The 71,065-nt window shown below is 49.5% G+C and overlaps 1 long non-coding RNA gene across 1 annotated transcript; it reads right to left on the bottom strand.

Annotated features, from left to right (window-relative positions):
• Positions 1–55,468: 55,468 nt before the first annotated feature.
• LOC109284714 (uncharacterized) lies at positions 55,469–62,607 on the bottom strand. Its single transcript, XR_002092278.2, has 2 exons — positions 62,472–62,607; positions 55,469–58,404 (listed from the first exon to the last, which is right to left on the bottom strand). It is a non-coding gene; the product is annotated as an uncharacterized LOC109284714 (long non-coding RNA).
• Between the last annotated feature and the right edge of the window lie 8,458 nt (positions 62,608–71,065).

The following is a 71,065-nucleotide window of genomic DNA, read 5'->3' as shown; positions in this document are numbered from 1 at the left end:
AGGGTGCAAAGTGAAGAGATGCTGCAGGGGCAGCACATGCTGACTGAGCTGGTCAGTTTATCTTCTCTGTCTCTGAGAGAGACTCCAGTTAGTGCTACTGGACAGATTGATTTAGGATCCTAGGAGTAAAAGGGCTGCGGGGGTGGAGCCTGTGGCAATCGCATAGGTAACTACTGAAGGGACAGTCTCAGGTCTTGGTGCCAGCATGCATGAATTTTGCCACTCGGCTTCGGCTGCAGGGTGTTGACAGGCAAAGGTACTAGGGATGGGCAGACAAGCCTGAGCGTTAAATAGCAGAGACCTGTGAGGTGGACGTACACGAGCCACAGTTAGAAAATGCCAGACAAGCCAGGCCTGTTTGGTGACCCCAAGCAAAAGAAAGTGAAGTTGGCTCAGCAGTCTGACAGGTAGACACTTGACCAGGGTGAAGGAACTGGCCCAGGGTGGGATCTCCTGGTAACGACAGAGAACTGGTGTGAGTGGTGGAATAGGCTAGCCTGTGAGCTGGTGCCCTGGGTGCACCCTGGGCTGTGGGCATGGCTGAGATCTGACCCTGTCTCGACACTGAGTCTTGAGATGAGCATTCAGGAGCACATGGTGGTATGACGCAGGAATCGGGGGCCTGCAGTGAGGGAGCTCAAGCAGGAGTTAATTCAGAGCAGCCTAGTGGCCTGTTAGCCAGGAGTCAGAGGAGATGATCACAGTGGCTCTTCGGGCCTTTCAAGGAGGGGCAGGATGGAACGGCCAAGAGTCCTTGAAGCCAGCCAGGCCATGGCAGGGAACAAGTAAGCAAGGCTACTGTGGACTGCACATGGTCAGGGCTCCTCCAAACAGCAAGATCTAGGAGTGCCCTTGCTAAGCTGTCATTTCCAAAGTGACCCAGAGGGAAGAGTGCCACCAGCTGACTCCTCAAAACCACTTCCTGCAGCACCTCTGCACTCCCCGTAGAGGTTTCTCAGCCTGGGCGTCAGGACATTGGTGGCAGCACTGGCTGATAAGACAGCTAACACCTAGAGAGCAGCATGGTCTTCTCTGACATTGTTTTGCTACCTGAAACAAGTAGCTCATGTACTTTCCCAGCCCCGCTGCGTAATAGCAACAAATACTAGGTTATTTAACTTAAAAATTGTCCCATGGGGGGCACAATTTAGAGCTGAGGTCTTAAATTATGGATGTTGCATGGCCCATTGCCCTGACCCTTTTTCTGATCGGGTAAATCTTATTAGGATCGTCTTATTTAATCAAAGCATATTACTAGCTCCGGCTGGGAAGATGTTTATAAAAGGGAGGGAAGATGCCAGCCCGTTTAGTGAGTTCTTTACTTAAGCTTGAAACTTCTGTCCATCTAACCTGCTCCAGCCTGCCACCCATCATCACAGAACCTGCGCCTGTTCCGCTTCAGATAGATCATCAATCGCATCGGTTCCTAATGGCTATGGAGGAGTCTCTTTTTCTTCTCCCTGTCCATTGTAGTGGGGAGGGGAGAGGGAGGCTTTGTTCTTGGCCGGGTCAGAGAAGAGGGAGTGGTTGAGGTTGGACAGCTCCTTCTGGTTGGGGCTGTGTCTTCATCTTCCCAAGGAAGAACGTGGAGGGGGAGGAGGCTTGGAGTACCGTGGAGAAAGCAATGATCACTCCAGGAGCATTAAAGACAGGAGGACACAGAGGACAAGAGGGGGCAGGAGAGATGTAGGAGCACTCTCTTATTTCCCCAGTTTTCTTTTTTCCTCCCCTCCCCTGGCCCTTCTCTTGTTCCCTGTCATTCAGATGCTTCCCTTTGAGATTGCGTTGCTCATTGCTTCAGTCAGTCCTAATCAACACTCAGCAAGAGAAAGAGCATGTTGGAGGGTTTCTTTGGTTTCTCTAAAAACCCTGTTCCCTTTCTGGCTGTCAGTAGGGAAGGGGCTTTGAAATAAATGCTGCATGCGAACAGGACAGCAGGCAAAACTAGCACCCTCAGAGCAGTCTCCAAGAGTGCTGAGGGTACCTGGCTTTGCTTAGGACACTCCTCACAAAGGGAAAAGGGACAAGTGACCCTCCAGAAAGGGGCAGTCTGGGTCAACAGGGAATGGCATCTCTACATCTGACCTGTTTCATCCTGTATCCATCATAGTCTTCAGCGTGCAGCGCCCTGTCACTCTCCTTTCCTATCACTTTCCGTGTCCTCCATCCTTGATGTCCTGTATCTTTTTCTACTCTCCATCCTCTCATTTTTTCAGCCCCTCCCTGTCTCAGACACATCCAGCTTCTGCAGAGGGGGGGGGAAAAACCCACCCAAAAACCCACCAGCTCAGCAGATTTTGCTTGGTATGGTTTTGGCACTCGATCCTGCCCATATTTCTGTGAATCATTGTGCCATCCGTAAGCAGCGCTCCAAATTAAACTTACCAGGAATTTTTATTACTCCAGGAACAGTAAAGTAATAGTCAAACCTACCAATCACACTGCCTGGCAGGACAGGGCTCTCAAGGGACTGCAGGGCAGTGCAGTTTTAATTGTCCCTTTTTTTTCTTCCTCTGTCAGGAGGAAAGAAGTCCCAGCCCCCAGCCCTGAGCCCACCCCTGCCAGCTTCTTTCTTCCAAAACTCAGAACCTTTTTTCTGATGCTTGCAGAATACACAGACTTCGGTTTAGAGGGAACATATCTGGGATAATTCAGAGGTGAATGAGGGGATTCTGTGTCCTTGGGGCTCTTGACACTACAAATCATTAATGATTTAGCCTCTGTCAGTTAGATAATAATGCCCAGCTCTTTTCATTCATAGATCTCAAAGTGTTGCACAAAGGCAGGGAGGATCTTTACATCTATTTTACACTGGGTGGGAACTGAGGCACAGAGAGGTATTGTGGCTTGGCTACCATTGCCTGGCAGGCCTGTAGCAGAGCTAGAAGTGGAACCCAGGCCTCAGTCCTTTGAGCACCATGACCCATCTCAGGGGATGTGAGGGGGGCTGAATCAGCTGCTCTTGTCCCAGCAGTCAGCAGAAGGAGACCCTGCTAGTCTAAAGTCTAGATTTGCCTATCAGAAATGGTGAGAGTATGAGGTGCCAGTACAGGGAATGATGGAGGACTGTTGGCTGTGGGGGGGACTCGCTCCCTGAGCTCCATCTGGTGTCCCACTTGAATCCCCATGGGTGCCGGGGAGGATCACCGCTTCTCCAGCCCAGCCTCCTCAGACACAGGGTGCAGTCAGGAAGGGAGAAGAAACAAGGGCAGGCAGAGGTGAGAGCTGAACTGCTCTGTGCATGGACACCACCTCAGCATGGCTCCCACGGGCAGCCTCACGGGGTGCTGCCTTGCAGGCAGCTCCAAATCCCTGGTGCAGAAGCAATGCCCTTACAAGTCACGGGGTAGTGCTCAGCTACTGCACACCCAAACCAGGCTCCAGGGGAAAGGTGGGAGAGATTTGGATTGTGGAAAGGCTCAATGAACAGCAGATGAAAGAACTAATCCCACCAAGCAGGGCAAATATTTCCTGGGTGTCTCACCATGGCAGTCAGTGCTGTTATGCCAGCCTTAAATTTCCCTCCCTCTTATTTGGTCCCCATTGCTCTGGGTGTCTGGGCTGAGGCACTTCCCGTGGCTGTGATGGGCTTGGCCAGCCCAGGACCCCAACCCAGGTGGCAGCACTTAGATCCCACCAGCCTGCGGTAGCAGCAACAGCCTTCTTTCCTCAGCCCATCTGTAGATGCTTTCAGCAAGAGAAAGATGGTGAGGAAAGATGGGGTGGGGGCATATGTCATAAATCAAGAGAGAAGGGTGGGAAATGTATATGCCGCCCAGCACAGCTGCCTTAGGCACAGATGAACTTCACCACCACAAGGCGGTCCTGGTGTCTTGGAGTCTGTCCTAGGATAGTGACCACAGCGCCCAGGGTCTCTGGCCTGGAGGGGTGGAGGGACAGGGAGTGCTGCTGCTGCGCTGTGGGGTCCTCTCCTCTCCTCTCCTGGGAGAAATGCCCTTCACTCGCACGCAGGGTTTTCTCTCGTCCCATTGAGAGTGGGCTCCGTGCCACTTTATACTTTGGAGGATCATTAGCAGAAATCATTAGCTATAATACAACCTCCCCCATAAATCTCCCCTGCACCTGGATCATTTGTCCATGCCTAATTTCCATCTCCCTAATTTTATGATTTGTCCCTCGTTTGATGAGAGTCCCTTCCATTAATTGTGTAGTAAGTGCTTCCAGAGAAAGGGCTGCAGAGCTGACCCCATCTTGGAAAGACATGGTTTGGGCTTTTTTCCTGAAGGATGGAGTCCTTCTGAAATATCCTCGCTTCTCTTCAAAGGGCAGCACTCCAAATCTTAAAGGCATCACAGCAGTTTCCCAAGGGGAAAAGCCTCTTTCAGAGGATTTTGCTTTGCTAGAGGCACTGCAGGGCCAATGAAAGCAGCAGAATTCAAGTCCAAGGTGTCCCCTACACAGAGCTGGAAGCAACTGACCTCCTCAATCCAGTACAAGCCTGGGGGCTAATACACTCTGGTGCCTCTCCTGATTATCATTCTTTCCTGTCCAGAGGAGATTCCACATCTTCCTGCTAAAACCTTCTTTACCAAACTAGTTCATGTTACAATGAGATGGAGCAGAAATCCTCACCCTGCTGTGACAAGAGGCAGGGAGGGAATAGGGTCTAGAGGGAGACTAGGAGTTAGGTCTCATGGGTGCTTTCCCCATCTCTTCCATAGAATTGCAAGGTGGCTGAGGACAAGGCAGTTCCCTCTGGTAAAAGTCACCCTCTCAGCTCAGTATTTGATTGCTTTTGTGGCTCATGACAGTCCCCAGGGCTGGAACATCCCAGCTAGAGAGGAAAACAAAACTATAGAGGTACACACAAACTTTCCTGTACCCCAGGCTGAAGAGTTTATGTGCATTCCTCGCTAACAAGGACATTTTTACGAGTGCGCAAAGGAGTCCAGATCAAAGGCTTTATACCCAGGCCTGTGCATCTGAACACCCAGAGATTTGAAACAGCTGAGATGACACGGAGTGAAGCAAATGTGTCCCATTGGAGTTATCCCACAGGCAAATTGGGGCCACTGGAGCTATGTTGCTGTGTCCAGCAGTCTGCCTGTCCCCAGCTGTCCCCCTCCTGCCCTTTCTCACTGCCTGTCCTTTGGTGGTCACAGGCATCAGGGGATGTGGCCAGGTTAGGGCCAGATCCAAAGACGTCCACGGCCTCCAGTGGACTTGGAATCCAGCCCTTCCCATGAAAGACATGGAGCTGCTTGATTTTCAGCACCTCTCACACTGCAAGGCTGAGCCCTCTGTGAGTAGTAGGGTTTAACTTTGCAGCTAGCTGTTGATTTGGTCCCCAGGGTAGGTCTCAGGGATTCCTGTCCCCTTGCTTGTTTCTCCCAACCTTAGTCCACCCCCTCCCCATACGGGCAGTGTGAATCCCAAGGGAAATGCTGGGCTGAGAGGGAGGTGTGGAGCCAGAAGCAGCTTGCACATTTTACAGGTAACATTATCTTTTATTGGCATCCTAAAAAGAATGTCAGGCACTAGAGGGTTTTTTTTTAAAGTTTCTGCTTCACTGCCATTCCACTGCAGGATTTTTATCACATCCATGACACCGGCAGAGGCAGGCAGAGCTCAATAATGACACCACTGGCCATTCACAAGATTTCTGGAGACCTTCCATCAAATCCTTCAGGGCAGCTAATGCCAATATCGTGCCATTTTCTGTTCCCAAGCTAGGAACGCTCTAGGCATAAGGAAAGAGCATGCACCCTTCTTACCAGCCATCTGCTAGCCTTACCAGCCAATGGAGGCCTTTCTCATCAGTGATCTGAGCCAATGCAGATTCTTCTTACTAGTTGTCCAAACCAATAGGGACCTCTCCATTAACTGTCCAGACCATTTGGGACCCTTCCCACTAATCATCAGGCCAGAAGGAGTACTTTTCACCAATTGTCTAGACCAACAGGTATCCTTCTTACTGACTGTCCAGGTTAAGAGGACCCTTCCTATGGATAATCCGGCAAATGGGGACCCTTTCCACCAGGTCATAGCCAATTCTTCAACATGCATAGTTCACAGTGTTGCTGCTTGTCACAGCCAGTGTAACTCTCTCTAGGGTTTACCTTTGCTAAGGGGAGATCCACACAGAGGTGTTAGTGGGTCGACCCCACATTTTGTGCATCTCTTCCCGCTCACCAGCCAGTGCTTTCCCAAGTGCTGCCCTTCCCATGGGATCTGGTGTTCTCCTGACATCAAGGTGAGTGAAGTGCAAAAGACATCTGTCAGAGGGCTGTATCCTGTGTGCTCTACCAGCAGGTAAAACAGCCTGCTGCAAGGACTGTTTCCTTTGGTGCTATGAAAAGCAGGAACCAAGGAGGCCTGTACCCCTGTCAGGGGATGGGAAAGGCTTGTCTGGCTTAGTTCACTGGGACTCAGAGGGGGCTGACGCTAAGCTTGCAAGAGCCGTGGTTCTCAACTTTTTTTGTATCAGGACCCATTTGTAAACATCAGTGGGCAGTCCTGACCCAGTGCCCCTCACTCCCAACCTGCTGCTCTGTGCCAGTCCCCCAGTGTGTGGGGCAGGGGGGCTGTATGCAGGACATAGCAGGGCCCACGCAGCCCCTTGCAAGCTGGAACTCTGCCAGCTTGCAAGGGAAATGCCAGTTTCCCATGTTTTTTTGTCTTTAAAGGAAAATCCATTTTTCCAAGTCTGTTGATCCATTTTTAAAGTTTGTTTGCCACCCATTTTTGGGTTGTGACCCTTGAGTTGAGAAACACTGTCCTAATCTGCACTGGATCCCTGCTTTCCCCTGGGACAGACTGCCCCTGCTGCCCCTCCTGCTTTTGGTGGCCTGCTGGGGGCAGAGCAGCGGAGCTGTGCAGCATCCGCCAGTCCAGCCCCATAGCTAGTTTGTGCAGGGAGCACTCAGGGGGCGAGAATGCTCCGTGAGGTCATCTCTGCAGTGGATTTTTGCTCAGTGACTTGCGCTCCTTCTCAGAGCCTGGGCAGCAGCTGCAGGGACCAGCAGCTGAGGCTTCTCGGGGTAGGGGGGATGGGCAGGGCTGTGGGTTTGCATCCTGAGTTTCACAGTTGCTGTCTGAGACTGCAGAAGCCTCTACTTGCTCCTCTGGAGCTGGTAGCTTAAACCCAGATCCTGACTTGTTCTCTCCCAGCCCCAGAAACCTCTTCTTTTAGAGCATAGAGCAGTGCTCTGCCCCCTCCTCCTTCCCCCCACCAACATCGTGTAATTAGTGGCAAGCCTGGCAGACTCTCCTATTCCCCACTTCACTGGGGGGCCTTGGCCCTGGGTAGACCAGTGACTCCAACACAGCTTTTGCATTTTCTCCAGCAGGGGCCGGTGCCTGCAGGTGGGACTGCATGAACAGCCTCAGCCAGCTTAGCAACTCCCACGGTTCCTGCTCTTCAAATAGCAGGACACCTTTCTGTTGATATTGATGTCTGCGGGTTGGAGTTCAGCTGGCCAGCTCCAGCCTCCCACACGCCTTTCATCTACCTGCAGCATCCAGTGATCCTCCCAACCTGCAACTGACCTGCCTTCCCACTTGCAAGGATAGATCTCCAGCTGGTGGAAGGAAGCCTGGCTGATTTAAATCCAGCCCAGGCTGCGCTCAGACCCCAGAAGTGCTTCCACCTGCTGCTCTCAGAGGGTCATAGTAATAGGGGGAACTACTTTCCTGGGGGTGGGTTTTGCTGAAATGAGGCTACTTTTACTAAGGGCCACAAAAATTACAGTGATATTCTCAACGGCCCAGAATCTGGTATGAGTGATGCCAGGGCAAATAGAGTAACCACACCGACTTTGCTGCACTTACCCCAATGTGCGGCTGAGATCCAAAGCAAGCCCCAAAGGCTGAAAGGCTCCTGTTGACTTTAATAAGTTTTGGCTCAGGCCCTGTATGCAGAACTGGATTCACATTCTTGTACTAGAAAGTGCTTTGCTAAATTCAGTGTCCTGTCCCTCACCACCACTCAACATACTTACTGTTTTTTCAGCTGTGAAAATCTGGAAAGGCAGAAATGTTTAATTTTTTTTCCCCTTAGGATGGAGGAAGCTGCATAATATCTAACGTAATATTATCGCGGAGTCCTGGAAGGTGAGATTTCTGGGATCTTTACCCAGCCCGGCCACTACTCCAGTGCATAGCCTCAGGAAAGTCACTTTCCTTCTGTTTCTCAGATAACATTGGTGGTGGCCACCAGCAAGATCGTATGCACATGGGTGTAGGCTCCACTGACCTTCACCAAAGTACTCCCAAGTGATCAGATTTGGGCATTTGCTTCCACCTGTGGCAGGAATGGAACTGCCAGGAAGTTCTGCTCTTGCTTTGAACTCTCCCCTATGTTGGAGGGGGCTCTTCAGTTAAGGGTTTGTGGTTCAGGTTTGTCTCTGAATGTATCAGTGGCATCTGGGAATGTCCCAGCATAGCCACTGACCTGGCTTTGGAAGGAGACAGTTCTGAGAGTTAGGGGCTCTGCTTGCAGATGCCCTGGCTTGGGTTATTTTAATGATCTGATCCAAACGCTCTCAGCATCTGATTTTCTTTCCAAAACCAATTTTAACTTGCCTAGCCTTGAGAGAGGTTTTATCTTTCTTTTGTTACCATTAACATGGATGTGCATGCAAGTCTGCATGGCTGCGTGCAAACTTAGAATCATGTGAGCATGTGCACGGAAATGTGCACGCATGCAGACATATGAGTGCATGCTTGTTTGCGTGCTGGAGGCTGCGTGTGCATGCACATGCAACCATGTGCCTGCTGGAGCATTCATGTGTGTATGCGTGAACTTGCATGCATGTGCATATGTGAGCGTTTGTGTATGTGTATACATGAAGGAGCGAGAGCCAGAGAGCGCCTGGTAAAGTTATTTGAACCTGTTTGAAGGTCGGGTCTCCCCAAGGTTATCTGCTTTTTTCCCTTGAATCTGTAAAGTAATGGTATTCACACTCACTAGTTGAGAAGTGTTTCTTTTTATAGCTCTTCCAGATGACAAATAATGCCTGTTTTTGAAGTCCTTTTTAAGTCATTGTTCCCTGGACACAGATACCATGTTTGGGTGCAGGAGGGGAGCAGAGCACAGAGCTATTTCCCCTTTCTGTCTGCAGGGAGCTTTACTGGGACTAGGGACATTCCAGCAAGGATCATTCAGAGAGGCTGCTGCCCTCTCAGTGCTCGAATGGGACGCCCTCCCCAGAGAGCCCTGCAAAATGGAGCCAGGGGGACTTGCCCGCTGCGCTCCGTCCACAGCAAATCAGGGCCAAATCACAGGACCCTGAAACTCCTGCTGAATATGGTAGGAGATTCTCTGCAGTAAGATTCTCTCCTGCTGAAAAAGAGCCAAACTCACATTGATGGGGCAGGCAGCCTAGGAGCAGTCGTTATTTTGCATGCCCTGTGCCCAATGTGGAGAGATCCAGATCCCCAGCTGACTTCAGGGGGGAGTTTTATGTGCTTGGCATCTCAGAGCCCTTCTCCCTGTCTCCAGAGCCTGGCACCTGGTTTACCATGTCCCCTCCCAGCTGCACCCCAGGCTGCTGATGGGACCCCCGGGCCTTGTCTTTATGCCACAACCGGAGAGGTGCCAGGTACATAACGTTCTCACTGGAGTCAGGGAGCATTTGCTAGAGGAAGGACTAAATGTAGCCTTCAGGATTTGGCCCAGTGGGAGCTTCTGGTGCTCAGAACCTCCTAGGGATCACTGGGCCTGGTCCACTTCCCATTGAAGTCAGTGGAAGCTGAACCAGAGCTTCATAAAAAGCCCAAACACACCAGGAGAAAGGAAAGAGCCAGTTTTGATCCTGGAAGGCCCAGTGCCCATTCACTAGGATAGCCACTGCCAGCCCTCCTACTTCCCTCTGAAAGCTTGGGCATTCAGTGTTTCTTCAAAGGGGCTCAGCACCCTGCTGGAGTAGACCTATGGGGGAGATGGCGGGGGTGGGAATATGAGGACGCTGGGGAAAATGAGCAGAAAGAAAAGGGTCAGAAAAGTGGAAGAATGGATTTAAAAAAGGAGGCGAGAGAGCCTTCTCCTTGAGCAGATAACTCAGCTCTGGGCAGGAAATGATATCTGACTTAATGTATTAGTCAGAAAGAAAAATTAGATGGTGTAAACCGATCCTTCCTGCATGGGGTGCTGAACTTTTTTGGTGACTTTAGAAGGCCGTGTTTACAGTAACTTCAGCTCGTGACGAGGGATAAAAGCGAGCTCTTTGGGCCAAGAGGTCTGGGGAGCAACGAGTGCTACTCCTGACACTCAGCCACCTGCTGCCACGGGCAGCCTGGCATGGACATTGCTGGCGTGGGGGGTTATTATGAGGTTGTACTTTGCTTTTTTACATAGAAATATACAAATATGTGTGTGTGTCGCTTATCAAAGGCGATAACGTTCACCAGGAACGCAAGTCTGCTTTATGGCAGTAAATTGCCTTCCCCACCCTCTCGGACTGATTAGCGGCTGAGCTGCGCCTCCGCTTTCTGGAGTTTTCCTTTTAATTCTGCACCTGCTTTGTTTTCTCCATTTTAGCAAAACTCCCAGGAGGAGGTAGTTAAAAGCACCTCTGGGGATGGAAGAGCCCTGATCCCACAGGCATTCTGGGAAGCTCCCACAGGCGCCTTTGCAAAAGATTATTACAGGGTTTCATTTTAGTGCTGAGAAACAGGGGCTACTTTCACTTAGGCCCACTTTGGCTCAGTGTTGGGGAAGCTAAATGCATGGCCTTTCTCCTCTGCTGGGGAGGTGCTCTGTAGGCCCCCGGACGTGAGGACGTGGACAACGACACTTAAATCATTGTACTGCTGTTGTTTTACCCCAATTCATTCTGCGGTAGTTTACCAATGGACTTGTTTACACCAATTTAGGGCTGTGTTTTGCCTGTCTGCAGCTTTTTATACCATGCAAAAGCTGATGTCATCAGTGTAAGTGCTTTATGTATCCATGCTCCAAGGCTTGGACTGACCATGGGAGCACATCACTTTAACTAAAAGGGTGATTTGAATCAGGTTTGGTGCACTTTTGTGCATAGGTACTCTGACTTTGGTCTAAACTGGCTGTATGTCAGCTTAGCTTTCCCATTTGGTTGCCGGTATATACTGTGTTAACCAACGTAATTGCATCCATGCTGGATTTGAACTGGTTCGATTATTCTGGTAGGAGTCAGTGCACAGACAAGCCCAAAGTCTTCACTGTGGGCATAACTTGCATCAGTTTAACAAAAGTCAGCATTTTTTGTGAGTTTAATTAACCCCTTGTGGACACTGTCAGATCACTTTAGACCAGTGTCATAGGCTAGGGCTACATGAATGGATTTTCCCAAGACAGGGAACCTCAGGGCAAAAGCCTGGAGTTTGTTGTCTGGGGGCAACTGCATGTAGACAAACAGCTGTCCCAAGAGGATTGGAACTGGGCTGAAATTTCCCGGGTTAGGGCCGATTTACATCAAGTCAGGGGCTTGCAGTGTGGCTTCACCTGTTTTTATCTTGGGGTGGCTGGGGTTTTCACGGGAGTGCCCAGTCATGTGGCTGGAGCTATGAAGACATGGCTCTGTTTGGTAATTTGAGTGGACATCAAGGATCTAATGGCTTTGTTTAACATCTATTGAAGTTTATGGGCACGCTTTCCTGGCTGTGGGGAGGCTGCGAGCCCATGTCTCAGGAAAGCATTGAAGCATGCAAGTCAGCCCAGTAAACACAATGGGCTCAACAGCTCATCACAACTAGTTGGAATCAATGGGCCCACTCAGGTGCTTGAAGTTGGGCATGTACTTAAGGGCTTTGCAGGCCTGAGCCATAGGGGGAGTACAAGAGTCCAGCAGAGTGCAAGGAAACCCCTTATCCTGCTTTTCACTTCCATTCTGGAGTTGGCCCCACACCTCTCAGCCATTTACAAGGCACATCCTAAATTCTTGATTTGGATGTACTCATATAGAATCCAGGCCAAGGCAGTGAGACCTTAATCAGAGCAAGGGATTTCAAGACTAAACCCAAGACAGTTATGGAAGAATTTGTAATGAAAGTGGGAAGAGCCAGTTTGGGTATGTACAGTACTCACCTCGCCCTTTGCAGCCGAGCTGAGCTGGGAATCCTCAGCTATTCCTGAGCAGATGGTCTTGTGGCAAAAAACCTCCTGCTTCTGCTGCCACAGGCCCTTGTGTAAGCCAAGCCTGCCACCTGGCAAACACTTACACAGAGCAGTGCTGTGACCTTTGTCTTTCCATTGGTGTTTCAGATATTGATTGTCCTTTTGGAGCAGGAAGGAATGGGAAAACCAGGGATGGGAAAACCCAAAGACACAGACCTGAACCCACTGTGTGGCTGACAGCAAACTGAGCTCAAGGTAGGATTGATTTCTCAGGAGCCACGTGAATAGTCAGCATAAACTGAAGAGCCACAACCCCACATCCACACCAGAGGTGACTTGTACATGTACTTACCATGTACAGCAAAGCTGGCTCATAGAGCATTGCTCCTGACTGCAGGGCAGGAAGATTCAATGGATGCTGGAAAAAAAATCTTTGATAATATTTTCTGCCTAGAGCCACAGATGGGGGGTGAAAAGCTGGAGATGGAGAAGGGGATGGGAATGAAGAACCACTTATGGCCCTGGAGCTGGGGTCTGAGCACACTGCTTTAACACCTCTCCAGTTGCAGCTGGGATGGGTTACGTAGACCCAAGAGGGTTCGCCCCACAGTGCTCTCCAAAGAAATATGATTTCAAAGCCAGGGCTCCAATACCGTTCCCTCTCACAATTCTTCCCCTGCTTTATTCGGGGCTATTTCACACAGGAGAGTTGTCCATTCATCCGTTGCCTTTGCAGACAGCTCTTTGCATTGAACACTTGGGTTTATGGAACCAGATTCTGTTGGCCAGACCATAGGGCAAGGAGTATAAAGTAGGAACAAAATTCTGTATTTAATATTGTGGTTCGGACCTGTGGGGAGAGAGAAGATGCTTTCCTGGTGGTGAGGAAGGTCTCTGGTGTCAGCACTGCGCTGGAGGCTGACTGCTCGTTCCCCTTGGTCGGTAGCACTTTCATCACCCCACAGGATTTTACGTTGTTTTCATGCTTTTCACTGGAGAATTTGTTGGCCTGTGTGTTTGTTAAGTTGAAGCCAAAAGGGGGAAATGGTCCCTTCAGCCTTTGCTAGTGCAAATTGCTGTATATGGAAACCCAATGCACAGAGTGGTGATGAGAAATAAATAATCCCTGTGGGGAAAGTGGAATCACAGAGAAATAAGAAGACGATGAATTGCCCTTTTCCAAGATCTCAGAGCTGCTTAAGAGCAATGAATTTGTCCTCACAGCTCCCATGTGAATGCAGTAATGATCCTTGTCCCCAATTTACAGAGGGGGAAATTGAGGCACAGAGAGGTGAAGCGATATGCCCAGGACCCCGCGGGAGACATTTAGCATCATAAAAGGGGGCATAACTAGGAGGAATGGGATGAAATGAAGAAGGAAGACAGTTAGCCTCGGCCTCAGGAAAAGCTTCCTGCTGGTGAGAGGTACAAGGCTGCGGACAGTCTGCCCAGGGAGCTGGTGGGTCTGCTTTGATGGGGGCACCTGGGGGAGCCTGCCCTACACCAAGGAGCTGGCTTGGGAACCAGAAGCAATATAGCTGTTTTAGCCTGGTGTGGGGCCTGGGCTAATGTACCTGACCCAGCTAATGTATGTGTCTGCTTGCAAAGCTCCCCTGGGTGTGTCTGCCCTGCACAGTATAGATGTGCCCTCCAAACTAATGCGCACATTCAGGCCATTGTAATCGTCTAACCCAACCTCCTGCTTGTCGTGGTCCAAACGACTGTCCCCGAGCAAGTTCTGCTTTCACCCACACCCTCTGCATTTGACCTTGGGCTGCTCTGGCCTGGAAAGGCAGGAAAGGAGGGGACTTTGGAGGTGTTTCCCATCTCTAGAGTCTAGGGTTCTAGATGCCATTTTCTTACGGTTACATTCTGGGCTCCTCCTCTGGTCTGACTCCGCCGTGTGATTTTGGTTTCACAAGGTTTTTATGCTTGAGACCATTCCACCTATGAAGCGGGTACACAGGAAAAAGGTTGTTACAGAAGAGGTGAATGGGGATGATGTTTCCTGTCAAAATAGAGCAGGGAGCGGCCACTTCCTCTGGGATCCTTTTAATAACATCCCAGCTGGCTTGTGGGAGGGTCACCTACACCACAAAGAAATAACTCTGCCAGGGCATTTATAAGGCTACAAGGCAACCAATGCTTCAAGGTAGCAATTCCAAAATGGGGGCTGAGGTCCTGGACTCTGTAAGTGCCACAGAAGCGGTTCCTCGGTTGCTTGAAGTTTCCTGTCACTGGGGAGGTGAGAATTTGAGATCTTTGTACTGGAAGCACAGGCCTCTAACACATGAGCTGATGCAACAGTCTCCTGTAGCCACAGCTGCATCCAGGCTTTTATCCTCTTTATGGGCCAACCATCTGTAAACAAAATAGCAACAAATACATGAGCAAATGGAATATGAACCCATGTTCATGTGCATGTGCTATGTGTCCATGTGTCCGTGCACATGCATGCATACAGACACATATATCTTCCCTCAATAGCCCTTATGCTCATTGGTCCAAACAGCCAGAAGAGTTAGGACATTTCAGGTAATGTAAATGCATTTGAAAATGAAACCAAAGACATTATTTCCTTTGGAGCCAGCTACTGTGTAGGGATTTCCAAAAGTAGCCAAAATGAACTTGGGTGCGAGGACAAATGCAGTAAAAGGACGAAAATCCCTATCAAGATTTTGTGCCGTTTGAACAATAATTGCATCACAGGAGAAGGTTATTTGCAGACTCGAGGCCAAGCTGCAGGAATTTGAGACATAATCTTAATAACACTTACCCTCTGCAAAGCACTTTACAATATGACTTGGCCTCACAACAAGCCCAGTGAGATGGATAAACACAGAGGGATGGAGAGGGAAAGTGATTTGACTGAGTACATTACAATGCACTGTAGGCACCTAAAAAAGCCCCAGGCAAGTAGCTTCTGATACCTGCTCTAGTTTGTTCTGAGCTACCTTGGGTATCTTGTACTACACTGCTGGGCAGGATGTTGGGCTCGTGGTTCTGGTGAAGTTTGTGGCATTCTTGCACAGAGATTGCCAATCAGTGCTGTTCTCATGTGGACTTGGGATCAGGCCCGATTTATTTCATAGAGACAGATAATTTTTTCAAAATGATTAAGGAAGTTAAGGTTGTAATCCTTCAGCACTAGTAGCCAGGCAGGATCACACCATCCTCCTGAGGGATGGGTACCACATCAGGGTGTTCGGGGAACTCTGTGTGTAAAATAAATCCTCAGGCTTCTAACTAAGAACACGCTGCAGGCTCTTGCCATATGGTTTGATCTAAAATTTCTTGCTAGCCCAGCTCAGATTGTCTTGCTTTCTCTTCCCAATATGTTCCAGCTGAGCTCAGCCATTCCTGCGCCAATTCTGAGCAGAATACAGACATTTACACCAGTGCCCACTAAAGTCCTGTTCCTGCAATCCAGTCTGCATGGGCACACTCGGATGGCCCTGCGAAGCCCCACTAGCCCTGTGGCATCTGCCTGTGTTAGCTGATAGCAGGATCAGGATCCCTTAGAGAGGCGCTTTGGCCAGAGCTGAGCACAGGACTGACTCTGCTTCCACTGCACTTGATAGCAGCTTTGCCAGACAGGAGTTGACTTCAGTAGGGAGCAGAGCACTATGTCTAGTGCTGAGCTCTTTTGAAAACCTCACAGGAAATGGATGATCAGGGGGAAGTATTAGTTAGGAGTGAGGAGGGAGGGGGGGGGGGTCTCCTAATTCAATTGGCATCGGTGATTTTGATCAAACTTTTGCAAAGTGTCCAGTCCAATGTGATTATATTTTACATGAGGGAGAGAGAAAGGGAGGGAGAGAGAGCAGCTAATTTGACTGAATAAAGATAAAAGAAGGCAGGCGCCACGGGGTTGGCTGTTTATCTGGCCATTGTGTAACGTTGCGGAATCGGATCTGGCACTTTGGCTCCTGCACAGAGGCACTAGGGCACAGAGAGAGGTTTTCTCCCAGCAGACCCCTTGGGAGGGCTCTGGGCCCAGGGGCTGGGTCAGCTTGGTGCCTTGGCTTGGATGAACATGGAGCGTGAATCTTCCCTTCCCTGTGCCCTTGCAGCACTTCCAGTCCTGCAGGTGCTCTGTAGGGGCTGGGCATTGGCAAAGGGGACAAGATAGTGAAACCACCAGTCAGTGGTATCATTCTCTGCCTCTTTTTTGTGGGTTTGAGGCAGTGGCGGGGCAGCACTTGGTGGCTGGAGGACGATGTTGCCACAGAGCGCAGGAAGGCACCAGGCCTCTATGCAGAAAACCTTGCCATCTCTGGAGGGCGCACCTATGCTCCCGTCCTAACTTCCCAGCGCATAGTCTTAGGGCTTCCAGCCCTCCGCCCTCCGTAGGGGATCACTGGACCCGGAGGGTGCCTTCAGTGCAATACAGAGCTTTGAGGGAGCCCTGGCTTGCATGGAGGTGCCAATGTAACTTCCATCTGGGGCAGGGAGAGCTGTCAAGAGGGAAGGGGTCTGAGGGAGCCAGGACTGAACACAAAGGGAGTGTGAATTCGCTCCAGGATAGGCTCATCCTGCGTGCTTAGGCAAGAGGACTCCCCAGGCATTTAATTTAGAAACAAAGCAGGGAAGCAAGAACTGCAGAGGTTGCAAGGAAGAGCAAAGCCCTTGGATTGCAGAAGGTCTACGAGGTCCCGCCAGGTCTGGATTGATTAGTATTCAGTATTTATAATATCTCCATAATGGTAAAACAAAAGAAAACAAGCCCAGAGAATGCATTTTTAATCATCAATCATTGCTCTTTGTTTGTTGTGAATGAGCGGCGAGAGGAAATAGTCTCCTATAATCACCTCCCTTCACATCTCCTGCCACGCAGGCCTCGCTGGGTGTGCTGGAAGGGAAATAAATAAACAAGCAGCAAATCTCGAAATAAATCCCAGAGGCTGGGGTGCTACGTGGGTTATCGTGCCCGTACATGGGGGGCTTGCTGGAGACACAGGGTGGGGGAGGGAAGTGGGTAACAGAACAAAGGGCAAGAAGGGGTGAGCATGGATAGGGCCTGGGGCATTGGGAGAGGAGGTTGTGCATGATCAAGAGGGATTGCAGGTGAAGGGGGGAGCTGGTTAGAGGAGTCAGTACCAGCACCCAGGGGCAGAGGGGGCTGAACATGGGGCAAGACCTCTCTCCATCACTCCTGTTCAGGGTCTTATACTGCATCTGCCCTGGCAGTAAGCCAGAGGCTTCCTAATAGGCCCATCCTGCCTCATACCCCAGCGGAGCAGTGGGGCTCACAGTTCAGCATTCACAGGAGGGTGCCTTTTGACTGCGAGCACTTCAAGGCAGGGACCATGTCCATTATGTCAGTGCCTTGGAGATAAGCTGAGGTAGTAATCTGTTGAGGGATCTCTTTGCAAACATGGCATGTGCCTCTCACTCAAGTGGATTCAGATATGCTCCTGTGCTAACCACAAGGCCTGAATACCACGTGTGCCCTGGAGCTATGGAGCACCCTCTAATTGTTAATGGGAGTTGGGGGTGACACTAAGTAGTGAGATCAGATCTGTTATGACTTTGCTGCAGCAGAAGCACCAGAACGCGGTTCCATATGGCTAAGGGCCCAGTCCAGATGTAATCGAAGTCCGGAGGAATCTTTAGCAGGGCTTTGGACTGGGCCATGAGAGCCCAATCCCACTTCTGTAAGACAACAGCATCCCCCTCTGACTTCTACGTGAGCAGGATCTAGGTCACCTGCACAGAATCCAGCCCAGGCCCTGTCAGACCTGGCCTCAGCAACATTATGCCATGCAGGGCAGACAATCCCATGTCTTTGTGATCCATTTGGCTAGAAGGCAGCATTGTCAGGAAGGCAGGAGCTTGGAGCTGTCAGAAAGGCCAGGCCTGCGAGCAACAGACACTCTAGATCTAAATCCTATTGAAAAATAATAAAAAGGTAATGACTTTGTCATTACTGGACATGGGTTTGTGTGTAGCGGGGGGAGCTCCTTCTGTGTTCCAGCTATAAATAACACCTCCCATTATCCTGCCCAGCAGACACATGTTCCCCGCTCAGTCCAGCTTAGTTGCAGGTTTACAAGTGCTCTGTTGGCACTGTCCAAGTGTAAGACACACCAGGCTCATCCTGGCAGACTGGTACAGAGAAAACAGACAGGAGAAACCTGCCCGTTTTCCCTGGCAGCTAGTGGCGCAAGGAGACCTGTGGATAAACCAGACATGCCAATTGGGAAGTGATGGTTTCTGATTGTGAGTGGAAGTGAACACCAGGCCAAGGGGCAGATTGAAAAGGTGGCAAATGTTAGAAAGTTGCCAGGATGAAAGCATGCGAGTCACAGAGAGGGCTGTTCCATACCCTGCCAATAGAAACATGCCTGGTTCCCTTGAGACTGCTCCCAGTCTGCTTTCAGTGCACTTTTTTTGCATGAGCAAACTGCAGTGATTTCCCTTCCCTTGAGGTGGCTGCACTGGTGCCAGCCCTTAAGAGAACCTTCTTACTTGGGTTTAGTTTATCTCTAACCAATCCAACTGAACTAAATGTGGCCTAACCTGAAATCAGAGCATCCACAGGTGTTTGCCTTGCTTTAAAATCTCACCTTTAGTTCTGTGTCTGGCTCTGCACTGGTGGACTATGACCCTCAACAAGAATCTGAACCCATCTGTAAAGTGGGAATATTAAATCGTACCTACCTTGGCTGGATGGTGGGGACCTAGCTAATTAGTGACTGTAGAGAACTCTGATTCTTGAGGCTGGTTCCGTACCAAATTAATGGTTATTCTTAATAATTGTTCCTTGTTTTTATTAATGTTTGTGCATGCACACAAGCTATTACCCACAGCTTCTCACTTAGCTAATAATTGCAGCAAGTGTATTTAACACTTTGTTTACTAGGGGTTTTTTCCCCTGATTCTTGCTTATTTAATATTGTTTGATTTTTATTTTGTCATATTTATTGCATCTGGAGGCCTCAGAGGTTTCAGTGCACTGGGCGCTGCCCAGACACAAAGCATTGGATAGTCCTTGCCTGAGGCAGCTTCTAGTCTGGAGAGCTGGGATGTGCAGTGGGATACACATGCATATAAGCAGAATGTCAGCATACAAATGACTGAAGTTGCACAGGAGCTTCCTCACCAGCACCCAACCTCCTGATGCCACACCAAAGCTACACATGTGGAATAAGAGGCTAAAGGAAATCCCTGGCAGCGAAAAAAAAGGACCCTTCAGTGGTCGAGGCTTTACCATCAGGGGCTGACAGACTATGGCAAAGGTGGCGATATCTCAAGTGCCTGTGCACTGGAGTTGGATGCTCCAAGGAACTAATGAAAGATCTTACAAAGTACAATAAACGAGCACGTACATGCATAACAAAATGGTTAAATGTGGTGTAGAGACACAAGAAGAAGAAGAAGCAGAAAGTCAGGAGGAGGCACTTAGGGATCATAAGTTAATTCATCCTACCACCCTCATCTCTGTGGGAAAGGGAGTGAATGCACAGCTCCACTTTTCACAGATGGGGAAACTGAGACACAGAGAGGTGACATGACTTGTCCAAGGTGGTGCCACAAGTCAGTGGCTCAGCTGGGGTCACATCTTAAGCATTCCTGGTTCTCAGGCTTGTCACGGGTCATTAGGTTGCACACACCAACTGTAAATAAATACAGAGCTAGGTCCCCAGCTGCTGTAAATACATATCACTCCACTGTGATTTACACTGGCCGGGAATCTGTCTTGCCTTCCTTTGAGGCTCTACCTGGTCCTGCAGAGTTTCATCCTGCTTGCATATTTGTGTTGTGTTCCTCTCTAAACAAACCTTCTCTGAAGCTTGAAGTTGACAAAATGTGAAAACAAAGGACTCAATCTTTAGGTGATGTAAATAGACCTTGTCCAAGTGGCACCGTATTACACTGGCTAAGGATTGGACCCATCGTACACATGTTGATCTGATTAAGATTTTTTCATTCTCGTGGAGTTTGTCTAACTCTAGAGAAAAAGTTGCATCTGAGAACAGGGCACTTGGCAAACAGAGGCAATGCGATATGCTCTAATTGCTTTGGGTATTCTGATAATAAAAAAATGAAAGCAGATATGATTAGGATATTTAACACTGAAAAGTAGCTGCTGCTGCTTGTATGAAATCAGCCATTTATTTTACACGAAAACTAAGAAATCCATAAGACTTCGAGTGCCTGTCTGTGGCATCCACATTGGTTCTGCAGAGAGACCATTGTTATGGCATGTATTGTGGGATGCCCATGCTTTTCACAGGGAACTGGGGGGATTTGGGATCAGGAGCTCACACTGCTCTCTGTTCCATCCCCCAGTCCTCTGGTCTCATATGCCGTTTTCAACTCACAGCAGCAAACATGTGCCCAGCACAGAGGAACACACTGCTCTTTTGCATTACAGAGACAGGGCCATTATATGTGCTAACACCATTAAGAATGAACAGGTTTGGGCTGATCGCTACAAGGCATATTTTGGCTTTGGTGTTAAACTTTTTTTAATACCCCAGGGAATTCAACAGGACCACTAAAGGAGTAAGGTGCTGTCCCTAGGTGTCAGAACTTGTCCCAGTAACAACAGACATGAGCTCCTCAAGGGAATCCAGTAACCCAAGGTCTGATGCCTGCTGCGGAAGAATGAGTTGCAAGGTCTCTGTCCAGTTCCAGCTGGATGACTGAATACATTGCAGAGGCCAGGAACTGTGTAGGAAATGTCACGGAGCTCTCTGGGTGGTTTCTCCCACCCAGGATGGGGCTGATCTGTGCTGCCAGAGGAGGGGAAAGGAAGTGTGCACTGATACTGTAGGAGTCCTCAATAAAACCATTAGGCCTAATGGAGAAAACCATCCCTATTCAGGAAGGGTGCATGAGCAGGTGATGAATCTAGGATGTTTTTGTGTCCAGCTGAAATCAGTGGGATTTCAGCACCTGGGTTGACTGGGGTCTAAGGTGCACGTGTTCTGTGGCTGAGTAGATGACACCACTTTGCAGGCCCATTAATCCAGTGCTAAAAATATGGCAAGAAAGGATAAGCCTTAAAATGAGCAGTGCACTTGGCAGCATGAAAACAACCAGCTTCAGCTGTAATGGGGATTGACTTGAAGGGCAGCAAAGGATGAAGGGGATTCCTCACTGGGCAACAGGCCTCTGTAAACATTGGGTCCATTGATCACTGACTGCAGGTCTGGTGATTAGAAAACAGGCGGAGGTTCCCTTCTTGATTTGTTCCTTTATAGTCAAAGTCTAATTCAGGATTGGGTTTTGGGGGAGGGGGAGAGAACGAGGACCAGACTATTCGTTTCTGACCTGTCTTCTTGTAATTGAGAAATGATGTTACTCAGAACAAATACAAACAGCTTTCATTTCTGACATCACAATACATGCAGTTTGTGCTAGAGCTGGAAAGCAAATTAAAAATATCCTACTACATATTGTTCTTTCTAGCCTTGATTTGGTATAGGTGACATTAGCAGACGTTTGAAAGTTTGATAGGAGCCCAACAAGCCCTTATGTTTAAATACCACGGTACTAACCAGGGGGGCAGCATTCAAGGTGGGTGTCTCTCACTCAAAGTCTGGCTCTAGGTCAAGCACTGGTTGGTGAGCTGGATGCAGCAGTCACTGGTGAAATTTTGGCCAGTGCTATACAGAAAGTTAGACAAGATGATGACAGATTTCACTTCTAGCTCATGTATCTGTGAAAGTAGAGAACAGAGGTATGAAATACTAACACGTAAATCCTGGTCCTGAATAAACTCTGTGGGGCCACTCCAGTTCAGGGCCTCATGGTACCCTAAACAACACTGTGGTTCTAAGAACACCCCAGGAATGCATTAAGGAACATGGGTGTGATGAGTGTAAATGGGAGAAGAATTGGGTCTCTAACTGTGGCACTGGCCTATCCGTTAGCCATGGTCACAAAAATCAAAGATGGTCCAGAGGTATTAAAGTATGCCCTAGAACCAGAGGTGGAGGCTTCCCAAAATGAATTAAAGTAACATTGGAGGTTTCCCAGAAAGGATGAAGTGTTGGCTGGCCATCCAAAATACAGTCTGTGCTGAGTTACCAGCTGTGTCATCTCTGTGCAGATTTGGAAGCCCAGCTACAGAACTCGGTCAAGGTGGATCAGTGAAGTCCTCAGCCCCCTGACTGCCCTGGGCCAGGGTTTCCAGGAAAACTTTGGCCACCCTAGACCTCACTAAGAGAGATGAACATGTGCAAGGACTGAAGGAGCTTAAAATCATCTCCAGGAAAAAAATAATGAAAAGGCCACAGACCACAGCAGAAGCCCGCTGCAAGGAAACAGGATTGAGTCGGCTAGAGAACTTGACTCATACTGGATGTTGCCTGCACTTTTCTACCCCATTTGTAACCCACAAAGGTTCAAAGGGGAGAAGTGCTGTTATAACACCTCAGATGAGGCAACTGCCCCCTGGCTAGGAAGAAAAAACTCCTTGAGAGGCTTCTCTGGCTCAGTTCAGCATCACAGCTGAAATGAGTATCTTTTTCAGGAAGTTTTCAGCAGCCAAGCTGAGTGGCCCAGTTCAGGTGGTCCTGTAGGACCTGGCCAGATCTGGTAGAGACCTACCAGTCTGAGCTGCATAGCAAAGAGGCAGAATTAGAGCGAAGAAAGGGACTTCCCCTGAGCTAGCAGGGCACCTGCTGAGACTTGTGTTTCTTGCATATCCAAACACCAACAAGGACTTCCAGGATTAATTGGCAATGGACCAATGTATAGATGTTCAGCTGGACTTGGACTTGCAGATCCAGCTCTGTGACAGGAGGCCAAAGGTACTCCAAGGCTGTGGCATATGCCATGGAGCTTGAATCTTGATATGCAGCAGCACACCAGAAGAGGAAGCAGCTGCTGCTATGCAAGATGGAAGCTGATCACCTGTAAAGTGCAGGTCTGAGTCTACTGCGTACGATGGAAAAGGGGATTCTAATGTGGTTCATAACATTTTTGAGCAATTAGAGAAAGGGGTAAATTCAATTTGTAAAATGAGGGAAATGAACACTAATGCAAAAATCAAAGGAAGTGGTTTTGTTAAATGCTAGCACAGTGAAAAAATGGGTACAGGAAAAAAAAAAAAAGCTTGATATAAATAGAAGCCTGGCCAGGACAGAGCATTATGGATGTCTGCCACTTTCCCAGCCCAGGAAATGGGGTAGATAACAAACTGCAAGAACAAAGCCTCCAGGTAGAGGGATCAGTCCCATGGGTTTTTGTTGAAGTCCAGGCAATTAAACAATGATGGCAATTTGGCTACTGAAAAGACTTTGTGAATTGCCACTGGCTCAAACAAAACAGGTACTACTAATTTGTGGATTTGCTGGTATTATAAAACCATTGCATAGCTAGAGAATGGGGGGATGTATTGTGAACCACTGACTTGCCCTCAAATGGAGACAGAGACTTGGGCCTGTGCATCTGTCCAAGAACCAAATTTAACAATTGGATATCTGGAAGTTGAGCAAGGGGTCTGGAGAGCTGACATGGTGGAAGAGCTAATGACTCGTTTGGATTTTATTATTGCTAATAATGGTGTAATAAATTCCAGAAAAGGCATCTTTACATTTCAGCTCATAGAAATTCACTGTAAAGGTGTGGCCCAAATAAAACAAATGCTGCAGTTGGTTTGTGGGGGAAAAGTGATCCTGCCTCTGTGGACACAAACCATTGTAAAAACCTACATGGAGTGCGTTTACATGTGCCCATACAATGACGCTACTACTGCGCTGTGCTTTAGTACTTCAAAGCACAGCTCAGTGGCAGCCCGTACTGTGCCATATGCCGGGCACTTGGTTATTTTTAGCTGCTACGTCGCCGTAGCAGTGCACTATAACAAGGGAGTGTGCCGCTACGGCAAAGTAGTTGCTGATCACGTGTACGCACGTGGTCGCTAAGTTGCTGTAGCGCGTTGCTACAGCGATGTAGCGTCACGTGTAGATGCGCCCATGCTGTAATAACTTTTCAGCAGTGGAAAGACTGGGAATGCTTGAGACCTGTCATGAGACCCAGGGCCTCAGTGGAAGCTTAACTGGCAAAGTTCTTTGTGGTCTGAACTCAGGATAAGTTTATGTTCAATTGCTGAACGTTTCTGACATGTGGTGAGTGGTTATAAGGGACACCAGGGTTGCAAAATGTGACAGTGGATTTAGTGGATGCTGGTGTGGATGAAAAGTCTCAGATGAAAGGAGGTGAGGGGGAACCCCAGATTTCTAGTGTCCGTGTTCTGGGGCAGTGCTGCACTCTTAAATGAGGTCCAGTAGAAAGGCCTGGTAGATGTCCTGGTTAGGAACTGAGTTGATCTTTTGATCAAACACAAATACAGATTGTGCTGCACTGGTCCAGGGGTACCTACTCAGTGGGAGTCTACATGACGTTGACTGTGTAGTAGGCAAGTTAGCTCCACAGTAAACATCTTGGCATCTATACCTGCAGGGCTATTAGGCTGGAATAAACTGATAAACTCTGCAGTAGGGCAGTACTTGTAAATATAAGTAGTATTCTGCTTCAGAGTTTTTTACTCCACAGCAGTGCACATGTAGACACTGACCTGGCTAGCTCTGTGCTGAAGCACCCTCATGGCTCAGTCAGCCCCTCCGCAGCACACTGAGCCAGGTTGGAGCAGCCCCAGGCTGGCAGGCTGACCTACTCAACGTGCTGCAGTCTTGGGTGCACATGTAAAGGTGGCACCCAGGAACAATAAACACTGGAGTTTATGGCATCACATTAATATGCATGTGTAGATGTGCCCAGTGAGAGGAATTTCTGTTGGCAAGAGGACACTGCACACAACCGACAACTCCCCAAGCGCTCACAGACGTGCAGAGTTTTGTCAGACTCTGCTTCTTTTACAGGTGGTTTATTTGTGGATTTGCTGGTATTGTAAAACCATTGCATAGGCTAGATGAGAAAGGGAAACAATTACAGTGGCCATCAGAATGGGCCTATACTCATGCCCCGATGTGTTCTGATTAGGGCACATCAGAGCAGACTCGATCAATCAAGTCTGATGGAGCATTTTAATTAGAACGCTCCAGCATGCTGCAGCGTCTTGTGTATTCAGCGTCCCGCATTTCCAAATGGCGGTTGGGTCGCTTTAACTAGTGCTCATTGAACAAGCTTGAGTTAAAGCGCCCTTGTGGCCATTTTGAAACATGGGATGCTGAATACACATGACACTGTGGCGTTTTAATTAGAGCAGCTTCCTAAAGTCACTCTAATTAAAACATCCCCCCCACCCTGGAGCACGTGCATAGGTAGTGGATAAATCGAGTGAACATTTTCACCAATGTTTGGAGTGTTTGGGTTTGATGATGTGAACATATCGTGAAAGACAGACCCAGCGTAAATTGTTCGGGCTGTGGGATTTGTACTTGGTTAAATTATTTACTTTATTTAGGTCTGGGAAGGGTAAAGGCCATCATGTTAGGGTCCCTTAGGCCAAGGGCAGTGTAAGGATGGAAAGGTGTTGTGTGTTGGTTTCACCTTATTGAACCATTGGGCACCGAGCGCTTTTCCATTCAGGGAAAATGCAAAAGTAAAGTCCTCTATAGAAGTCGCTGTTCAAAAGAAGGCTGATCAGAAGCTGCATCTTAAGGCCAAAGGATTTTCCGGGGAATGATACAGTGAACACTGGGCTCAGGGCACTGCCTGCTGGAGCTGTGGGCATATACGTATTTGAGATATGAAAGAGAAGAAGAAAGAGATATGAAAGAGATATGAAAGAGGAGAAAGAGAAAGCTCCAGAGATCTTGGGCCAAAAAGTCAATGCCACAGAAGAAACAGGAAAAAGAAGGTCCTGAAAAAAGCAGAGCTTTGGGGCTATGTGCTGACTAGCCAGGGGCTTGAGACTCAGCAAAGAGGCTGTTTCTCAATATTAAGCTCTGCTGTGTTCAGAGGAAACATATCCTCCTACATACTTTGTAAGTAAACAGGACTGCCTCACCTAACACCGATTCGGTCATCAACTTTACCTAACTGAAACAGCCCACAAGCCCCTGGATTTTGTTAAGGGCTTGAATCAAAAGGGGTAACATCTCTAAAGGAAAACCATCATCTGTATTCATTTTGTCCTCAGGAGAGAAATGCCAAAAGGCTGACAGAGAAAGCCATGGTAAGTGTGACTTAAAAAACCTCCATTGGGTTTAATAATGAGCCCAGTCCTCCTGGCCCTCTGTTCTTCATGGGAGCTTCTCAAGCAAACAGGTTCCGCAGCTGGCCGTAGGATCCTCTAATTGCAGGACTGGAGGACATTTACTTAAGTATTTGATCTTTAACCTAACAACATCTCTCTAGCAGACCGATTTAAGAGTTGGACTTTTTATTTTATCTACATATAAACATTTCTCAAGTCGTTCCCCTGACAATCTCTGCAAATCCTGTGGATTTCAGTTCAGTTTAAAAATATATTCCTATTTCTGTCTGTTTGTTGCTTTCTTAGTGTTGACAGGTAACCACAAATAGCTAAATAATAACTGAGACCAGAGGATAATTACATAAACAAAGGCCTCGATCCTGCAAAAACATGTGCTTATCCTAAATGCTGGGAGTAGTCTCGGTGATATGATCAGGTTGCCCTGGATTAAGTTCAGCACGAGCCTGCATCTTTGTAGAATGGGGACGGAAATATTTAACTAAATAGACCAATATTATTAACATCCCCAATTCAGAATTAAGGTCAGGTCCCCCAAAATCCTGAGATGGCTTCAAAATTCATACGCTGCTAAAACTAACCAGTTTGAGTTTATTTTATTTATTCTCTGGTGTCTGGGGCTTAAGGTGCACTCATAACCCCTGGTGCTGGGGAGCAAAGGAAAGCGCAGAACGCTGCGAGAGGCAATAAAACCTCAAGCATTGGTAACACTCCTGGAGACATGCATATCGCCGAGTCACTTTTGCTCAGGTAAGTAGCCTCATTGAAATCAGAAGGATGACTCCATTGTTATTTATTTGCAAGGATGCCTGTTCATGGACCCCGTTGTGCTGGGTGCTGTAAAAGCGCAGAACAAAAAAATGATCTCTGCCCCATAGAGCTTACAGTCGAAGTCCAAGAGCAGAGGCAGTTGGTGGAGACGGGAAATAATGTTGGGACTGTCTTGCAAGCTGCTGTGTGTAGGAGTGCTGACACAGAGCTATGGCACGATCCTGGGCCGAATGAACCAAGCTACTCAAGCGGTTGCAGGGTTAGGCCCTAAGGGGCAGAGCCTGCAAGTTGTGTCATGGGGCAGACACCCACACCCACACTCAGTCCCAGCAACTATGGTGGACTCAGTAACTTCACTCACACGCCTGCAAGTGAGGTGCATGGGGCCAGGCCCTTCCGCACAGCACTGAGAAGACAGGCTCTGAGTTACAGGCGCGGATCAAAGGGACAGTGCCATAAAACATAACAAGAACTATATGTGTCTATATAACCAGATCATTATATGTCTGCAGCAGAGATCACCTGGGTGTCTTAAGCAGAAGCTAAATCTCAAGCCCAGAAACAAGGTTCCAGTGCAAACTAAGGGCCAGATCCTCAAAACTTTTCGCCAGGTGAGTCATTTGATGGACGCAAGCGCTCCTCCGGAGGGGCCTGCCTGGCCCGGGGTCAGGACCGGTGGTAGACGTGGGTCCTCAGGTGAGGGCTGGACCCTGGTTTGTGGAGTCCCTTCCCGGGTGCGGGCGGGAGCAGACGCAGGTGCCAGCACGGGGTTGACTGCAAGATGGAGACAGCGTGCGTGGAGTGACACACGCGGGGTCGGAGCAAGTGTGCGCGACGGGGCCGGGGCCGGGGCCGGGGCCGGGGGAAGACTCCGGCGGGTTCGTTCACAACCCGCTTCGCTCCAGCCGGGGCGCCGAGCCAAGTTGAGGAGCCCCACGCAGGGAGCAGCTCCCCCGGCCCCTCCGAGAAACTTTCCGCGACTCGGGCCGAGGGGAGTCGCCCCCCGCGGCGGGGCGGGCTCGGGCACGGGCCGGGCACGGGCGCGGGCGCGATCCGGTCCGGGTTTTGCAGGCGGCCGCGCCTGGCCGGGCGCCCTGCCCGCTCGCGAGTCCGCTCCGTGCCGCCGCCGCCGCCGCCGCGCGCTCCCCCCTCCCGGCGGAGCGGCCCGGGGCGGGGGGGGGGCGGCGGCGGCCGCGATCCGGTCCGGGTTTTGCCGCCGCCCTCCCTGTTAGAAATAGGAAAATTCAATAATCAAAGCGCAGGAGCGCGAGGAGGGAAAAATCCGGGATCAGGGCAAGTTTGATGGCGCATGCGCCTGCCGCCCGCATCCCAAACACGCGCAGCGCCCCGGACTCGGAAAGTCACCCAAAGCCGCCCCAAGTGCAGGTAAGGCGCCGCGGCGGGACCCGGCAGGTGGGCGCCGCGCCGCGCCGCGGGGCAGGGCGGGGCGGGGCGGGGCAGGGCGGGGCTCGCTTCCCGCCACCGCCAGCGCCACGTGCGGCGCCCCCCGCCCGGCCATCGCCCCGGCTCGCTTGGACCCGCTGGCATTTGCCGCGGGAACAGGAACAGGTGTCCGCCCGGCCGCCCGCGGGGCAGCGAGCGCGGGGTCCGGCTGCCTGGGGCGGGCAGGAGCGAAACTTTTATTTTCCCCCTTCAACTTCACGTGTCCCGCCGGGCTCGGGCAGCGCTGCCCCCGAGCCCCCTCCCTCCCCGCCTCCCCGCCGGGCGCCCCGGGTGGGTGCGGGGAGCTTCTGGGAGAATATTGCCGAAGTTCAGTAATCAAGTTTCCAGATCTGATGCCTCCTGTTTAATTTATTAGCCTCGTTATTTATTCTGTTGATGATAATCTGTTGCTTGGGGTTTCTATGGAGATGTTAAACTGATCTCTTTCAGAAATCAAACTCCCCTATGCGCGAAAACGTTTAAAGGGGCAGCGTCCCCTCGTGCTCCGGGCTTTGCACCTGGCCGGGGCTTGCCGCGGGCTCCGCGCGGGACGGACACGGGCTGAAGTCGCGGCGCTGCTGCGCGGGGCAGGGCTCGGGAGGGCTCGAGCAGAAAGTCCGGGCTTTGATCCTGGAGTTGCATCATCATTTAAAACAGATCAACCCCCCCCCATCAGGGAAGATAGCAGAACCCTTTCAAGATCAAAGAGTCCAGCTAAAAACTGGTGTTTAAAAAAAAATAATACTAAAAGAGTTTTAAATTAGGAAGGGGCAGGGGGGGGGCCGCGCCCTTAATCTGCTCATTTTTTTTTTTATTTTCAAAGACGATTTTTATTTTTATTTTTTTAGCAATGAAAACCAAAAAAAACTTGTGGCAGCTATAACGTTATTTTTATACCTCCCAAGCCTTTTTAATGTTAAAATAAGTTCAAAGTCAAATACTCTAAAGATAAAGTGCATGTTAGGGTATATTTATTACTTGTTTTCTAAATCTAGAAGGTCAGAATCCAACAGGCTATCGCGTTAGAGAAGGTTTTAATAGTCTTTGTTTCAACTTAATGAGAGAGAAATATAAAAGTGGTTTTACTGTAACATTTCTCTTTCTTTAAAAGAGAATCTCGGCATGTTGTTTAGTTTGAATGTTTTTTAAACTTTAAAAATTATCCACTCTTACTTTATCTAGTGGGATGTTACTTTTTTTTAGGAATTGAATGTGGCAAAGGGGAGAATTTCTTGAATTTCTGCCACACTTAAAATTGTGAGCTCACATATTTATCAATCTGACATACGCGACAGTTTCCTGTTCATTTTCTGGAGAAAAGTTGGAGGTTTTAAGAAAGAAATCAACCACATGATGCATTTGTAATGCCAAAGTAAAACCTCTTATCACACTTTTTCTTATGTACATCCTCAAAATGTGTGGTGCCTGTTATAATACTTTTTTTTCCCCTTTCCATGTACCTCTGCATTTTAATTAAAAATGCAAATAATAATTTCCACCAGATCAACTGAGCATACTAAAAATAAAAATTGCTGTGAGGTCAAATCAGTTTTTAATCTTTCTTCCTTGCTCTTTTTTTCTTGCTCGCTCTCTCTTTTCCCCTTTATCAGTGCAGTGCATCATTGTATTTTTTAATTTTTTTTGTGTAAATCTTCTGTTTATTTGTTTGATTTGAATTGCAAACAGAATTGACTCTGACAAGTAAGAGGAGGAGGGGGGGAAAAAAGGAAACACTATGCCTTTAAACTCAGGAGTTTGCATATTCTCCTTGTATCTTTCCCCTTTGCTAATTATTGTGTTGTTTTCAGAGCAAATATGTCATATCCATGGCGACCAGGCAGGTTTATTGTCTTTCAGAAGCAATAGCTCACATAAGTAATTAATGACTTCTTTTTTTTTCCTCTGGCTTAGGTTAAACAGATCATTCAAGGAAAGTCATATCTCTCGCTCCCTCTCCCTCTCTCTTTTTTTTTTTTTTTAGCCCAGTGACATAAGAACATGAGTTAGAACAAGAAAATACTTTAACCAAGAAGTCAACAGCTTATTTTTCCCCATTTCTTTTTAAAAGCTCTAAGTGTCAGCTTTCCACACACATGACGTTGTCATTCTTGCAGTTTCAGAGCAAAGCCCTAGTGCATGGAAAACCCACTGAAAGCTGGAGTTCAGTTTATAGCTGTGCAATAGAAAAAAGGTGTGGGGGGGGGGAGGATGTTTTATTCCTGCTCAAGGAGATCACTGTGTGGGTGGGAGGAAATCACCAAAAAAGAAAAAAAAATCAGAATTAAACTTAGGGTATATTTTAGATCTGGCAGATTTGTATTCAGTTTCCAAGAAAAGAATTTATAAGTTGATAACATATTTCTCCCCCCCCAGTGGACAAGCTGACTGGAAAAAAACGACCCCCCCTTTTTATTTTTTGAACTCCACATAACTTGCGGCTTAAGTTTCAAGACCCAAATACAAGTAGAGCCTCGTTTTTGCAGCTAGTTTGCTGCAGGTGGAAGGATGATCCTCATTCCTTCCCCTTTTCAACTCTGCTTCTTCCTATTAAACCAGAATTTGCTATCTGCTCAACCCAGGGACTGGTTATCCACCATGATTTACTGAGATGGTGATTTTTCTTCCCCCGCCTACCACCACCTTCACCCCTGTTTTGTTTTTGTTAATTTCATTTTCCGAAGGATTTATACACAGTCCATCTATATAAACTCCTGGGGAGATAAAAGCCTCGCTCACTCCCATAAACAAAAGCCTTCACATGCATCCTGTATTCTTTCTTTTTTTTTTTTTAAACCCCCATCCCATTTCGCTGAACCAGGTAGCGTACTTTGCTAGTAATGATTCCCTATTCCACAATGCTGCTACTTTAACTTTTAAAATCTGTTTCCTTTCTGGTTTGTAACGTTAATCAAAGAGCCGCTTCCTTCCAATTTTCCATAGACTTGGGCTAATTAGAACCACTTGAATCATTTTGTAAAATTTCATGTGCATGTGACTTTGGGTTTCAGAAACCCAGTCGCCTCAGGTTCCATCTAACTAAGCACTCATTGGAAAGTGGGGTTTTTTTAATTATTATTTCTCCCCAAATCCAGCTCCCCACTTTCTCCTCCTCCCCAAGAGGTTTGTAGGTTCAGCGACTGGAACCCACAGGCAGCAGACAATAAAAAAATAAAAAAACACAGAACAGAAAAGAGATTTTGGCGTGTAGTTTCTAAAGAGCAGAAGTAGCATTGTGAGGCTGAGGATTGGAGAGACTTGATAATTGAGCCCTTAACCTCCTGATGTCTATATCAGAAAAACAGACTCTAGCAGAGGGAGACAAAGAATAAAAGCAAATAGCAGGCAGGAGGAAGCTTGGGAGACAACTGAAATATTAAAGCATAGATCAGGATACACTTATAAATCTATATATTAAATTTCATTAGGTTCCGATTTTTTCCCCTTGGTGAAGCGTAGCTGGTTTAAAGGTGGCTTTGAGAAAACTCTGAGGTTTCAAGTGCATCTGAGAGCCAGGGAATTTCTGTGGAGTGTACAGCTCAAACTTGGAAAGACTTGTCTCTTAAAACAAAATCAGTGTTTCTACCTTTTTGTTTTTATTTGTTTGACTTGAAGTGGGGGGGTCCTTTTTCTTTTAAATGAAAAGTTGAATAGCTGAAAGTTGGGAGTTTTGCAGGTTGCAATTTCTTAGCTGTGCTAAAAACAGGCAACTTGAACCACGTTAGCCACCAGGCAGGGCAGTTTGCTTCCATGCTCTCCCACAGTATTTACATCTCATCCGTGTGTTGGTGTGTACAAATAGGGTGTGCAGGAAGAGTGGGCAGTGGGCGTACAAGGGGGCCCTTAAAGTTAACTTGCTTTTGGTGTCTAAGGCTGCAGCTTAAAAGAAAAAGCAAGAGCGCATCATAAATTTTGCTAAAATTAATCAACCGTTTAAGAGCTCCACATTAACGAGGTTTTCCAGGCAAGCAGCTTTCTTCTTCTTCTTCCTCCTCTTCTTCTTGTTTCTCGTTTCAAAGTCCGAGAGGGTTAGGGGAGAAGGGGAGGACATGGAGAAAGGGGAGTAGGGGGTAGAATTTGAGTAGAAATAATAAAAACAAAAAAGGCTGGATTTATAGAATATAAATCCTCATGTGTCCTTGATCCATATTGTCAGGGTTTTTTTTTTTTTTTTTGGTCGGATTTGTCCTGTGTGCCTTTGACGGAAAAGGCACGTAGAGAGAGAGAGCGAGCGAGCGACAGAGGGGGAGAGAGAGAGAGAGGAACGTGTCGCTGCTTTGGAGCTCATTATCATTCTTAATAAGTCTTAAGGAATAAAGAGGAGCATTGAGTGTAAATGCTGGGTAATCCTAACACTCCTCAAGGTGAGAGGAGTCTCGAGGACACAGAGAAAGAGATCGAGGAGGAGGGGGTTGCGGGGCAGAAGAGGAGAAGCAAACCAAAGTAGTCTTCAAGAAACTGGGTCTGGGCTGCCTGGGTTGGTGGCTGGTAGGCTCTTTGGTTTTATTCTGCAGGCCCGCGCTGAGCAAAGTTCTCTCCAAGCTCGGCTGTCAGAGCTAAGGTGAGCCTCTAGGCCAAAGCATTGGCCTCTAAATGCAAAGCTCACTGACAAACTTCAGCAGGAGAAATGGGTACTACGTCCCACCCTCCTCTTACCCCGGCCTGCTGCCCTGTCTCTGCACGACCTGAGCCCCTTCACCCAGGGCTTGGCAGGTGTTGACGGTGCTGCTGGGCACCGCACTTGGCTATTCACCTGGACGCTCTGCCCTGCCTAAAATTTAGTTCCTGGTTCCCCAGCCTGTAGCAGTCTCTGCCTGCTCTCCTTTCTCAGCCCCTTTTCATTTCCATCTTGTCGGCTGTCAGCACTCCCTCCTCCTCCACTGCATTTCCTAAAGAATCTGCCTCCCGATGCTTTTTATTGTAAAGGGAGGACACATCCCGAGCGCACAGCTTCGGACACTAGGTGGCTTAAAGTATAGGAATGGTTCTTTAAGCCCGCTGTGATAGAGGTATTCATTCCCTCCTTCTGGTGGGCTCCTTTATTTGAACTTTAGGCTGACAGCAAAACACGGAGCTGCCTTTGAAAATATCATGGGATTCGGGCATCTTATTGCCCCACAACCAGAGGATGCCTCGAGGAGCATATGGAAGTGTCTGAGTCTTCATGTGAGCGAGTGAAAGGACCCTGCTATGTGTGTTAAAGGTCTGGGCTACTTAAAAGGCATGATGAAGCTGCTCCTGGGGTTAGGGCTCCCCGCTAATTGTAGGGTCAGCCGCACCCGCCTTAAAGGGAACACTTTGTTCCTTCTGGAAGAATGTCTGGCATCTGTGTGCCTGCAGAGCCTTTCTTGCCTTGCCAGCGTTTAGTCTCTGATGCCAGGCACCTCAGAAATGTTACCGAGCTGGCCCTTCAGACCTCTACCTCTCACCCCAGCCTTGTATCTAGTTGCAGGAGGGAAGGTGGGGGTACAGGTGGTCACTGGCCCAGTGTATTGCAAGCTTTGGGAGAGGGACAAGGGGCAGGTGCAGGCCTGTCTCCTCATCTCCTTTATATGATGTGATTTGCCCTGTTAAGCCCATAGCGTTTGGAGTATGCCCTCTTCCCAGGCAGTGGTAAGAGCCAAGCCTCCCTTTCACCAACTGCATTTGTGGAATAGCCTGTGACTGTGCTGTGCTTTGGCCAGTGGGTGGGATGGGGCAGTGAGCCTGTAGCCCTAAGTCCTGGGTTCCTGCGTCTGTGTGCTGTGCTCAGTGCCGGTAACAGGTGAGCCACAGGGCTAGCTGACACTTGGCAAAGAAGAGCTAAACAATGTTGGCAGACTGAAGAATGTCAGGCCTGCCCAACGCACTTCCCTCCAGTGCCACCCAGTCTCTGTAACCCCATTTAGTCCCAGAGACTGCTAATGAACTTTTTTACCAGAAAAGAGGTAGACCCTGCTGCTCTGACAACTATGCTGAGACCCCTCAAATTCGCACTGTAGAGGCCACTCCAGGGCTGCCTGATAGTAACTTTCACTTAAATTGACTTAGGTTGAGGCACAACCCAGAGCCTGGAGATGAAACGCTTCGTGTCCCATTGCCAGTAACTGGAGCCATCCAGCCCCCCGCTTCATGTGTGAGGAGGTGCAGGAGCGTGTGAGTTTGCAGAGCAGTGAATTGGCCTGTGCTGCTGGATCCTTTCCTGCATCTGACGTGTTGGCCTACTGGGCAGCACTTCCTTTCCAGAAAGCATGTCTTATTTTTGTTCTCCCATCTGTAGTGCTCTAATGAAGTAAAATAGGCCACTTCAAAGCTCCGAGGCTGTGGGGCACTTCAGGGTAACTCGTTCTTCCCTAACCCAGTCCCCAACCTGAGCCTGTTCCTTTTGCATATAGCTGGTTTAGGTTGAGCCTGGTGCTTGCAGTGTATGGAGTGGGGGTGGCATAGCAGAGTTGAACCCCCCTCCACAAAAGGCTGGAGAGAAAGGCAGACCCTGCAGACTCCCCAGGAGCTCTGAGATTGGAGCTGGCTCCTTTGGAAGGGTAGCATGAGCCAGGAAAGCCTCATAAGAGAACCCTTGTATCTTAGGATGGGGAAAGTAACACTGGCTTTTGCAGGGAGCTCTAATGCGATTGTGTTCAGCTGAATTGCTGCCCTGGGAGATGGGCGAGGACCATGAGGTTACACAGTGTCAGTCATCAGGATGGCTCTGGGTGAATACCTGCTGAGCTCAAGGCCTGAGGCATGACCCCTGACACTAGCTGAGGGGCCTGAAGGAAAGTCAAATGCTTGAAGTCTTCTGAGAGCCTAAAGAGCAGGATTTTGGTCCTGACTCTGCCACTGATTCCATATATAGTCTTGGCCATGCCACAACCCCCCTTGGTACCTTGCTCTCCCTATCTGCGAAATGGATGCAGTGAAGCTCCAGTTTTTAATGCATAGAAAACGTCCCACAATTCCTTTACAGAAGGTGCTGGGAAGGGCAGGGCGTGTGCAGCGTGTGTAAGGCTGAGTATTCAGAGCAGGGCCAGGGAATGGGAAACCCAGTTAGATACATTGGGAGTCTGTTCTGGGTTTGAGTGCGACTGCTCCTGTGGTAATGGCAGAAATGTGTTCCCCCTTGGCCCTTGCTTTGAAGCCCTTTTGCCCCTCCTGCTGGTGCCAAGCAAAGCCCTTTCTGACCCAGCTGTGGGCAGAGGGTATGCCAACAGCTTGTGCTGTGGGTGACTGCCCCATGGGGCATTTCCCTTCTACTCTGCTCAGCCCATCCCCAAGCCCAGAGGAGCGAGTTGCACAGGATTGCTCTTGTGTGGTTGTCGGATGGCAAAACAGCTCCTAGTTGGGCTGCCTGTTGGGCTGCCTGCCCGTGCGCACCGCATCTTCTCCGTAAGGCTGTTACCTGATGACGAGGAACTGGCCCCTCCCCTTGACCATGCCTCTGGTAAGGCCAGCTTTATACCGAGGGAGCTGGGTCCTTTCCCAGTGGAAAGCCAGCAACACACCTCCCTTGGGTTACCATGGACTCTCAGCGGCGTTTTGCAAACAGGCATTTGGAGATAAAGTCTCGGTGCCGTGCTAGGGGCCGGCAGGGCAGATATGAACTGCAGCAGGTTTATGAAAGGGAAGGTGTATGAAATGCAGCCTGCAGCTCCCATTTCACTGCACTATGCCAAAACACACAGTTTCTTATTTCGGTAACTGTGATCTTTCGAGGAGGTTAATTTCCATGACGAACTCCAGGCCACGTGCTTGGAGGATTTATCTAATTAGACTGACACTTTTCTTTTAAAAAAGAAAATTAAGCTGCACCTTGGAAGACTTAAGTATTTTAACTATGGGAGCAGCAGCAGGCGGCATGATCCCTACTTGCAGCATGGGGGAAGACATTTCCTAGACTCTAGCCCTCTGTGTGAGACTTCTCCAAAGTCCCCAGCTGCTTAATTTCCTGCATGCTAGAAGAGTGTTTCATCCTGCCTGAGCAGGTCCCTGAAGCTGTGGCTGATTCTTGAACGTGTGTTCGCTACCTCTGTGCTGTGCTGTTACATATTCAGCAGAGTCAAGGGGAGAGCAGAGTCCAGCTGACGCTGCTCAGTGATGTCCTGCAGAAACCACCTTCTCCCAGGATGGGATTTGGTGTTCACAGCTGTCTCTGTCAGAGATACTGCAGTGGCAGAGTATTGAAGTATCTGCACACCTCCCAGCCCCAGTGGCTTTGTCTTCTCAGCCAGTGCTGATGTCTCTGTTTTAGTGCTGTGCACAGATGCACTGAGGTTAACTTTGCCCCTGGTCACCTAGAAAAACTGAGGAGGAGCTGGAAATCGAACCCAGGTCTCCTCAATCCCAAACCTAGCATCCCAACCACTCTGGGGGTCCTTTTCCCAGGGCGTCCAGCTCCAGGCTTCTAGCCTAATATTGTCTTGCAGGCTTGAGCTGGGTCTGGGTGGTAATGAATATAAAGGGGATTTGGACAGAGGCTGTGAGATGCAGGCAGATACTTTGGTTGTCTCTGGTTCCCAGCTTGGCTGACATAGTCCATGCTGCCCACAGACTACCTAAGTCCTGGTCTGGATTTCAGAGGCTGGGTAGGAGTGGACAACTGGCATGACACTGGCTGGTACTGGCTTTTGGCAGGGGAGGGGGTGACATGCAGTCCTTTGTGGACCTTCTCTAGCTGACTTCATCTGGAGCAGCCTCAGGCCCTGCATGGGTTTTAGGAAGGGGCCATCTCTCCATGCTGAGCCCAGATGACTCCAACCTGACTTGCTTGTACCACAGGCAGGAGTGGATTCAAATATGGATTAGTATCTGGGCATAGATACTGGTGAGAAGGAGCCTCAGCTGCAGCTGAGTGTCTGCCAGGGGCAAGGGGCCTGGCTGTGATGCCCTCCCTTGAGCTGTGCTGGGCAATACCTTACGCCTTTGATGGCTCTGTTGGTTCCTACAGAGCTATTCATGCTGGAAGAGCAGGGTGACTGCACTGCAGGCAAGCCCAGAGGCTTGCATTATATATACGGTCAGTCCTGGGTGACTGCTGGACTGAGACTGAGAGTTTATTTCATTTGGCTTTGTGGGAGGGGAAGAACAAAAGTAGATGAGTCCCCGCCCCCCCCCCCCCCCCCCGGTTTTATGCAAAAGAAAGAGAGAAAGAAAAATAATAAAACGTAATGGGCGCACTATGGTCTGACCAATAAGAGCCCTGTCGGCTGGGGAGCGATCGTGCTGGCTTGGCCAGCCATCCCTAACAAGTTAGGGGTTGTATAAACTCCCAGCTTACAGCTGTAAATTTACTCAGTTTTGAATGCAGCCACGAGCTGGCTCAGCAGGATCCAAGCCCGTCTGCTCCAATCGTCGCGGTATGCCTGAAATTCACCACTTCTGGGGCCCCCGGCCTGGCTGAACACATGTGCGTGCTCCCACTGCGCCAGGGCCTCTGGACCCTGGCATGCATGGCTGTGCTTTGCTGTGGCGGGACAAGGTGCAAGCTGGTCTGATTGCTTAGCACCAGTAGCCTGGGTAACTTCTGCTCTGCCGGGGGAATGGGTACTTGCTCCGCATAGTTGTAGATCTACTGGTCCTGCCTCCTTTCTTCCTGCCCCACCTTGTAACCCTTCTTTTAGTGTTGCACAGAGAGCCTGAGTGAGAGCTGAACTGCATATGGACCACCCCACCCCACTACTGCCTTCCTGCAGCAGGACTGTGCTGCTGGGCTGGGGAGGCAACCTTCTGTTAGCCCTGTTCGAGGCCTGCTCCTGTCGTCCCCACCCAGGCTCATGCCCTGCTGAAGTCAGTGGGAGTTTGCTGGAGTGTGGAAAGAATGAAAGTTGAGCCAGGGTTTCAGGGTTGATGGTGGCAAAAGCCACTGAGCCCTGTTTAACTGAGAGCTCTGTCACCACCCGTCACTTCCCAGCGAGCTCACAAAGCTGAGCTTGTGGTGTCTCCAGGCTGATTCCCCAGTGGCAGTGACCAAGGGGATTCTTCATGTTAACACAGAGTTGGGGGCAAGTGTAAAATGAAGCAGACTAAATTTGGGGAAAAGCAGAACGCTGTGGGTCAGCAGGAATCAGCCAGCTGGGGACAGGAGTGCGGGTGAGTGGTGCAGAGGTGATACTGGCAGATCTCACAGCTTCCTTCACCTGCTGTCCTTCCTGACTCCTTTTCCGTTTTACATGTTGTAAATTGGAGTGCAAGCCCTCTGGGACAGGGACTGGATCTGGGTCAATGCCAGGATGAGCATGGATCACTCTACACTTGCCTCATTCATATATTCTTCCTCTAAAGCATCTATTACTTGCTACTGTTGGATATGGGATAGTGGGGTAATACATTCATCTGGAGCAGTACTGAGGCCATACTTTCCACCTGGGTTGGGGAGAGATGGTCTGGGCACGGCAGTGTTGAAGACTGGGATGAAGTGCTGTGAAGGAGAGCGAGCCCCATTTGGTTTGTGGCTTGGTCAGCTGCCCCTGCATGGGCTCTGCAAAGTGATCCCTGGCATTTCAGTGCCTTTAGCTCACCCACTTTGCCTGCGTTTCTCCTGCCTCTCAGCCTGTCCTGACTCCCAGGCACGCAGTGCTGCTGGAAGCTGGAGGAATCTTGTGAACAGCTGGGGGAGAGGGCAGTCAGGGAATGCGACCAGTCTCCTTTTAGTCCCTTGAGCGTGAGCCTGCACCATGGCCACCATGAATATGGGAAGTGGTGCAGGCTCATACTCTCTTATTTTATTGTGCAGCTTACCACAACCAGAAAGTGGCTGCAGAGTTCCTATTACACTATTCTCTCTCTCTGTGGTTGGGTGGAACAGTGCTCCTGGTTTGGCAAACCTATCCCTGGACTCCGGGGTGTGTATTGGTGAGATCCTTCAGGGTTATGAAATCTTTCCTTCCTCTCCCACTTGGCTGCCTGGCTCACGTTGCATGTTTGGTCTGGCCTGCAGTGAGGCCTGGTTAGTGGCCTGTGCAGCTCTGGAACTACCAGCCTTGCCCCAAGCACATGTAGCCTTGTTGGGTTGTAAGGAAGCCTGCTGGAGCAGGATGGAGGGATGTAGGCTCTGCTGCTGTGCCTGCAGGGTGTGGGTTCCCCTTCCCCAATGCTTCAAGGACTAGGCAACATTTTGAAAAGGTCAAAATGGCAGAGTGGGGTCACCACATTGTCAATTCAGGGATGCAGGGGCTGGGATGGCCTGGCCTGATGGGGTGGACCAAGTGGCTGAGTAGGGGGAGGGATGAGCAAGAGAAGCCATAGGCAGGCCCCCAGCCTGATGGCCAGGAGGTCCTATGCGTTTGGACAGGTCTCCTTTGTCATGACTCGCACCCAGAGCTCGTGCACTTCCCTGCTGTCTGTCTGGCAGTAACCATTCCCCACCATCCAGGCTCTTTGAATGGTAAGCTGCAGGGCTCAGCTCCTGTCCTATGGCTAGTACCTCTTTCAAGTGGGCAAAGTAAATCTGTCCATGCTTACCCCAGCGACCAGTGCCCCAGATCCTGCTCGCCGACTCTGCAGAACCCTTGGCATGGGTTGCAAAGCCAGGAGATGTGCTTCAAATGGAGCATGTGCTTCAGCACTTGTCTGAATTAAGGCTGTGGCTGCTTAAGCCTTCCTGCCTCCCACCTGGGCCAGACTTTTCTGATGCAGACCTGCCCAGCCTCTGCAAGCGTCACCGCTAGATGTGCTCCACAGGTTCCCGACTTCCCCTGGGCCTGGGGCAAATCACTTGGTCCAGGACCTTGCACAGCCTTGGAACAGCCCCATGTGGCCAGCAGAGCTCTCAAGGTTGGTCTCTCAGAATAGCTGGTTGTGGTGTCAGCATTGCCAGTAGCACTTTTAATTTCTTGAAAGTGGGTGAAAGCAGAAAGGGATTTATCAGTCCTGCCCCCCACCCCTTTCTACTATGGCTCTCAAACGGTTAAGGTGACTCATGCCCATCTTGCTGGATCTACTGGCAGGAACCCTTCATCCCCAGCCTCTAATTGGTGCTGTTTGCTCTGCACTTTCTCACTTTGGTTTGATGAAAACATGTAACCAGGAGCTTAGCACGAAGAGGCTCCCAGCTGACAGCCGCCGTGCTGCCTTTACCAAGTTGCCCTTGCTGTGTAAACTCAGCAGACTAGCTGGGGGTTGGCAGCAGAGAAGGATTGACCCTCCTTCAGCCCCGTTCTGTGCTCAGTCCCCCTGATGCCCACCCTCCCCTTTAAAAACCAGGGCTTTCCCTGATCTTACTGCCTGCCATGTTCACACAAATCGCAGGATCAACTCAATGGCATTTGAACCTGCTTAGGGGACTGGACCAAGTGCTTGGAGAGAGGATACTCTTTGTCACTTGAGCCTGAATCTTGCACCGAATTCAACAGCACTTGCTTGTGTTGCAGGCTTTGGGGCCAGGACCCCATGCTGTACTGGGGTGCAGGGGTCCCACAGGGGGAATTGTAAGCCCAGCATTGGTGCAGAGAGGTTCGGCTACTTCCCCTCTAGAGGCTGATGGAGAAGACATAATCTCCCCAGCCTCCCTTGTCTGGGGCTTGTGTAGGAATTTTCCCTCCAGTGTCATTGATTCAACCTGTAGTCTCCATCATTCCCCCAGGGAGGCTGTTTCCCAGTGCAGTGAACCTTGCCAACAGGAAGCCTTGCTATCAGGAAGGTCCTTCTGTGCTGGGGGCGGAGAAGTCCCCATGTCCTCACCGTGCCATCTCTGGAGCAAGGCATGTCCATGTTCCCTGTTTCTATGCTACCAGAGCCCTTAGGCTGCTGTGGAGCTGAAGCAGCCCCTGGGGGAGGCAGATGCCAGTTTATTTGCGTTGCTGCTGCAAAACAAATTTGAGTTTCTGCCCAAACAGGAGCTCATGGCATGTGAGCAGCTGAGCCAAGCCTGCCAGGGCTGCCACTGCTCTGCTTTTCCTCCTTCTCTCTCCTTATCTGTGGGGATCTAGTCCATGAGCAGCAAAGCGAATCCAGATGGGAAAACACATAAACCGGAAAATCTGGCTTCTCAATTCCTGGGAAAGCTGGATTCCCTGTTCTCAGCCGCCTCCGTGCATCATGGGGGCTGTCATGCAATGAGGCTGAGGTTGCAGAAAGAGGCTGAGGCTCTGTCTACACTTGGGAGTCTAAGCACCAGGTAACGCTTCGTGTGGATCCCCAGCGGAGATGCGCTGCTCTGTGTCTTGCCTGGGGCACTGTGACCCAGCAGTGTGGCAGAGGCAGTGGCCCTGGGGCCAGGCCTGCGCAGGACACACCTGTGCTAGAGGTTTGGCCCGCATGCCAACGAGAGTGCCCTCAGTGCTAATGGGGCCTGCACTTCACCACTCTGAACCAGGCACAAATGGCTCGTTAGAAGGAATAGATAGTTCAAACTTCTCCTCCACGTGGCCTGGGGTCCATTATCAGCCGGGAGACGGAGAGGGAACAGGTGTAGGATAACAGCGCAATAACTGAGAGAGACCAAAGGGCATCATAAAATAAACAGGGAAACAGGCAGTGCTCCCGCTCCCAAAAACGTGGCAGGCACTGGGGGGTGCCTCCCAGCAGCCTGGTGAGCAGGTGCTGCGCTTCTGCTGCTTCAGGAGCTGCTCATGGGACTGCTGCAGCCCCAGTCAGTTGGTCGCAGTTGGCATGGCTCTGACTCCTTTGCGCTGGGCACTGTACTAGCATGGCTTGGAAGGCAGTTCCCTGCCCCAGGGAGTGTACAGGTCAGCCTGATTCCCTGTCCCTTGTATTGCAATCTGTATGCGAGTCTGACCTGCATGCTGTTAACACTCATTTGTCTCCTTGTCCTATATTCTTACTAACTCCCCAAGCCTTCCTGGTCTCCAGAGAGGTGGGCATCCAGCTTTTCCTGTCTATACATGCTTTCTGTCTGCGGGGGAGAGAGTTGTGTCAGGATTTCAAAAAGCCTTAGCACATGGTGACCTCCGTGCAGGGAATCTTTGCTGCCTGTCCCGTGCTGGGGTGAGGGACGGGCCTTTTCCAGGCTAGTGGTGCTTGCGTCCGCCATCGTGCTGTGCGGAGAGACTCCACGGCGTTGGTGCGACTCAGCTCCCAGTTTCGTGCTTGCCCAACAATGCCTTTTGTCCTCTGCCCACGACTCCTGGCCAATAAGCAAAAAAAATATATTTTTAAAAATAGATGATAAAATTCTGTCCCTTGTTGTCCTTTGGTTGCAGGTGGTGCCAGTTGGTTTTTGCTTTATTTATACAGGGCGGGGAGACGAGAAAAAGAAAACAAGGTGGAACTCGGAGCTGGCCCAAGAAATGTTGGAGCCTAACAACAAACTTCCTTTTGTTTTGCAGTTGGGGGGGGGGGGGGGGGTAGGGGCAGGGGGAAAGTTAAAAAAGGAAGGAGAAAAAAGGTGCAAAGGACCAGCTCCAACCAACCCCAGCTCCTCGCGCGGGGTGGGGCCCTGCTGCCACCTCCGCTCAGGTTTATTGTTTGGTTTTTGTTCATGTGGCTCGAGATCGGTTTATATGAACCGGAGCCCAAGTGCACTGGCGCTCCACAGGCCTGTGGGCCAGCACAGAACTGGGGAGAAGTCTTTTGGGCAAGACCTGGGGTGGGGGAAAGCTCAGCCTTGTTCTTCTGCTGGGTTGCACGCCTGTCTGTGTGCCACTCTCTTGGGGACATGGGAAGGGGAGGTGGAGCAAAAGGCCAAGCCCCTGCTGGAGAATGAGGCAACTAAGGGACAGGGAGGTGGAGAATGAGGGATCCAGGAGTCGGTAACGAGGAGGAGTCAATAATGCTGCCTAGAGATGCATGAAGGCAAGTGAACTAGGAACTTGACCCGTGCTGCAGTGTCCCCTTTTCTATAAAGGCTCAGAAGGCATATCATTGGTGTACTCCAAGCTTTTGTTTAAAGATTGGCATTTTAAGCCAATTCCATGACTTTGGAGGGTTTGGCTTCTCACCTGTGAACAGTGTGGACTGGAAGTAATTTATTTTCATTGTAGTAGCACTTAGGGGCTGCTATAGAAAGACCCCATTGCGCCAGAAGCTGCATGAACCCACGGCAAAAGGATGGTCTCTGCTCCAAAGGGCTTAGAGGCCAAGGAGAAAGCAAGATAGAGCTAGCAAGACTGCAGGCTGCGAGTTTTCATGTTGGTCATAGATGGTGGTCACAGGACACCAGGTACCTGTTTTAGTCGGTGTTCACCCGAGCCAGATTTGAATAGTGCCTCAGGTAAAATTAACCCGGTCGAAGGCCCTAGAATAGTGGTTTTCAACCTGTGGTCCACAAACTCCTGGGGATCTGCAGACTATGTATAAGTGATCTGTGAAAAATGACTTTGATCAATCAAAAGTACATGAAAACCCACATTTACAACTCAAAGGGGTCTGTATCTCTATTTGAAATTTCCAAAGGGGTCTGCACCACCACTTGAAATTTGTTAGGGATCCACAAATGAAAAAAAGATTAAAAACCACTGCCCTAGAAGGTCTGTCGAATTTGAAATTGCTTTAAGTGGTTGAATAACTGGTTAAAACAGAGAAGCACTGGGGAGGTTTAATAACTATCTAGAGGTCCATCAATTTGATGCTACTGTGGAGATGGACAGATCTCAGCAGTTCGACTAGTCCTCCCACTGCTGTCTTGGGATTTGCTGGTGACCTTGCAGCAGCTCCCAGAATGCAGTTCCTCTAGGATCAGAGCTAGGGATTATGGGATCGGTACCCAGAGGGTATGTGCAATAGTTCAGGGACTAGTTGGCAACTCTCATGGGTTGTGCGGTGGGGAAGCTCCCACTGATGCCGTTTCTTTTCATGGCGTTCAGAAAAGTGACCGCTGCCAAGTGCCACCTAAGCCCCACGTCCACAAGCTAGATCCAACCTGTGGGTCAAAGGTTGCTGGCCCCTGGTTTAAGGTAAAGTCATTGCACCTGTGGGTCAAACCTTGGCTTGCTATATTAGTTTTAGTCGGGGTGCAGTGAACCGTTTGTGTTTCCACATGTTTGTTACACGTGGTTCATTAGCTTGAGGTGCAGATGAGGCCTTGGCCATGAACTACGCGTATCCCACACTATTTGCTCAGTGGTAATAGGAGCATATCTTCCCATCCGTGCAAGGAATGAAAAAGCTGCCCTGCAGGCGACTGAGCCCATACGCGGTTCTGGGGCTCTGTGCATCTGAAGCAAGCCAGGCACTCTGTTCACTTGGGGATGCTCTTTTCTGTGGTGCTAGCTAATGCTTTCCAGCTCTTCTCTTTCTCCTGTGTGTCTTTTGGGTCGGTGTTCAGCACTGCAATGGCCTAGTGACATCTAAGTAGCTGGCCAGTGAGTAGAGGGGGGAGAGCATGTTGCCACGTCCTCTTCTGGCAGGACTGGAGGAGGGGAGGTGCTTTGCTAGCATCAGTGAAGGAAGCCATGGATTTTACTCAGGAGGCTGTTATAATCCTTACCTTACAGATGGGAGCAACAGAGGGAAGTGAAATGGCTCATGTGACTGGTAAGTGGCATTCGGAGCCTGGTGATGGCATAGCCTCTCCTTACTCCTCATGCTTTCCCCACCAGACCATGCTCCTACCCAAGAGGTCTGACCAACTAGACAAACACATGAAAAATGCAGGGTGGGGAAAGGGTAGAAGATAAATGTCAGGGTGTGGAAGCAGGCAGGTGCTGCACTTCCCTTTGGGGTCTGACCCAAATCCTGCTCTGCTTCAGTTGGCAGCCAGAAGTACTAACACTTCAGTGTATTAAAGGAAATGCCCCAAGAAGCAAATTTGATTTTAAAACTCTCCCTGGTGCCTGGGAGAGAGACGTGCTGCTGGATGCCCACTTGGACTCGCTTGCAAACATGGCCCCAGGTCCAGGCATTTGGGGAGCCCAGACAAAAAACGCATTTTCCCAGCGTTGTCAGGCAGACTGTGTTGGGTCTTTTTCTGCATGTCCTTCAAGGCCTGGGAGTTCAGGACTCCTGGGTTCCAGTCCCAAGCTTTCCAGGGCTTTGCTGTGTGATCCTGAATGAGTCGCTTGGGGCCAGATTCTGAAATCAACAGCAGTCTGGGATAATTGTGCTGCAGAACTTAGCGACATTTCAGATTTACACAGGGGCAGCTGAATTCAGAATCTGGTCTTCAATCTTCCCATTTTTAGCATGGGAATTAAAAGCCGTTTCCCCAAACATCCGTTGTTAGGCAAGAATTAATGGGTGGTTTGTGTGTCCTGGATGAGGCAGCTGTGTAGGGCAAATTATTATTATGGCTAGCATATTTATCTGGACTAGGAGGCTTAAAAGTTGTGTTCTGAGTGGGACTGACAGAGAACAGGGTAAAAATGCTGGCTGGAGACAGAGATGTCTTGGGTCTCATTACTTGGAGCTAGGGAATGGGCTAGGGCAGGCAGTGAGTGCCTTGCGCAGAGTCCATTCAAAATGCAAGCATGACTGTGGGGAACGATTTCAAAGCCACCACTATGGAGATTAAGGGGATGAGAATGTAAATCTCAAGTAAAAAGGTAATTGAATGTAATAGCAAACACTGCTCGGTCTATGTTAATTTTAGCTCTTCCCCTGGATACAAGGCGCTGTATTAGTGTTTTATTACCATTTTGTTTGCACTAATAAAATAGTAAAATTTATTTCAGGGAAGTTGAAGGATGGTTTTACAATGCAAATTTGAAGAAATTGGACTTTTCATTTACGCCACAGCTATTTTAAACCCTGAAGGGTGTAAATTAGCCTCCTGAGCCTGGGTGAGATGGGCTGCTTCCTCGGGCAGGGGGAGGGTTTGATGGAGGAGAGGGGAGGGAACAACTCAACCCCGTGAATATTTCAGAGAGACAGCAAGATCTGATGAGGAGAGAGGACTAACTGCCTGGGCCATTGGGGAGGATGGAAGGAGGAAGGGCTGGCAGAAGCTGTTGGAAACTTGAGCTCTTGCTAGCCAGCTGCTTTCACCAGCTGTGCTTGTCGGGAGGGGGTAGGACAGGGTAGCAGATGTACCAGTAGGCGCTATGTCTCATGCCCCCTGTTGGCCATGTGCCGGCTACAGGTCAGAGACATCAGAAGGGGAGACATTAATTAGTGTGGTGTTGCCCGTGAATATCTATCTGCTGCGACAAAGCTCTAGGCCATCTCCGGTTCTCAGCACAAATGAACCCTTTTTCCCTGCAGATCTTCCTCCTACTCAGTCCTTCATCTTCCTTTCCTGAATACTTTTTAAGTCTTTCCATCTTGTGCACCCCAATATCTCTGTACAGAGGTCGCACTGATGGGCCATGCTGAGTTTCTAAGAGGAGGTAATTGAACACGTTGTTCTGAATACCGGGTTAAGTTCTACCTTTGTTCGGTGGCCCAAGGTCCTCTGGCACCATGCCCGGTGTGGGCAAATTGCTCTGCCAAAGCTGATCTGGATATCTTATCTCACACTCTCTCGTGTGCCAGCCACTCTGGGATTTCTGGGTCTCTGCAGCGGAAATGAGCTGTTGATTTTGATGCTGAGTCAAGAACCAGCTGCTAAAAATGACTCAGGAGCTCCCAAAATTGACTGGGGAATGCGCAAGGGGCCCCAGGATGGGAAAGGGGTTTGAGGCACCAAGACCTGTCCCTGGAGCACTCAGTCCTGTAGGGGTGCAGGCCCTGCAGAGCCTGTTTCCCGTGATGCCTGTGGGAGCAATGGACCCCAAACTCATCCCTGGTTCCCAGGTGTCCTTGTCCGCCAGTGTTAGCAGTGCTGCTGTCAGTTTGGCTGCCTTGCCATGAGCTGCTTCTGCCGTAGCAGTTAATTTCTCATGGTATACCCTGATGCCTGTTGTGGCATCGTTCCTATCAAAAAACTGTCGTAGAAACTTTGTCACCTTTTTTGTGGGGCAGGGAGTGGCAGAGCTGCTGGATTCCCAGTCCTGTCCCCTGCCTACTGAGCAACATCCCCTGGTGGCTGGGGACCCAAGAGGCAGGCAGCAGCTCTAAAACCTCTTTGCAGCTCAGGGTTAGCCTCTAGCAGGCGTCCCCACCTCCCTTCTGTCTGCTGCAGAGGATGGGGCAGAGGGCAAGCCAGGCTTGACAGTGTTACTGAGAAAGCGCAGGTTGGTGGGTTTTTTTTGGCATGGAAATGGTTTCCTATTCTGCACGAGTCGGGGGAGCAGCACAGCTGTGTACCCAAGGATTTAGGTAGTGCATTAAGCAGAGGGGTTACACTCTGGGTGGATTTCAATCAAAAACTATAATTACATCAAATAGCAAACGGAAATGGAAAAAGAGGATTACAAACTCGACCTGAGCGCTGCCGGCTGCTGAACCCACTCTGCTGTGCACTCCCTCCCCTCCAGTGCCCGGAGGGGATCGTCCCCCCTTGCCTTTTCTTCCTCCTGCTGGAGGAAGCTGAGTTCTGGGGCTGATGTCCCCACTTGTGGGAAGGACGGAGTTTGCGCCATCTGAATCTGGGGCTGTTTCCTATCTGCATTGCTCCGCAGCCTCGGGCAGGAAGACAACGTCAGGGTCACAGACAAGGTCTGACTTGCACGTGTGATCTTTTTTTTTTAGATTCGGACCCACCTCTGTCTCAATGGGCAGCATTCATTTCCTGGAGTGCAGGGTTCATTCCCCTGGGTATTGCCTGTCTCTCCTTGCCAGGGGTAGGGACTGGACACCCATGCCCTGTGGTCCCAGGGCTGATGCTGGGCCAATTGAAATACCCTGCGAGTTGTACCTTGCTGCGCTCCAGCCTGCATTGCTACACCTGTCAGCTGCCTTCTAGCCTCTGTCTGCCTCTGTTTCCCGGTGTCTCATTCTCCCAGACCCTCCCCCTCTTTCTTCCTTCCTGTCTTGGGCCCGGTGTGTCTCTACATGCCTGTCCGCACACCTGAGCCGGGGGATGTGTAATGAGTGTGCTGGGGGGCTGGAAGTGTTTACCAGACTGTGAGGATAAGGTGCTAAATCCCCCTGCTGCCTTCCCAGGCCTGTTTCCTCAGATGGTTTTCCAGACACCTAATCCCAGAGTCCCCAGCCCAGCCCAGCTCCTGTGTGATGGGAACTTTACCTTTCCATTGATGCTAAATCAGTGAGACACCGCAGTGTGGAGAAGTGGTGATTTCAGCTGCTGCAGAGTGCTTTGCTCTGCCTTGCTGTTTGGGGGCTCTGCCAACTCTGTCTGCTCCCCACGCTTGCTCTTCAGGGCTCACAGTGATGCCCGCGGAGCAGAGGCTCTCCTGCATTCGTTGTGGGGGGGCAGGAGTCTTGTCTGAGATGCAGCAGCCCTGTGAAGTCAAGCTGCAGAATGAATGCCATGCTCTGGCAATAGGAGGTTGCAGGATTCGGGCTCTGAAGCAGAAGTATTTGAAGAGCCAGCCTCTGGAAGGTGGCAACCAGTCAGTCATGTCTGGGTTATATACCTGGCAATGTTTTGTCTTAGGGGCACCGCAGGTGAGTGGTCTGAGGAGCAGGTCAAAAGTTTCAGCCCCTGTGAATCTGGCTACCCTTCCTTCCAGAGCTGAGAGGCTTTTAAATGCCAAGGGCTTGATTACCCCTGGCATCACTCCATGGATATAATGGAGTTGCTTCTGCTTTTCTCCTATGTGCAGGGCCCTGAGATATGGTATAGAACTGCAGGGCAGTCCCTTGGCTCTAATGACCCATGCAGAGACCTGCATAGGACCTATGCGCTCCGGTTTTAGCTAAGTCCTATTAGTGCCCCTGAAATGGTACATATGCCTTGGTGCTCTGTGCCAGGGAGAATTCATTCCACCCAGCAAGAGGAGTTTGTCCCAGTGCCTTTAACCCGGGCTTTCCTCCCCACCTCACGCGTGCGTAGAGCGCTGGCTGCTGCGACCGTTTCAGTGGTGCAGTATGCATCGAGTCATGAAGCACTTTGGGATGAAAGGTGCTTTATAACTGTAAGATGATACTCTGTCCTTACAGACAGCTCCGTCATTTCACCTTACGAGAATAATACAAAACAGTGAACCATAAAATACTATCCAAATCCACCTTTGAAATAGTCCTTTCATTTTGTACTTTAAAGGGACATAGTCATATTGGTTTAAGACCAAAATCTCTGTCTCTTTGAAGAGGGAAGGGAAGGTGCAGTCAGACGCATTGGGCTGAGCTCTACTCTTGTGCAGCAGTATAAATGTGGATTGATATTTTCTCTTTTTAAAGAGAAGAATACAGCTAACTAATAAGTGTTTCCCTGGGTTTTTTTCCTTGTAAATGTCTGTTTTTTTAGTTTTTGGGGTTTTTTTTTAATTCAGCGTCCAGTTTCCTCTGAGATGCTCGAAACCCAAGTGCTGTGGAATTGAGCTTAGTGCAGAACAACTGGAAAGCAAGAGCGATGGGTTTGCTTCATTGTCCCACCTGGGCCAATGATCAGTGAGAAGCCAACAGGATTGAAGCACTTGAGCTTTGTCTCCATCTCTGGTGCTAGCCAGGGCTGGAACACGAAAGGGCCAAAATGCTCAGCTCCATAAGCCAGGATGGGGATTTGCTTCTGGTTTGTGCCAACAGCAAATGTAACTCGTGACTTGTGTGATGCTGCAAGACCTGATCCTGCATGCCCTTGCACACTGAAGGCGGTGTGAGCGCTCACCTGTGCATACATATGTATTTACCAGGTCAGGACTTCAGTGTTTTCCGTGACGGAAGTGTGACCTACTCTTCTGTGCCTTCCCCATTTTTCCCTTCCCTAGCCTTACCTTAAAAATTACCCTGCCCCTCCCCAGCCCAACACATACTCTGTTGTCTTGTCCTTGTATGAACTACAGTTACCTTTCGTTAGCTGTCACAACCTCTGGTTTCAGCAGTATCCTTTTGGCAAGGAAGGAAAACTCAGCTAGGTGGGAGGCATCACTAGGAGAGACCAGAATGTAAAGGGGTGGAAGCCCCGATGGCTCAGCAGTGCGGAGTCCCCAGAACTCAGCTTGCAGGTGCTTGGGACCTTGGAAAATCAGGTGCTTTCCTTTTTTGCAGGGTATGTCACAGTCTCCACAGGGCAGATTCAGGGTATGCCTTTCCAGTCTCCACATGCCCTCGCTCATCCCAATAAGCACCTTGCTATGCAGATAGCCCCATTGATTTCAACAGGACCATGCAATGAACAAGATGCTACCCCTCAGTGAGAAATAAATGTGCCAGAATCCAGCCCCCTGAGAGCTGCTGTGCTTCACCTCTGGGAAATGATCTTCATGGGTTACCAGTTTTATCAGCAGTACATCCCCCCTTTTTATATATATACAGGGAGAAGGAAGAAGGGAGAGCGATTCCATCCGGCTCTGCTGATTCAGTGGAGTAAAGCGGTGGAATTCATTAGTAAAAGATTGTTTGCAGCACAACTTTAGTCACATAGGCGATCCTGTTTTTTATACTATCCCTTTTTTATAAGAGGTTGTTCATTAAAATAAAAATGAAGCAATAGAGGCCTTTTGTTTTTTCCCTCCCTTATGGTCTAATTGCATGATTTTTTTTTGGTGATGTAACTCCTGGAAACGCCCGATGTGGTTCATAAAGTTTTTTGCTTGCAAAACAATTTTTGCTTTATTAATTTTGAATTTGAGGTGCTGGAGGAGGGAGCCTCAAAAGCAATATTTAGATACAGGGCGAAGTAAAAAACCCAAGGCTTATAGTTAGAGGATAGATGGAAGAAAGGGAAAGCCTGCTGTGGGGGCAGTTTGAGGCTTCTATACACACAATAAGGGCCTTAAAAAGAGCGATAATGAAACAAATGTCTGTCTTCAGGCCCCTCTTTGCCTTCTGACTGGCGTAAAGGGGCTTTAGCATAAATGAGATTAAGGCCCTAGTGCCCTGTCTAGCAAATACTTATTTGCCTGCTTAGCTTTGCTCACATGAGGAGTCAATGGCATGATTCATGTAAGTTAAACTAAGCTATGTATAAAGTTCTGCAGGATGGGGGCCTGCATAAAGCAGCAGACAATACACAGCTACAATCGGTGCTGGTCAGTTCTTGTAAAATCCTAACAGGATTCACAGTCACTGAAAAAAGTATCTGTCATGGAAAAAAAGTTTAAAATGTCAGATAGAGACTTTAAATTCTGATGCCCTTGTCGGTATCAGTCATACAGTCCTGGATCTTCTTGATCTTGCTTAGGTGAGGATTAGCAATCTCCATATGTAGTGTTTTTTTTAATAAGCAAGTAACATCTTCAATAGCAAATCTCTTCTCATCCTAAATAAGATTTAAAGGGACCTATTTGTCCTTAAGTATCTAGAGTTTGCAAAACAGTTGCATGCCATTGCAAAAAAAGTAAGTCTGATAGAAAAACCTTTTATTTAAAAAAAAAAAAAAAAATTCCAATGGAAAATGCTGGTTTTAAACAAATTTTCCTAACTGTGTTTGCAACCAAATATCACAGCAGAGAGTCTGGAAGTGAAATCGACTAACGAATACAAGCGAACCCAACCTAATTGATTTTTTTTTTTCGTTGTCCAAGAGAGAAATGCCAAAAGTAAACACATAGCTTCAATACTGAAAAGTACATAGGATGTAAAAAAATATTTTGGCTGAACTAAATACTCAAAGGCCTTTTCTGTGTGCAGAAGTTTTATCAGTTTAAGCTAAAGTCTGATTTTTAGACAGCTGGAAAAATGAGTGAAGACAGTCCTCTTTTGGTTCAGCTTACATTAATTAGGAACAGATTTCAGCCTGCCCCAAATAAGCCATTTCTGGATGATAAGAAGCATCTACACAATGTTTGCACTGGTTTAATTAAACTGCTGCAAGGTTGTGTGTAGACAACTCCTTATATACTTATCCCTTTAAAGAGAGACTTTAATGAAGTGCTTCTGATTAGGAAAGAAAATAAATAAATAATAAAAAGCAGCACTGATTTTGATAGAAAACTTAAAACCACATGGAAATTGATCCCCAAATGTCTGCGAATAAAAGCCAGTGTATTAATAGAAATAGTGTTAAGGAACCCCACCCTGGTGCTCTCCTAAGCTCTGTCTGCCTTTGAAGCGCACTTAAGAAGCATCATGAAAACAAGTGGTTCACCAAGCAAGTTCAGAGAGCAGGCGCATCACCTGGCTGCTTCCCCAGTAGGTGGAGGGGCTGAACTGCTTTTTTCTCTGCTTAGAAGGACCTTTGAAATTTCCTGCCACCTCTTGTTTTTCTGCTAGACATCAGGGGCTCATTTTCCCAAGGAAGGTGCTGGGGTGTGCCCCAATAGTCTGCTGGTGCACCCAGAACATATGCTTGCTTCTTGGCAGAGGCATGGGTAGCTTCCAACAGGGGCACGTGCCTTTTTTTTCCCCATTGCCCGAGGTGAGGTGTACGTCCTTGGGGAACTGTCTGGCTTTGTGTACAACTTCTCAACTCCTTTAGTTTCAGGTCTGTAAGGTGTCATTTAGGTCTAGAAGCAAACCGAGAAAGTATCTAAGCTTTTGCTGCAAGTCTTGCTGTAGTGGGGGTGATTTGGATGCACAGGGCTGTTGCTGTCCTTCCTGCATCCCTAGGAGGCTGTCTGTCTGGAGTGAGAGTTGAGAGATGTGGATTCTTTTCCCAGCTCTGACGCACAATCCCTGTGTGACCTCAGGCAAGTCCTATTCTCTCCCTGTTGTCCCTGTTTTACTATGGAAAACTCCCTGCTAGCACACAGCGGGTTAAAGTGGTGGGAAGTTCTGTTACATGGGAGCACGTGTGTGTACATGGTCGTTTCATGCCAGAAACCTGAGGACATCACAGAGCTCTAGGGCACTCATTCACTTTTTCAATGAAATAACTCCTGGCTTTTAAAACTAGCAGAAGCAATTAGCCCGCTCTGGGGACCAATAGCCGGCAACATGTCACATTAAAAAATGGATCTGGTTGTGGGGATCTCTAAGGCTTTATATCAGGTTAGAATATTTCTACTGTAAGTGACGTCTGCTGACATTCTGCAGTCTGGGTGTTCTGAGAAAGCCCAAACTGATAGTAATTGTTCAGCGTCAAGTTCTCGGGACTGCCCGTCTCTGTCGTATTAACAGTACTAATATATAATGTAGCATGTCTGTGCACATACGTATATAGTGTGTGCATGGGTGTGTATGATTTACTTGTGTGTGTCTATATGAAATGCACCTACAGTCCATTAACAGCACAAATACAGTGGCATGCTGCTTAGCCACTGTTCAGATCAGCTGGGTTAATCGAATGCACTGGTCACTCCCTGAGGATTTTGAGAGGGAGGATGCCCGTGAAATATTAGTGAGGGCCTCTGGTTCAAATGTTTTGCAAGTCAGCAGGGGATAAGAGCCGCTGCGTTTCCCCTTGTGTTCTTTGTCTGTTCTAGCGGTCTGGGACCGTGTTACTATTGGACCTGTTTTTGTTGGCAGTCTTAGCAGGGATGCCAAGGAGAAAAGATGGTGCAGTGCTGTGGCTACAAGACTGGAACTAAGGAGACAAGAGTCCTATTCCCAGTTCTTTCACAGCCCACCCGAGTGACCTAGAACAACTCACTTAATCTCCCTGTGCCTCAATTTCCCTATCTCTAAAATGGAGGTGATGGTGCTAGACTGCCTTTCCAGGGTGGGGCTAGAACTTGGACAGAAACCAGGCACTGAGATGGTACAGGAAGGCTGTGAGAGCTTCTTGGTAGAAAGATGCCGTGGACTTGAGGCCAGAACCGCTTGTGCTGTGCCAGCAGTGCTCCTGCATGGGCAGTGCTGCACTAGGGAGCTGGCATAGAGCAGGCATGGCAGGAAACCGTGGAGTCAGCCTTTCTGGCTGCCAGCCCCTACACCTTTCACCGGAAACAAAGCCACTTTCATCCCTCCAATGAGAACCAGAAGTCTCCCTGCACAGCTCAGGGTGTGATGAGATTGGTTGCACTTGTCTTATAAAAGCAGTTAACCCCCAGCAGCTTCAAAGCAGTGAGATGATGCAAACTCATTGCCAGCACCCCTGGGGGGCCCAAGAACTTCATGCATCTTAGCCTCAAGCCTAGGCACATGCATCCTGTTCAACAGGGGGTCCAGTGTGGACATTACTGCTGTCACGCGTGCAGAGAATTGGTGCTTTCTGACTGCCCTCTGCACAGCCTCCAGCCCTCCGGGGCGCACGGGAAATCGAGCAACGTGACATGCAGGGTAGCTCCTGGTCAGATGACTGTATTTTTGCTGCCTTAGCTGCTGTTATAAATTCCTCACTCCCGGCCTCTCACTTCTGATATTTTACTTTATCCAAATAAGAGACAGTTTTGTTACCTCCGGCTCCCTGCAGACGCAGCAGCTTCAGGCTGTGAAATATGCTCCAGCCCAGAGAGGGGGGATAGGGGACCTGCTGCTGGGAATCCGAGGTGGAGAAAGGTTCCAGGAACAGGATGGAGTCTTTTGCTTTAGTTTCAGGGCTAGCCGCATCCCTGAGCATGTGTGAGAACGACAGTCTGGCTAGCAACGTGCTGGGAGAATAGATGAAGGAGCTCGGAAGTGCTGCGGGATTCACAGAGTGCAGCGAAAAACAGTGGTGTGCGGAGGCTGGCCGAGGTATCCAGCCTCGAAGAGAAGCCAGGTCTGGGCAGCTTCTAAATGAAAAGATGCATCATGTAATAACCTGGCAGGAAGAAAGCGGCAGCCATCCCAGGGTTTGTGGCTATTTGGGTTACAAGAGGCCTCCAGCTGATGGATACAGTTGGGGGTTCCCCTGACTGGACAACTCAGTAACCCAGCATGGGATATGGATGTTTACAATGGACATGGATGGTTATAAAGGTGGGATAGTGTGGTTTAGGATCCCACAGAGTGGTATGGGCAAGTATTGCCTGTCAGGGCCCAGCAGACCTTGTATGTGGCAAGTAAATGTGTTTTTTATAGCTTGGTGCTTCAGAACAGTGCCTTGACTGGAATATGTGCTTTGAAGGCTGATGCCACCTGAGTTGCTGGCATGTCACGCTGCCTGCAGGTCGCATCTAGTCCCAGCTTCCAGAAAAAGAAGGGCCTGTCCTCTGGGAGCCGGTGCTGGGATGCACTAGTGGATTAGGGGTTGGCCACCTGGTCATTGGGGCCAGGACTCTCCAGCCATCTTAGTGAAATGGGACTTTTGCACTAGGGCATTAGTACCAGGACTCGTGCTTCAAAACTGTAGGTGTATTAGGGGCCCATGGCCAGTTCTTTGACAGAGATCTAAAGAGCACTCGACTTGCTTCTGTAGCTCCCATAGTTTAAAGCACTTAGAAATGGAGTATCAGAGAGAGACAACTTTAATATCCCACCAAATGGGGCCCTGGGTGTGAAGTGAGATGATCCTTCATGCCTAACATTCCTGCTACTCCTGGAGCTCGGAAAGCAGAGGGCTCCAGCCCTGCCGTCACCTGGCATAGTCTGGTTACTGTGCAGCAGGGCAGGCCCTAGACCCACATGGTACATGGGTAATGCTCAGGAGATTCTCTCTGGTGCGTCCCAGAGAGATCCACGCAGGGACTCTCCCACCCCATGCACACCCTTGAAACAGCCGCCCGAATAGCTGTTGCTAGAAATAGAAGTGGGGAGGCAAGGACTGCCCCCATCAGCAGCCCCGTGGGGGAGGGAGGGAAACCCGGCCAGAGAGCGACTGAGTGAGCGAGCATGCTGCTGGGAGCCAAGGCCAGTCCTGCTGATGTGGCCCTTTCTCTTGCAGCGAATCATAAAATATGGCTCAAATTTTCATTACGGGCTCTATTGATTATCTTTTGGGACAGATGAATTATAGGGAACATTAAATTAAAAAAAAAAGGGAAATATTTGAATGAGTTTGGGAGGTCGATGCCAGAAAGGCTGACGCACCAAGCCTTACCGGCACTTGCCTTCTTCCCAGGCCCTGCCAGGCCTAACGCTGAGTCCTGGCTCTTTCCCCCCAGGGAAGGATGAGCCCTGCCTGGAGCTCTGCCAGCCTCCGTAGGGTGCTCTTGGGGAGCGGTGGGAAGTGGCTCCCAATCCCGCTAGGGTCAGGGTGAGGGTACGTCAGGGTAGGTTGTGCGGGGTCAGAGCATCCAGCTGCTGCTGGCTCTGCTGCTGTGGGGTACCAAGAGTCTCTGGCTGTGTCGTAGTCTCCTCATCTTCAAAGATGACTGGTTTTACGGATTATTGAACGTCTGCAATGTGCCTTGAGATTCTTGGAGAGAATGACAAAGGTCTTGTTGGGTGTGGGGTGGGAGTGGCTCTTCACTTTGGTTTTTGGGCCAAATTCTGCTGTGGTAGTCAGTGCCATTTCCATGTCTCATGCCAAGTTTGGATGTGGCTCCAGTTGAGTAGCAGCAGGGAGCTACCTTGGTGGTCTGACAGGGAAGGAGACTGAGGAAAGGAGCCCCTGTACCCCTCACTTGAGCCCCGTTCTGTCTTACACATCTCCCTCTGCGCAAAGAGTGTGGGTCACCGCCAAACTCGTTCTGCCCTCGCTGTCCAGGATGGGTGACAGGCAGGTCTGTCTTTTCTGTTGCTGGATGAGGCTGAGCTGGGTTACAAAGGCTTTGTCCAAGGTAGCAGGTTGCAAATACCCGACAGAAAATGCCTCCTAGGTCCTGAAAACTGCCCCTCCTTCCCCAAGAGTAAATTGCTCCTCCCTTTGTAATCCCCACACCAAGCACTGCAGTCCCAGCCTAGCCTGACTGCCGGTTGTTTGCTAACACTGGTGTAATCCCTGGATAAGGGTTAGTGATGCCAGCATCTGGGTTTGTGCACAGGGTGGGTACACGAGTGAGTTGAGAGATGAGGGCTGCTCTGTTTTAAGCCAGCAGGGCTCTGCGCTTGGGGCCATTTCATGCCAGGTATCAATGATGGTTCTCAAAGACGGCTCCTATTGGCATCTGTGTCAATGGCTGCACGGTGGTCTCGTGGCGTTGAATTCAAGTGGAGCACTACATGAGGAAGCCCGAAGTAGAACAGCCCTAGCATTAGGGCTTAGTGCCTGGTTAAGGTTCATTGAATTGTGGAGGTGACACCACCTGCTGTGGCATGTGACAGAGGGAGACGGTGTGGTGATGTGAGCCCCTCCCCCCAAAAAAAGCTGCTCCAAGGGGGGCATCTTGCCTCCTGCCCCCAGAAGGGCCCAGCACCTTCTGTGCCCCCGAGGCTGAGATCCCACCATGGGCTGAGCAGGACCCTCCCTGACTTCAGGGGACAGTCCCAAGGGCAGTAGTCCATTGCTGGCTCCTGGCTGAACGTCTGCTGGGGGAGTGCCAGGAGGAGTGTTGCAGGACCCTGCATGAAGCCCCCGCACCACCTCGGTCCAGTGGCCTAGCTCTCAGCTCGGGGCTGACTCTACCCTGTGTGCACAAAAACCCAGTGACTTTTGCCACGGTCGGCAAGTCTCTGCAGCTGAAAGCGAGGGACAATGGTCACTGCGTCTTTGAGAGCACCTTGGGTTGCTGCAGCAGAGGCCTGGAGCTCTTCTCTGCATTTGCTTTCCTCCTCTTTGGTCACTCCTTTTCTGGTTCAGATGGCAGGCCAGTTACTCGCTGTCTAGCATTTGCCCATGTATCATGTCAGTTCCTTGTATTTGTATGTGGCCGTGTATTCATCCATGTGCATGTGTGAAATGGCGTTTGTCTGGTTACGTGGCCCGATGTCATCACACATTGTGTATCTTTGTATGTGTACATGTGCCCATGTTCATATAGGGCTGGATCTCTTTCTGCCTGTGCATGTGTCTGCAGTGCTTGTGTGTGTGCATTTAAAAAAAATATATTAGTTTTGTGCACTAAGCACTTTTATGGGTGATATGGGGCCCTGTAATACAGAGGTGTGTGCATGTGTGATGCAGCGTGCTCTCACCTGGGCGTGCTTGTGTGCCTCTTGCGAATGAAATAGTACATCCAGTCTGCAAGGTGTTGAGCATTTGTGGTGGCGAGCTGCGCACCTGGGTGCTAGCGTCCACGTGCATGCTCTTGGGGTACTCCACGCACACCTGCGCTTATATGTGCGTGTGCGCGCCTTGGCCTCGGTGTTTCACTTCCCAGCAGATCTCTGTGGATTTCACAAGCCATCCATAAAGCTTTGGTTTCACCTGGGTAAATGCAAAAAGGTGGTGGTTTCCATGGCTCCCCAGCTTCACTATGGTGACACGCCCTTTTTGTGTAAGCTGGTTCCCTGGAGTCGATTGTTTTTTTGGCAAACAGCTTTGTAAACTCCTCCAACAATTAAACTGAAAAGGAAAAAAAAAAAGGGAACCCGCAGTGCAGAGTAAGACAACAAACAGGTCGGAGCAACTCACCCAGCCAGCCCGATCCCCACCGCCTCCTGCAGCCCACCCCAGATCCCCGATGCCAGGCAGACCGAAAGTCCCTTGCCCTTGTTCTCTCTGGACTCGGTCCTGGGAAGGGCTTGGGCTGATCCAACCCGGCAAAGTGCAATGAACTAACAAACACAAAGGAAAAGGTCACGTTATTCTTTTTTTTTTTTTTTTTTTAAGCTCTCCAACGTCTCTGAGGGAGGGGAGCCGGCACAGATGCCAGCTCTGATTAATTTAAATATTTACCAATCCCATGTTTTGTTTTGTTTTTTAATTGTATATGTGTTTGCTCTGTTTGTGTCCCAGAAAATACCTGGTGTTTTGGGCGTACCCCGTTTGCAGGGCGCGTGAGATCACACTGAAAAAATGCAGTGAAAAACATTTTCATGCCACAACACATCAAATAGGATTTTGTATTAAGATGAGGCTTTTTCTTCTCTTTTTTTTTTTTTTTTTTAATCTCTGAAGTTTGGGTAAAAGGGCTTTCTTTTCTTAACTTTGATGTTTTATTTTCACTTGTTAAAAAATAAATAGTTCTTTCAGTACAGTTACGAGCAGCTTTTGCCCCATTTGCCAAAGGAGCGTCAAGAATATCCAGCCAAAGCCATCAAAGGGGCAAAATCCATGGTAGTTTGAGATCAGGCTGGGACAGCATAGTCCAGTGGGCAGGGCATTAAACTGGGATTCAGGAAGATTGGGTTCATACCCTGGGGCTGCCAGTGACCAGCACTGTGGCCTCGGGCAAATCTCTTCATCTCTCTGTGCCTCTCTTCATCCTCCTGCCTATTAGATTGCAAACTTTCTAGAGCAAGGTCTGTCCTTCACTATACGCATGTACAGGACCTAGGTCACAGGGGCCTCACTTTGGCGGAGGCCTTTAGGCACTAGCATAAAACTGATAACAACTGGTGCCAAAGCTCACAGTGCCATTCAGGGGAGGGTACCTGATTGCTCAGGATTTATAATGCCAACCCAATGCAGAGTTTCCTTGCCACAGCAGCAAGCCATGGTGTACGTACCTGGATAGGCAGAGGTCACCATGGCACACTTTCCTCCTGGACACAGCATTTGCTCTATGCCTTGGCCAAAGCTTAGCCCTCCAGGGCCTGGGTTTTGGGTCTTTGGATGATGGAAGACATACTGTCTGTTTTCCCCCCCCCCCAACTCCTGTTTTAGTTGTTTTCCAACCCTATTAACCTAGACCCTGGGTGAGTGCAGAGCAACTCAGTTGACACGGGGAAGCTGGCAAAGCAGGGACCTGTATACAGCCTCCTCCCTCCCACTTAGTTGGTTTGCAAGCCAAAAAGTGTTTGGTTTGGAGAGCAAGAGCCTTGGCACAGGGACTTTTCTTTTTAATGCGTCTAAGCAGCAGCCTCCAGCACTGGCAGCTTCACGTTTCGCGAGCTCGTCCTGCCCATTGCCCCAGTTTGAGTAGTAGGTCCAGAAGCATGAACTGGGGAAAAGACTTTACCTGGTGGCAGTCAAGGAAAGAAAGGCGAGGGAGTTGGTAACGCTTTCGGTAGGCTGGGACTCTGCTGGTCGCCGGCTCTGGAGTTCCACAGGCACAGTTGTCCTGCCAAATTCCCCTGGGCTGTGAGCTGGCGTGGGGAAGGGCATTAAGGGGGCACGCATCAACAGAATGGGAAGCCTCCACACCTGCCACACAAGAACTTTGCCTGAGAGGGCCTGGGGTGGGTATGCAGGAGGAGAGCAGTTGTCCAGGCCTGGGCCATGGGCCAAACTCTGAAATTGGACCTGATACTTTTGAGGAATGCAGGAATGGTGGAAGTGAGATTGTGTGTGGGGCCCTTGCTTCTGTGTCATAGGCAAATGCCAAAGCGTAGGATGGCAGGGAACATATCAAGAATTACCCAACAGCGTCAGCTCTGCCATTGTGCTCTTGGATCACTTATTACTTTCCTATTTCTTTTTGTTGCTGTAATTGTTACAAAATCTCCTGGCTTTGGGAGGGGTCCAGGACTCCAGGGCCCAATTGCATCTGCCCTGATTCAGAAAGTGGGTCATGCTGCTTCATTTGGGAAGGAGATACTAATCTCGCTTAGTGTGATATTTATTAGGAGATAGGGAAGGGAATGCAGCCGTGCTGTTGCATAGAAAATAGCTTTGGGGGGGTAGTGCAGGACTTGTGAAGGCAGAACGTGAAGTTCCTGTATGCCCCATGCCTGCCAGCGCTCTGCTGAAGTTTCCGTATCTGACTTTAGCTGTTGCCACTAGAGGCCGGCTCAGCTTGGGGGTGATATTGGGATGTCAGATGAAGAAATAGGCTGGGTAAAGAATTCAGAACTGCCCCATTGGGGCTTCCCAGCAGCCAGGCCCTAACTGAAGGAGAGGCTTCCTCTCATATCGTGCATGGCTCTGACACCTGACCATGATGGGAGCCCCACTCCTGGAGTGAGAAGGTCTTTGGGGCAAGATCCTGTGTCCAGGAGTCTCTTTGTCTATCTCTAAGAGAAATCCCTAGAAATGGCTAAGGCAACCAAGTCCCTTCTCCAGGAAAATGGTGGTTTCCCTAGCTCGGGTGGTTTCCCTAGCTCAGCGCTACTGGCTTTGGCAAAGCTCAGGATGAAGTAGCCACACAAATGGTCTCCTGCTGCCGCCATGCCCCCCCAGCCATTGGGGGCACGCGTCGTTCCTGCACAAACCTGACCTTCCTTCTGGCTCCAGCTTGGTGGAACAGTGAATGGCAGCAGTGCCTTTCCCCTGGAACAGTCCCAGACTGCTTTCCAGGTGTGCGGACTATTGCAGGAAACAATTCTCCCTCCAGAGCTGTCTGCAAGCACGCTGCAGTGCCACACACACATTCAGGTTGGGTAGTGATCTTCTGTGGAAACTGAAGACATGGTCCAGATTGCTGGATCCAGACCACCATTCTTTGGGAGAAGGGCTGTGGGATCCCTAATGCTTAGAACCATGGTGTTTTACGTCCCGTCCTAAATGCACTCCTTTCAGCACTGGCTCCCCTGCACTATTTTTGCAGCCACCCAATGCTCCTCTGAGGTCTCCCTTTCAAGGACAGTAATCCTGGCTCTGCTTAACTTCAGAGACGCATTCCTTTTTTAAATTATGTTTTAGCTGTGATGTGAAAGGGGACATGGTCACGAGGGCCTCAGGTGACAGCTCTTCCTGCCATCTTGCATGTATCCGGCAGCTGGGTGCTAATGCTGAGAGAGGCTCCAGTACCCAGGAAATTTTAAGGCTTTTGAACCTGAGCCTTCCCCACACTTGCACCAGGGGTATGGTGGGACAGTGTTCCCCTTTTCTTGATCCCTGTACCTTCCCTTGAAGGCAGATAGCTGTTCCCTCCAACAACCAGGGAATGCAGCAAAGGCCTTGGTGTGGAAAAGAGTTGCCTAGCCTCTCTGGAGGGTTTCCTGGGGGTCTCATTTGCAGGACTGACTGTGCCCTTTACAGGGAGGATCCCTCTCCTTTCCACTCACTCCCAGTAGATATTCCCAGCACTTCTCATTGTCACAGCCACCAGAGCTGCCTCATGGAGGGTCCAAATGGTTACCCCCACCTACTGCTGGTCTGCAACAAGCCAAAGGACTTGCTGTTGTCCCAGGAGAGGTGGTGATTCTCTATGTATCCTCCCAAATACACTCCCCCACCTTACACACACAGGCATACCTTTGCCCTCTTTTTGCTCATACTCTGAGTTCTGGCTGGGCTTAGTCACTGCCTTTTCCTATCCTAAGAGAGTCCAGTAATAACAAGAAATCCTAGAGGTACTTTATTTCCCTCCCTCTCTTTCTAAGAAGCTAATCAACGTGGCATCTAGGCAGCAAGGATCCCACAGCATGCTGGTGAAGAGAGCTTACTGCATCCATACAGAAGTGCAGGCACTGCTGAGGCGGGACTAGGAGGCTTTTTAATAACACTCCTGGACAATGGCTTGGAACAGGAAGTGAAGAAGGGATAAATTATCCCACTGAAACTGGAGGGCAGTAGGATATAATTACCTGAACTGGAATCAGGCCAGGATATCAGAGTTCATACCTGGTCCACTGTCAGCAGCAGCCTGGGCTCTGCAATGAGCAGATCGATGTGGGTGCCAATGGGAGACATGACCACTCCCTTCAGGCAGTGGCAGGAGGAGCAGTCTCCATGGGATGCTCGGCAAAATGGCTTTGACGTCACACTTTGTTGTTTTCCAAGATCCTTTCGCGCACGTACAGGGATGCCTAGGAAGCTCGGTGGGACGCTGCAGCCTGTTAGGGAACAGCCCTTGTCGTGGTCCTTGTCTGAATGCTCCTGTGTGTTTCCATTTAAAAACAAAAAACCCTAAAAAACCCATTAAAAAAAAGAACAAAGGAAATTGACTTCCCAAAAATTACACTAAACTAACACTCAGGGCCTGGCGCCAATCCATGGTCTCCAGGAAACTCTCAGTTAACCACCAATCTCCCAGAGCTGCAGGGAGGGGACAGTCCAGCAGCATAGTCCTACAGCAGGGCCAACGCAGGGGGTTTGGAGATACCTGGGCAGGGTCCCTCCTGGCTTTACAAGTTACCTTTGGCAGAGAGCAAAGGGCATTTGCATGCTATCGTGGGTAGCTCCAGGCATGCTGAGATGCGGCATTCCTGCCAGGTTGGGGCTGGTGCTTTGTGCGTGGTGGAGAGAGTGAACACCCACCTCCTTGTGCTTACAGCTAATAAATAATCTCAGGGCTCGGCCAAAGGACGCTGTATCAGCGAGTGCTTTGCCTTCCGGGCTGTGCATGCTGCTGGAGGAAAGAGACCCACGTTAAAGTGGACCAGGCCTGCATACGTGCAGTTTTCAATTTAATTGGGGTTTTTTTTTCCCCCTTTTGGAGACCTGAGTTCAAATCCTACCTCTGCTCAGAGGGGCTGATGAGGTCTGGGTTTTTCCTGGTTCCCACTCACACACGCCCCAGCGCCATGTAGCTCAAGGCAACCGGCAGCTTCCGATCTGGTTTAGCGCCAGTTTGAAGAGAGAGGGGTGCAGCGATGGGGAAGCCAGCGCTGGCATGGGGTGCACAGGCAATAGCTCCCAGCAGTCTGTGGTGAGCACAGCTCAATGCAGGAAGCCCTGAAACACCTGCCAGCACTGTGCTCAGCTCTGTCCGGTGCTATCAGCACCGTACTTTTGTGAGGACTAATTTCACTCATCAGCTTTCATAAAAGAAAACAAACAGGCTCCTGTACCTATTGCAGCAAGCAGCCATGCCTGACAAAGGGAGCAGGCACAGGTCTGGCCCCCTTTCTGAAATCCCAGCCTCGGGAGGATGCGAGCCAGATGCCAGCCCTCGCTTTAACGGGGTGTTTGTGGGTAACTTCTTATGGTGGTGGATTTTTGCTGAGCAAGGGAACGGTGTCACTGATTTTAGGGGGTGGCAGAAGCTGGTATGTGTTCAGGCTGAAAATATTTACAGGTTTTGAAGTTGAAACGCAAACAGGAAAAGCCCTTTAAAAAGTGAGTGTAGTGGATATTCAAAACAGGGATTGCCATGGAAACGCCACAATATTTGCTTAAATTGACACAAAGGTTGCTGCTTGCAGGGTTTTAACTTCTTTGGCTCCATTTTTTTTGGCCCAGCACCCATCACAAATAGATCTCAACAGCCCCCTTTTGTTTTGTTTCTATTTTTTATCTGATGGAAATAGTAATAATAAAAAAGCCCATCCCGTTTGGAAATCCTACCTCTCAGATCAGCTTGACGCTTCTGAGCTTCTGTCAAATATTCCAGCCTGGACTTTTCTTTTTGGCACATAAGGTAAAAAAGTTTTGGGGTTTTTTTTCCTTTTTAGTGCCCTCTAAAGGAGGAACTGGAAGGCAATTGTCGTAGGTGGCACTAGCTACAGACAGTAGGGGAGGGCGACAAATGTAGCAAAGGTGGAGGAAGACATCCAAGGGGAACAGGAGAGGAAGAAGAGGTCTTTATACTGGACTAAAATTTGAGGGATCTGTCACAGATTTGCCGTGTGATCTTGGGAAAGCCACTTAGTCTCTGAGCCTCAGTTTTCTTTTTGTAATCTGAGAATAATGTTACTTTCTTTTGTCTGTTCAGACTGGAATGGGCGGGGGGAGGCCTGTGGGTGTCTCTCTTACTATGTGAACGTACAACCCCCCAGCACAATGAAATCCTGATCTCATGCACTTTTGCAAATGCAAATAATACAGCCAACAATAAATGACCCATAACATTAGGAAATGGAGCCACCAAGAAATGTGGACAGCAAAGGAAAGTTGTAGTGGGAGCACTTCTCAATAAATGGCTTGGTAGTGCTGTCCGTGCCTTGGCCCTTGGATGGCACTCGCTTCTTTCTTGGAGTGGCATGGTCATGTGCTCCAGGGAGGTCTGCGGTTTAGCGCCCAGCTGAGGATTGTGTAAAGGGCCTCTGGAGTGGTTGTCTCATGAGATGGTTGGATGACCGAGAGGAGGGTTTAGTTGCTCCCTCAGCTGGGTCCTTGTGGCTAAGGGACTGCTGAGCTCTGCAGGTGGCTGTGGCATTCCAGGCCAGCATCAGTAATAGCATGCGATTCACCATGGCTCTTGCGTGGCTCAGTAAATAATATCCCATTTGTTTCCTTTCATCCTTCTCTTCAGGGCCAAGAGACTTTGCCAAGCGAAGGGAACCCATCAAACTCTTGCTGTGTCCATCAAGGACTTCTGGAAAACAGGTCCTGATTCCCCTCTTCGCTGTGTACTGTGGAATGGACTTCGAACCCAGTGACTTCTTGATGCAAGGTACTGGCTTTCCTTCTGTAAATGGTCCTTCTTCATTTGGGCAAGGGCCAGAGTCTGGTTTCTAAGTGATTTTGAGCTGCTGGAGACTTCCACTGAGTCTCTAGGGGATGCACTTCTGCCACACTGAGTTCATATTTAAGATGAGCTGTTGGAAGCCCCCGTGTGGGTCACAGCCTCAGCATAGTGTTGGCTTGCCAAGGTTTGGTTTCCATACAGGACTTGTTGGATGGGTATGAATTTAATTTTGAATGCTTCTGGCTCAGCCATCAGTGCCACAGCCAGTAAGATGGGGAGACTTCAAGGAAGGGGCTTCGGAAGAAGAAAATAGGGCTGGTCATGGCTTCTGATACTGTAGTTTGTACACCTGGATTAAATCCATGGCTGCTGATTTTCACATGAGACACTCTGAAGTCTCCTTCCTCTGAAGTTCCTCATCTACAGTGTTGTGTTTTTCTAGGGAACATGTCAAGCTGGGATGGAAACGGGCTACTATGCCTGATCAATTAGGATATGAGGGAATCAGGCCTGTAAGAGTCTCTACAGCTTCTCAGTGTCTGTGCGTGAGGAGTTTGGGGGTCTGAAACACCAACACAAAGGTCGGGGAGCGGCATGTACTACGAGGGTGGGACTCTGCTGTTCTGAAACACATTTCAACGTCTTTGCTTCTGGCTTCCTTCCCAGCTGCTCTGCTAAGACAGGGTTGGTACAGTGTGACTAACAGAATAACTACAATCTAGACGTACAGTGGGGTAATTAACCTCTCCCCCATGGCAGACCTGGCTTGGGTGGGTTGGAAGGTGCTGCCACGTGAGGTGTGCTGCTGGTAGGAGATACTGAGGACATGGGTAGTGCCTGGGTACTGGTTATGTGGTACTGGTTATGCATGGGGTCCATGTTACCACCCAGATGGCAGCAATAGTAAGGGAGAGTGGAAACACACAGCCAAGCAAAGTTCATCCCTAGTAGGAGCTCAGTGAGTTCGTGTATCATCATTCTGGAGACTTGGGGACTTGTTTCTTTTACTCACGGAGTGAGATATCACTGTGCCACAGTATCTGAAGCCACTGGGAACCAAGATGCAGCAGAGACAGAGGTGTGCGTGTGCAGCATCGGGACTGGGAATTTCAGGTTGGAACGGCAAAGGAAGGGCAAGGAAGGTCCTGAGACCTAAGACTTTAGTAAGAACCCTTCTCCTGGGGAAACAAAATGCCTGCTGGGTGCTCAGATGTCCTGGTGACCAGCACCTTGGATAGACTTGTCTGTCTAAGGGTGCTACAGGCCAGGACGATGGGCTGAGCTTGGTCGGTACCTCCTGACACCATTCCATGGCTACGGTCCCTCCAGTTTGGCACGTTTGGTTCTGAGACGTTCATTTTGCACTATATAGCCAAGGGGCTTTACTCCTGGGGAGAAGGTCTCAGTAGATGGAGTCCTCTGGCACCTGCGTGTCTTATTTGAACCATGGAGGGCCTTCTCCTCCTTGGGCTTCAGAGGCTGCAGATCTTGCTAGTCAGGACTCCTGCCTGTGGGTGAGGAGCTGTACGAATGAAGAAGAGAGAGGGCATGGGACATTGGGACATAAAGGAAGCCCTGTGGGCTTATCAAATCAGATGCAAATTCTGGGATTTGGTTGTGGCTGCTGGATCTTCAGGAGCTATTTTGTAAGGGCCTGATCCAAAGCTGGAGTCTCTCTCCCTTGACTCCATTGCTTTTGCACTAGTGCCCAAGGGCACTCACCCTACCTCAGGGCAGTTGTTTCCAGTTTCTGGCAGCTGGGCCCCAGTGTGCTGGAGAGAGGGCAGCAGCAGTGTAGGGTTTGGACTCCCAGTTTATACTGGAAAAGTAATGGAAACACCAGTTCTGTCTGTCTGCCCCTGGCCCCAAATGAAATCTAAATTTGGGGCTTAATATAAGATGACTAGCTTCACTGGACCACCACTGAATGGCCTTCTCTCCCAGTAAGTCAAAATAGGAGCCTGGCTGGCCCCACCACAACCCACCTTGGCAGTTTTGCAAAGGATCTGCCCCAATATCCTACGAGGAGCTGGGGAATGTAAAACAGCCTTGCAAAATCATTGTGGAAATTTCCCAGCCTGGGTATGAAATCAGCTGGCCTCCCTTTGCCAGGAGGAGGCTAGGAAACTGAAGCACAGTTGGCTTGCCCGTAGAAATACACGTATGCATTACTTGCTCTGGGTGAGTAAAATACTCCCAGGCTCTTACAAAATCTAGTCTAGATTCTAGCATGCTCTATTTTACCTAGCAAGGCTGGAACATACAGTATCTACCTTGTATACATCATAAACTCCCTGCTTAGGATATACAGCATCTAGTATGATGTTCTCACCAACCAGTAACCTGCTACAGCATACATAAATCAAGCTATGATATGCATTCTTTACTGGTAACTTGCTAAAACATACCTAGTTAGGCTGTGCTATGCCTAGTAATGGTGGAGATAGGAGTGGGAGATGTGCAATCTCTGTTGAATTTCACTGGACAGGAGCTTTTGAGAGGCATAGGATAGAAAAAAAACAGGGGTGGGAATGGCCTAGGTCTATTAGACAGGTGCAGTTGACATGGATGGCTGTATCAGGGCTGCTGGTTGCAGGGGTAGCAATGCCAGCTGAGAGGCGGCTATTTTCCCAGCAGCAAGTTTTGACTTTGTCCAGTTCACCACTGAAATGGTCTAACTGTCCTAAAAGATCTTATTTATTAGGGATAAGAGAAGCTCCTTCTGCCTTTTGGGTTGGCATGAGATGCTGAACCTCCTGAAAGCTGTAGCGACTCCAATCTGGGGAGAGGCTGACCTGTGATGGGGAATGGAGAGGCTAGGGTTGGAGAGCCCTTACAGATCATCATTTCCATCCTGGTGCACCCTAGCATGGTTTGTTTGTGAGCCATCCCTCAGTGTGCTGGTGAGGACAAGGTGCCAGGCCTGCCTACCACATTGGGTCTGTGGCTGGTTTGGTTCCCCTGTGTTGTTTCAAGAAAGACCTGGTGGAACCAGGCAGACAAAGTTCTTTGGGTAAATCTGATCTCTTTTATTAGACCAACTAAAATAGTTGGAAAAAAGTCTTCTTTGTAAGCTTTTCGGTACAAACACCCTTCTTCAGGTAGAGGTAGTATCTGCCTGAAGAAGGGTGTTTGTACCCGAAAGCTTGCAAAGAAGAATTTTTCCAACTGTTTTGGTTGGTCTAATAAAAGAGATGAGATTTACCCAAAGAACCTTGTCTGCCTACATCCTTGGACCAGCGTGGCTACAACCAACATCCCTGGTAGGACCAGAGCATTGGTTACTGGCTGAGCTATTCTGGATGACTTTGAGCTCCAAGCCTTTCAGACAAAGCAGGGCAGATGTTACCTTGGTTGACGCTCTCACCTGTGTCACTGCAGCCTGATCTGGCTGGAGCCAGCCGTGCCTAGACAGAGCCCTTCTGGTGTGGCTGAGCAAAGGAGAGGGAACATGTTAAAAGCCTGTCTGGGATAAGAGCAGGGTTGTCACATCCATCTGCTCAGGCCCTGACGAGCAGCCATTCCATATTGTTAACATATTGCCTGCCATATGGACTGGCTCACTCTCCAGGAATGCTTGGGAGACCTGACCTCTAGTGTGACAAGATGTGAGCATGAAGGACGGGGTTGACAACAGCCCTTGGGTCTCGGAGTGTGAAACCATGTTCCAGCCACTTCCGCTGCCTTTCGCTGTGCTCGCTCGCACTCTCTCTCAGGGTTTTTTCCTCCCTCCCCTGTTTTCCGCATCCCTGGTCTGCACTAGATCAATGACCTTCACTCGTAACCAGACCGGACAGTTCTAACTCCCTCCCCCAGGCCTTCGATCAGATGTTTGGTTGGCGGCTGTGGAAAGCTGAATGGGGGGAAGTCAAAGGAGAGGAAAAGAAATCATGTGTTCAGCAGGCTTCATAGCTACCCATGCCTCATCTGGTCTCTGGGTATGGCTGGGCCTGATCCTGAGAGGTCCTGAGCACCTGCCGCTCCCAATGATAATGGGAAAGGGAGGAGCTTGGGATCGATTCATCACATCCTTATCAGGGGCCTGCACAGAGTCCAGATGCCAGTGTGAGGAGGGAGCATCTATAGTTCCCCCTCCCCTTGAATGGCACAGAGCAATTGTGAAATGAATCTTTAGAGAAGCTCGTGCCAAATCCCTTCAACCTCTCCTGCTGTGCCAAAGAGCCTGTTGGCATCGCCTCCAGCCAGCCACGCAGAGAGTGGGAGATCAGACTGATGACTCGGGGCAGCAAGGGCTTGGAGAAGTATGGATTTCCACCCTGCCACTCCTACCACCTGGAACCATGTTCCTGGCTTTTCATCAGCCTGATTCTCCTTGAGCCACTAGCAGTTGGCAGGTCTTTCCCTCTGCCGGGACTTCTGTCTTCTTGATCCCATCCAGACTTCCTGGGGGTGGAATCTGGCACCATTTAAGTTAGTGGGAATTTTGCTGGTAGCTTCAGTCAAGTCAGGATTTTATTCCCAGGTTTCAAAGAGAAGATTTCTCCTTCCGCCAGACCTACCCATTTTCAATGTCACCTCCTGACTGCAGGGTTTGCTTGTGTTTTAGAGTCAGTCCAAGGGGGGATTGCCCCTTCCTTCTCTCTCTGTACAGCACCTGGCACAGCAGGGCCTCAGACCTTGACTGGAACCTCTGGACACTGCTATCATACAGATGCTAAGCAACAGCTTCAGCAGCTAGTCTCTTCCCTGTCCTCTCCTTTCTCCACAAACGTTCCCAGCCTGGAGATGAGCGAGTTAATTTTGTCTCGTAAAGGTCCCATTTTTACTATGTTTCCCATGCTGAGACAGCTTACCCTTTCAGGTGGAACATCACTTTCTTTTACTTACTCCAAGGAAACTGGATTTTTGTCCAAAGTGACCTGCCCCAAGTTACCTGATTTCCAGACGTGCCAAATGCTTGCAACATGACATGCCAATGCAGAAAAGAGGTCCCTTGTGAGAACAACCTCAGTGAAAAGAAAGAGCAGTGACTGCTAATCCAATGCCCTGCCTACTAGCTCACGGAAAAGCTTGAGCTGAAATCCTGCCCTTGGGCGGGATCACTGGCAAAACTCCCTTCATCTTCAGTAGTGCTGGGATTCCTCCCTGGTCCCCTTAAGAAGAACTTTATGCTCTCCCAGAAACTTTTTCCCCAGCCGTGGGGCCTTCCACCTTGACATACATGGGGTTGCGATGAATATTAATCGTGTGCGTTTGTGCAGAGAGGGGCCCACTGAAGACTTACAAAGTACAAGACAGTGGTGAGCCTTGGTTTATTTACTTAAGCTTTTGTTGATGTAACAAGCTTGATTTTACGTTAATATAATGAGTCAGGACTAGAACTGGGAGGTGCCTTCTCCTGGCTCTTTCAACCACCAGATAATGCTTTCGTCCTCATCTTAATAGAGCCAAGCCAAGGCCGTTCCGCTCTAATTAGCTGCCACACGCACTGGTATGTTGCTGCATCCTTAGAGGAATAACTACAAGTGAAGGTTAACACCAATCTCCAAAGGCCCCACGAGCTTTGGGAGCCTGTTTATCTGTTGTCCAGGACATTTGGGAGACGACGCAGGCCAGCCAGTGAATGCACTACACACCAGAGCTATTCTTCAGGTCTTCTGATGTCATGACTGGATTGCCTAGGAAATAGCTCGTAGCCCTTGGCCATTAGGAGATCACGAGAAAAAAAGCGATTGGAAGGCCTTTGGACCAATCGGCACTTCAGTATGCAAATGAGTTTCCAGAGCCAATGCTGTAAGAAAATGCAGTTTTGAGAAACACGTTAATAAAACCAAAATTTGAAAAAAATGAACGCCCCCATGGAAAGAG

The sequence above is a fragment of the Alligator mississippiensis genome, chromosome 13, assembly GCF_030867095.1.
Source record: "Alligator mississippiensis isolate rAllMis1 chromosome 13, rAllMis1, whole genome shotgun sequence".
Taxonomy (NCBI): domain Eukaryota; kingdom Metazoa; phylum Chordata; order Crocodylia; family Alligatoridae; genus Alligator; species Alligator mississippiensis.
This window is presented reverse-complemented; position numbering and strand designations above follow the sequence as displayed.